This window comes from Tenrec ecaudatus, chromosome 4 (assembly GCF_050624435.1).
Source record: "Tenrec ecaudatus isolate mTenEca1 chromosome 4, mTenEca1.hap1, whole genome shotgun sequence".
NCBI classification, from domain to species: domain Eukaryota; kingdom Metazoa; phylum Chordata; class Mammalia; order Afrosoricida; family Tenrecidae; genus Tenrec; species Tenrec ecaudatus.
In genome coordinates this window covers 66,679,234-66,751,322 of record NC_134533.1, presented here as the reverse complement: position 1 = coordinate 66,751,322, position 72,089 = coordinate 66,679,234, and the positions used below count along the sequence as shown (strand labels likewise).

Below are 72,089 nucleotides of genomic sequence, written 5' to 3'. Positions count from 1 at the left end.
CTATTAAAACATACTGAAACCTCAATAAACTAAGAGGTTTCTGGAGTGGGTTTTACGTCAGTTCTTTGCTTCGCATGTAGAAAGAATTTGTGCCAAAGCCCGTTGTGTGATCCAAGTGTGTGTTTATGAAGGAAATGACAAGTTTCAGGTTTTCAGTCTCAAAGAGCACACACTATTTCTGGGAAGCTTGCCAAGCTGCGTGGGGGTTCACAACTGGACATGACAAATCATGTGGAAAAGAACACCCACACGTGCAGAATTTGGGGTTGGGATATGGATCCTGGGGGGCCAGCAGCCCAAGCACCCTAGAAGCTAAGAGCAGGTGGTTAAAGAGGCTATGGGTCCTGATTAAGCCTGGAGTAGGCACATGTGTGCCCGCTCTAGGGAGGGAGACCCTCTCCCTCCTTTTGTCTCTGACCAAGAGCAGGGTAAGAGCAAGCGAGGCCTTCCTACAGCCATGATATTTCTCAATGCCTCCGGCTGGAGAGGCATGGCTGATGGCATTGTTTAACACCATTGGCTGAGTTAAGCCCACCTATGTGATGTCAAGAGCTAGGGCCTAGTTTGGGCAGCCAGGTGTATCTCCCACCTGGCTGGGGGTTTAAGTATGAGCAAGATCAGTTTGGTGTTTTCATAGGTGTCTAATGCCTGATGTCTTTCCAACCTCCTCTTGTGTTCCTTTGCAGGCGTGGGAGGGACAATCCTCTGTCCCAAATCTAGCTACCTAACAACTACTTTTTTTCTTTTAAAGAGAAAGTCTATCTTTCTGAGACACTCCATGTGCTGTTTTGTCTACTATTATAGATATGTGTAAAATACAAATTCCTTGTTTCAAGGAAAAGCAGCAATATTAATCATTTGCCATCAAGATGGGCCCTATCCACAGCAACCCTATGGGACAGAGTAGAACTACCTTATACTGTTTCCAAGGCCATGCATATTTACGGAAGTCCACCATCACATGTTTCCACTGCGTTGCAGTTGGATGGTTCTAAGCATCAACTTACCAGTTAGCATCTGAGCACTTTAATCACTGCACCACCAGGTCTTCAGGAGATCAAGGAAAATGACCCTTAAAGCAGTGTTCAATTAACCAAGGTTGAAATAGACAATTAGACATAAATTTTGGTCTATAATTTTAATAAGCACTTGTTTTGGCCTTTAATCTGTCTTTAAAGTTTCATAGGTTTTCAGTTTACTTGACAACTTGGCTTTCTATGTTCTTAGAGATGGACATTCTATTTTAGGCAAGAAAATAATTGGACATGCTGGTCAAGAAAGCCTTAGGAAGATTTAGGTATAGCAGTTCTGAATCATAGTATAATTCAAGGTGGAGGGAGAATACGGTTAATCCCAAGTATTGTGAAGTTATGTAATAATGTAAAAGCTAACATTTCTAAGAACTTTCTGATAGTCTATTGCTTTTCTAAGATTAGTTACTGTATAGGATTATTTGAAATTCGATCCCAATTTTCAAATGTAGAGAGTTGCAGTTACTTATACCAGGTAAAACAACCAGTAAGAGGCTACCTTAATTTTAGCTCAAACACTGATTTCTTGGCCCCCATACCTAATTGTTATGATCAATTGTCTTCATTGATGTGCATTTTTATGTAAGGATAGAGGCAGATTAAAATGTGTTTCACATAACCTTATTATGGCTTTAAAAAAATTAACAACACCTGGCAACTATCTATCTCAATCTTACCTTAGTCAACCTCCATGTTTATGCATAATCTCACTGAGTTAAGATATTTTTACATACTTTACCTGCTTTGGCCTTTAAATGAATGCTTCTATCATTTTATTTATATTTATGGTTGAATCATAGTTCCTATCGTTCTCCTATGCTTTACTTTTCACTTTTTTCATTTGTTCTATCAATTTTTAGATATTGTATCTATTTTTATCATGTCATTGACATTTTATTACCATGTAATTAATATTTTAAATAAATATTATCCTGTCATTGACATTATAAATGTTTCTGAATAGAATACAAATGCATAGGTTAGGTGAAAAGGAAATAAACAAAGAAGTGAATTCAACTGTAGAATTAACTTTAAATAGATCTAATCCTCCCTCAGAATCATACAATTGAAAATAAAATATATAGGTTTAGACAACACCATATCAAGATTAATCATAATAAAGTCTAGTGAGGCTTGGGATAAATGCCAAGTCTTATACACAAATGATAGGACTGTTAATTGACCCAGCTTATAGAAGAGGCTTATGTAGCAACCAATGTTATGAAAAATTATATCTTTTGCAGTACAATTAACTAGTTGCCACCATAAGAGCAATCTTAATCCATGTATATAGCATCATGTACAATAATCTTAATTTCAAATTGCATATAAAAGATAAACAATGAATCAATTAAATTATCCATAAAAAAACCTAGCTAAATAAAAGCCTATGGCAATGGTTCTCAACCTGTGGGTCATGACCCCTACGGGAGTCAAATGACTCTTTCACGGGTGTCACCTAAGACCATCCAAAAACATATTTCTCATGGTCTTTGGAACCGAGACACCACTCCTCTATCTGTCTCCAGGTGGGACCGCCCACATGTAGCTACACCCATATATGAGTACCCAGCATGAAGACTGTTACCATGCTTCAGGACAAAATTTCATTTACATGTCATTAGAAATAAAGATTTCACTATATATAATTACATATTTTTGTGATTAGTCACTATGTTTTAATTATGTTCAATTTGTATCAATGAAAATGCATCCTGAAAGCAGATATTTACATTATGATTCATAACAGTAGCAAAATGACAGTTATGAAGTAGCAACAAAAATAATTGTCTGAAAAAGGAGAAGTAAAAAAATTTTAAAAGAAAAATAATTGTCTGGTTGAGAGTCACCACAACATGAGGAACTGTAGGAAAGGGTCATGGCATTAGGAAGGCTGAGAACCACTGGCCTGTGGCATATCCTTATGTGGACTACTTAGCAGCAATAAGAATAAAAAAAGTAAACTTGCATAAACTGGTATAGAAAATATTCAATGTTTAAAAACATGAAGAAGCAGAGCAATACATTTTACTATCAGTATTAAAAATGTCCATAAACTGTAAAATATTCAATATAAGCATATTTGGATTATTAATTCTACAAATATGTAATCTAATTTTACAAGTTGTATGACCACCTTGGAGAAGTCTAAAATTGGGTGACAATAGAAAGGGATATAGGTAGAGTATGTTCACCTTTAGCACTGGTTTGAGTTTCTTAAATAATCTCAGTATAGACAATGTTTTATTGCCTAATTAGTTCATGGTAAGTATATTAAAATTGCATAAGAATTTCAATAGCATTCATCAGCTAACATTTAAACCAAGAGATACTAATGAGTGATGATCTTTGATTATATAAAATATTAAGAAATTAATCCAGTTTCTTGAAATACCTTCTCCCATATTCTCTGTGTGATGAAATGTCAATCTACTAAATCTACAAAAACAATGAGCCTGTCTTATTGTTCTTTATGATATTTCTTTATCCATAAAAATACTTTATAATTCTTTGATTAAATAGAATATACTACTAACATATCAGCTTCTCTTGGATTATTTGTTTCACTGTCTGAAACATCATTAACACTGATCCACTGAGCACTTTACCTGTTATGTGCATTTAACCTGTCTTCTAATTTTTTTCATATTATATTGTATGTTTTTGCCTATCTTCCTCTAATATATGACAAATTCCTACTGGGTAGGTACCAAGTCTGTCATATATTTGCCTCTTGATCCAATGAGTGAATTAAGTAGGGAAGAAAGAAAAAAAAGGTGACTGCTATTATTTATCTGGTTAATAATATCACTATATGTTTAAGACAACAGATGACATCAGCATAAATAAATTGCAACTCCAGATTCAGAGTAATTCCCTGATTATATTTAATCTTGTATAGGATATATAATATAGAGAGTATGTTTTTATACATATAACAATTTTATATATTAAAATAATAATTTCCTGATTATATTTAATTTTCTAGGTGAACGGTCTTCATTAAGTTTCTTACATAACTATAGGATGAAGAAAAAGAGAGAAGGGGGAAAAAGAAAATATATCTGTTTAGGGGAATAACAAACATACCTGTATAACATTTTGCAGCAGCGTTATGCATTACCACTCTAATTCTTTTCATAAATTTGAAATAAACATAAATAGCAATTTACAAGTACATTAGCTGCATTTCAGGCATTAAGGGAGTCTTAAAGTAGCACAGGCAGGACAGCAAGCTGAGAATCCTCAATTAATTTCTTCAAAGAATTTACTATGAATTTATGGAGATAAAATTAGAATATGTCTAATTTCCAATATCTATCATCATTACATTAGCCATTAAGAAAGGTGTATGTGACAGAGTTTTGTAAATATAAGATGAAATTATGCATTTAAGATTTTGATCAGCAAAAAATAGTGCTCAAATATCAGAGATTTCTAAGATTGATGTATAATATTAGGCTGATGCACCTACCATCTCAATGTTTTTTCCCATTTGTTTTCTCTGTTATACTGAGATACACAGAGAAGCCCATAAAACAAGTTTATTCTCAAGGAATTTGCAGCTTAGTCCCAACCCATAGCAAAGTCAATATGCCTGCCGCTGAGACAAAGGTTGTCTCTTCAGGGGCTACATACAAAGATCTTTGTCTTAAAAAAAGCTTTTCCTAAACTTGTTTTTTTTTCTGAATAATGTCCTTGCCCAACCATTGTTCAGCTAGATTCTAGCTATGACACAGACAGAGACTCGTGCATGCATTGCTTTACCTCACCGGGGGTGCTATAAGGCCAGGAAGAGCACCCTCCTTGCCTGAGGTCAGCTTCAGTCCTCACATGATTTATAAAATTTCCAAATGAACTACATTTTAGCATTACTTCCAGGTGCCCACATTTCCCATGAGCATGGAGTGAAACTGGTTTTCCCCAGCACTAGGAAAAAGAAGCTATTGGGAATTGCAAATTTAACTTCAGAACTAACTTCTAAATCCTGAGGGCTGACTCTTTACTAACAGGAACCTCCAGGAAGAGTGATGAGAAGGGAAAGAGGGCTGAGTCCCTCCCCACGAAGGTCTCATCCGTTGCCACAAGAGGATGTTATTGACACAATGTAACAGCATCATTATTGTTATTCCATGTCCAAGTCAGTAACCCTAGGAATGAAATCCTCAACATAATTATTATGTTTGTGATTACTTTGTAGCCACTGTGTTAATCCATCTCACTGACTTTTTTTTCCAATTTTTTTTTACTGACCTTGTACTTTGCCAAATGTAATATCCTTCTGCAAGGATTGGTTTCTCTGGATAGCACAGCACAACAAAATTACTTGAGGAGTCCAGCCACCCTCCCTTCTAAACCTAAGAAGCATTCTGGCAGTATTTCTTGCAACACAGATTTGTGTGGTTGTCCTACCAGTCTACCGTATAGATATCATTTTCAGATTAACATCATAATTCAGAGGCAAAGATTCTGCTTGATCGTTCTTTGCTTGTCACGGCGCTTGAGCCAGCATTTGAAGTGACTGGTAAAGATCCAACAAGCAAACAAAAACAAACAGATTTTGGATGGTGCACACCATTATCTTCAAAATGATATATTTTTTGTTGCTGTTGTGGTTCTTATACATTCTCCCCTTCAATTTAATGACAAGGTGAATTGTGTTAGCATCTTCCTACAATATTTTAATTCATTATAATTTTATTAATTGGGATTAATACATATATAAAAGTGTTTCATAGGTTCAATCATGGTAAGCAGGAATGTAAATTTACAACTACAGTTTCCAAATATTCTTTTTCTTTTAACCCTATAAAGAGTGTTTTTGAACTTTTTCCAAATACAATATGCTGATTGATCCCTTGACTGCTGCTTCCAAGAGTATTGATTGTGGTTTCATTTAAAATTAAATCCTTGATAAGTTCAATATTTGCTACAATTTATGATACCAGTTGTGAGGATATTTGTTTTCTTGATGTTGAGGGGTAATTCATACTGAAGATTATAGTCTTTGATCTTTATGAACAATGTTTCAAGTACTCTTTGCTTCAGTAAGCAGGATTGTGACACTGACCAATTGTTAATGAGCCTTCCTGTAAACCTGAGGCCGCCTCTTCTTTCTGGATACCAGCTTCTCAAATTATTTGGTCACCAAACAGATTGAATAAATCTGAATAAAAGATACAACCATAACTCACACTTTTTATCATTTGAAATGATACAATACCCTCTTGTTTTGTTTGTACTACTTCTTCATCTTTGTATTATTTCTGCATGAGCACAGTTAAGGGTTTTTACAATACCCTTCTTCAAAATTCTACCCATAATTTATGATCCACACAGCTGATTGCCTTTTATTAGTCATTAAAACACAGCTATCTTTCTGCTACTCTAGTCTCTCAGCTATGATTATGACACCAACAATGATGAACAACATTCATGTCCTTTTTGGAATCTGACTTGAATTTTTTGACATTCCCCTGAATGTATGGATATACCCATATTTTAGTAGGTATACTCCAAACCTACTCTCATCAAATAGATTCTGGCATATATTGACCCTATGGGGCAGAGTAGCACTCCTCTAGAGGGTTCTGAGAAATAATTCATTATAGAAGCAGACCATGTCATCTTTCTCTCATGGAGGGAGGGCTGGTAGGTTTAAAATACCAACCCTGCAATTGTCTACCAAACACTCAATACACTATGTGTGATAGGTAGGTTTATTGATCCAACTTGGCCAATAGGAATATGTGTGATTAATAAGGTTGCAGTTTGATTGGAGGACAAATTGGTAAATGTCCCAGAAAGCTCTACCCCTTTCTTTCTTGCTCTCTGGTGATTGAACCATCATGTGGCTGCTTCAGTAAGTTCTCTGTCTCAACTTTTGAGCTACACTACCTGTGGGTCAGTCCACCCATGAAACATGTCACTAGAGCTTGAGGTTCCTTTGAGACATGTTTTGCCACACTGCTGGTATATATACTGCTTGAGCTTGAGGCTGTCGGATCCTGTTGTCTTGCATTGCTTGAGCTCCATATTCCATATGGGCCTGCTTCACTAAGCTCCTGAGCTGTTGACTATTGGTGACTCACTGGCCATGTTGTTTGACTGCCTGTATTGGCCTCCAGATGACTCAGCTGTGTGCTTGAACCCATAGCCCTTGTGAGTTGAAGGACTTCAAGCATATTAACTGTTCCATGGAAGTGAGTTGAACTGAACCCGTTGTACTACTGTGTAGACTAATTAGCTGTTATATATTCCTTACCTGTGTATATATATCTATCCCTTATTATCTATCTATTTATCTCTGTATCTATCTACCTAAAATCATCAGTGTCCTGGTTTTGTTTCTCTAGAGAACCCTAACACGCTATGTGATCAGGTCTCCTTGAATGGATCCACACCCATTGTCATCAAGTCAACTTCAACTCATAGGAACACTATAGAACAGAGGACAACTAAGAGTGTAAATCTTAATGGTGGTAGGCAACTTCAATCTTCTCCCATTTAATTGGTAATGAGATCTAATCACTGACTTGAAATTGGTAGTCCAAATATGACCCACTGTACCACCAGGGCTCCTTGAATGGACACATACAAAAATCAATTCACTGCCACCAAGTCAATTCCAACTCATGGTGATACAACAGGGCAGGACAAACCTGCCTCTGTGGATTTCTGGATTGTAACAGTTTATGGGAGTAGAAAGCCTCATATTCCTTTTAGGAATGGACACATTAATAGCAACAATTTAGAACATGGAACAGGACAAGACAACATTTGTTTTGTTATTCATAAGTTCACTGTGAGTAGGAATTAAACATGGCACCTAACCAGACCTGAATCAACAGAGTGATGTAGAGTTCCAGGAAGGTGAAAATGGTTGAATGGTCTTATAATTGGCTATTTGAATTCGCTCAGAGAAATCTTGTAAGAATATTCTAGCAGTCTACTTCTGAAAGCGCTCCACAATATAGATACATAAGAATAAGCAAGTAAGAAAACACATTAATTAATAATCAAACAGTATAATGAGTTCATTTCAAGTCCTAACTAACAATAAGAGAGAGTATTGCAAGATTTCCAAAACTGTTCTCTTTAGAGAAACAGACTGACTGCCATGTCTCTCTCCAGTGGAGGCGTTGGCCAGTCTGTTATCATGTGCATGATTTAACCAATATACCACCAGAACTCCTCGAACAGATCACAAACTATTGAGAATCAGCTGACATGGAATTCTACTGTGGAACACATATAATAATGATCATTTGGAAATATCTCAATGCCATCTGGTTTGGTTTTTGTTTAAAATGAAGATAAAGAAGACTATTATATCATTTACTTTGGAGGGGACAAGGATACGTTAAGTGAAATGAAAAGCCAACAAATTCATTATTATGTTCAGCCTTCATTTGGGTTTCAGTAATTCCTCTAGGTTACATTGCCCTTGATCAAGCCCTACCAGACCTCCTGCACACTTCTCAACATAAATTTTGGATTGCTTGTTGTTCCCTTGTCCCTCGGTTTGTTAACACCACTTCCTTTCCTCCCATGTCCCCCCGGAACCATAGTTCCCATTGTTTTATACTCCAGATTGTTTATCCCACCTATTGTATCTAAATAGACCTGCAAAGATAATAATAAGCACAAAACAAGACAGAGCAAATCAAAAGCAACAAAAGAAACAACAACAAAAATTATGAGAAAAAAAGTAAAGAAATGTGCTTGACACAATGGATGTATGTATGGATTGTGATGATGAGAGTTGTGGGAGACCCCAGTAAAATGATTTTTAAAAAGAAGAAGAAAGACATCTTTAAAGTGTTACATTGAAATGATGTAACTTTAAGAGCTAAGGCACTCCTGGTACAAGCCATATTTTCAATTGCCTCATATGCATATGAAAGTTTGACATTGAATAAAGAAGTCCAAGAAGAATGGATGCATTTGAATTATGGTGCGGGTGAAGAAGATAGAAAGTACCATGCACTTCCAGAAAAATAAGCATATATTTCTTGGAAGAAGTAAAGCCAAAATTCTCCTTAAAAGCAAGGATAGTCAAAGTTCATCTCACATACTTTGGACATGACATCATAGTTGGTAAAGGAGAAGAACCTTGATATGATGGATTGGTATATTGGCTTCAATACCATTGTTCAGTTATTGCAGGATTCCTCATTGTTTCTTTCTGTTTTACATAGGGTTACTTTGAGTTGGAGCTGGTTCTGAGACACCTAACAAATACAACCACAAGGGCCATAGTTTTGTATATATAAATTGATATATATTTTTCAATTGTTTAACTGATAGGCAGGGAGATTGTTTCCATCATTTTGAAATTGTCAATAGTGCTTCAATAAATATGGACAAGGAAAAAAAGAAAGCAAATGAACAAAACAACTGTTGTGTAAAGGACTTAAATGTAAAAAGTAAAGGAAAACCGGAATTGTTGCTAGCAAAGGTGGTATGTGTTGGTTCCTTGGGCACAAGGTCTGCAGTTTGAATATACCAGTTGCTCAATAGAACCATGGGGTTTTCTGCACCCATAAAGATTTACAGTCTGGGAAACTCACAGTTCAACTCTGTTCTGTGGGGTTGCTTTACATCAGAAACAACTCAATAGCAGAAAGAGAGAGAATGTTGTATAATATACCTGTGTGTGTATGTATATGTATATGTGTATGTGTATATATATATATATATATATATTAGGCCTTTTCAGCTATGGTTGTATATACTAGTTGCCAACAGAAGTTGACTATGAAGCACATCAGAGTTGTGCTTCATCGTGTTTTCAATGACAGATTTTGGATGCGGGGTGTCAGATCTTTATATCAAGGAACCCATTGATAGCACCAAACTTTCATCTTTTGGTTCTTACTATTTTATTCCATATTACTTAATTTGGTGTTTATAACTAGATGTCTTCAGCCTCTGGCATGCAGAAAATAACAACGTGGGCTACACTTTGGGTTGCTAATGACAAGGTCAACAGTTTGAAACCATGAGCAACTTCTTGAGAAAAAGATAAGGCTGTATACTCCCTTATGCAGATGTAGTGTCCAAAACACACAGGGGTAGTTCTATCCTACCCTATAGGTTAAGTATGAGTCTGACTCCACTCAATGGTAGTGAAGGAGAGTTATTACCTACAAAAGGAGCTTTGGTGATATAATGGATAAGTGCTCAGATACTGACCTAAAGGATTGTGTTTTAAATTCACCTGCTGCTCAATGGAAGAAAGATATATCACTCTGTCCCCATACATATTACAACATTGAAAATCATATAGGATGTTCTATTCTGCCCTATAGGCTAGCTAAGAGTTGGAATCACTTCCATATCAATAGGCATTTTTAACCTTTGAAAGGTAGAAAGGATCTATAGTAATGTGGTGGTAAAAATTTGGTTGCTAATCAAAATATAAGTGGTACAAACCACCCATATTCTCTGCAGGAGAAATATCTAGCAGTTAGCATAATAATCACAGTGCTGGAAACCTTAATGGGCAATGTTATCCTGTTCTATAGGGCTGCTATGCATCTAAATCATCCAATGGCAATAGTTTTGGTTTGGGTATTGGTTAAGGGGGGGAGAGAGATATCAGCAGTAAGTTGATTGGGTGAGAAAGACCTCAGACTTCAATGTAGCTTGGATAAATTACTGGCTAGTCTAAATGGGAGTCATAGAACTAAAAATGCTCATTGTAAAATTCCATGCTATCCAGAAATGGGAAGCAAGTATCTGAGGGGGCCTCTAACATTTATAGATCTATATAATAGAACTTGTCAAGGAACATTTTGAAGCCCTTACATATACCCACAAGCTGAATAATGAATGGGAAACTTAAGAAGCAAGTTGCTTGACTTGAATGATTAAGCTGAACTTGTAAAAGATAACCTGGGATGAAGATGTTAGCTGATGCAGCATTGTACTTTTATAAAATAGATATTAATAAGATTACACATACACTATTGCTAATAATATTTTATCTTCCTTGAACTACTCACAAAATTCCTAGAGATGACTTCACTATTTTTTCAAAATAGACATGCAGCTGATTAATGTAATCCAGGCCTCAGGATGCAATATTTAAGATTTCTTCAGATAAATATTGAATATTTAATATGGATAAAAAAGATGAAAATAATACAGAGTATGTTGTACATAAATGACTTCATTTACCACATATATTTATGTATCATATATATAAAATATTTGTGTACCACAAATAATAGGTGGTAACTGCCCCCAGCCCCACCGCTGGTGGTGCACATGCAATGTACTTGAAAACAGATCATATTTTACACCACAAAGCAAACATCGATAAATTAAAAATGTTGCAATGCTACCAGTTATATTTTCTGGTCACAATGCTATAAAATTAGAAATAAAGAATAGGGGTTCAAACAATAAAACATAAATCATGTGAATATTGAATAATTTTAATATATATAATTGAAGAAATAAAAGAGCTATTAAAAACGATGAAACAAATGACAATGAAAATGAAACAGCGTATGGGATATAGAAATAACTATTCAGGGAGAGGTTTGTAAAAATAAGTGTACATATCAAAAAAAGAAGAAAGAATTAAAACAAACACCTTAACAGTATATATTCAACAATTAGAACAGGATCAGCAAAAGAAATTCTCAGACACTATAAGAAAAGATATGACTAGAACATTAATAAATGAATCTGAAAAATTTAAAATAGCAATGGCTAGATTTTGGTTCTTCAAAAGTATTACCAAAATTGATAAACCACTGACAAACAAAATTGATGTCATTTCCAAACCTAACAAAGGAAATTAAGAAAATGCAAATATTATAAATAAGAAATGAAATGGATAACAACAGAACCAATCACATCTTACAAAAAATAATTACACAATACTTTGGGAAAAAATTTCAACACATTTGAAAATCTAGGGGAAAATGTAAATTTTTATTGAAACAAATTGCCTACTTATATCTATGTGGATTGATGTAGAACAATCCTTAATAAACCTTAAATCCAAGAAGAAAGATCTGATGATGAATAAACTCCCAACACTAAAATATCTAGGACAACATAGGTTTACTAAGGAATTCCACCAATCGTTTTAGAGATGTGTTAACACTAATTCTACTATTTTAAAACATAGGACAGGATAACATATTATCAAATTCATTTTATAAAGCAATTATTACCCTAATACCTAAGCAAGGCAACAACATCACCAAACAAGAAGAGAAAACCATAGACCAATATTTCTTATTAACATAGATATGACAATTTTCAATATAATTCTAGCTGAAAGAATTTTAAAAACATGGAAAAATAATATATTTTGATCAAATGAAATTAATACTAGGTATAAAATGGTGGTTCAGTATTAGAAAAACAATCAATGTTTCCATCATATAAATAAGACAAAAGAACAGAACTATATGATTATATCAATCAATGAATAAAAGACATTAAATGGAATTCAACATATATTTGTGGTAAGAATATTCAATAAAGAGGAATAGAAAGGAAAATGCTCAACATAATAAAGGTCATATATGAACAATCTATAGCCAGCAGTTCCCTCAATAAAGAGAAATTGAAAACCTTCTCTCCCTGAACTAGACAGGCTTGCCCTTATTTAATATAGCCCTAGAAGTCTTAGACAGAACTATAACTATATAAACTATGACATCAAAAGATAATTAAAATATCCAAAGTGGCAAAAAAGTAAAACTTTCTTAATATGAAGGCAGCATGATTTTATATAGAGAAATCCCAAAGATTTAATTTTTAAAAATATAAGAACTAATTGAATTATTTAGCAATGTATCAGACTATAAAATCAACTTATAAAATTAAATTGGATTCTTGCATATTTAGAATGAGGACTTTGAAAATGAAATTAAAAGAATAATATCATGTATATGTCCAGCCCAAAGATAAAAATCTAACAAGAGAAACAAATGTCTTATCTAAAAAACTATACAATACTTGTGCAAGAAGCCACAAGAGACTGATATAAATGGTAAAATGTCCCATGATCATGGATAGGCAGACTTAATACAGTGAAAATATTTATATTACTGAAAGCACACTATAAATCCAAAGCCATCCTGCTCCAAGTCCCAACAAAATTCTTCAAAGAAATTGTAGAACTAATTACCAATTAAGTGGAGACCTTTCACTCCTAACTCCAAAATCTATTATACAAATCAAAAACAGTTTGATATATGTACAATAGAGAGTGGGCTAATGGATTGTAACAAAGAACCTAGAACTACAATCAACACTCTACAGATACAATACTTAATAAGGAACAAAAAGACATTAAATAAAGAAGAGATCGTTTTTTTCAGTAAATGATGCTGGAAAATTTGGATTCCCGACTGCAAAAGAATGAGCTAGGAAGCATAACACACCATATGCAAAGATAAACTGAAGATGGATTAAAGACTTAAATACAAGCTCTAGAACTATAACAGTCATCAATTTAAAAAAATAGGGACAAATTTAAGGGCCCGAAGCACGGCATGAATACACAATCAAACATAATTAAAAACATTCAAACAGCAGAAGAAAAAATACAAAGATCTAGGACTTTCTAAAGACATGATATTTATATCTATCCTTAGAATACATCAAAATTAGCACCCATAAATTCGGGGAAAAACCCACAATATTTAACACTGATAAATAAAGGACTAATTTTTAAAATCTACAGAAAACTGCAACATTAAAACAAAAACACAAATAGTCCAATCAAATAGGCACAAAACATGCACAATTTACTTAAGATTACATCCATATAGGTAACAATTATTAGAAGAAATGTTCATGATCATTAGCTATAAGAGAAGTTCAAATTAAAATGATCAGTCTCTTACTGACATTTTTAGCAAAATTCAAAGAAACACAAAATAACAAATACTAGAGAGGATGTGATTGAATGATCACATACTGCTCATGAGACTGCAGAATTGAACAGCCACTAAGAAAAATAGTTTATTGTTTCCTTAATGTGCATTGAAATGTGCATTGGAATACCATATGACCCTGTAGTGTCTCTCTTTGTTATATTCCCCAAAGAAATAAAGAACAAAACATTAACAGATGTTCATTGCAGCAAGTTCTATGATAGTAAAAAGACAAACAATAAACAACCGGAGGAATGAATACATAAACTAGTGTATACACAATGGAATACTATGCACCCCTACAAAAATGACGATGCATGGCATGGAAAAGGTTGGAAGACATGCTCAGCAAATTTAGTCAATCTTATAGTAATAAATATTTCATGAAACCATTATTATAAAGGAAAAAAGAAAAATAGTTTTCACACCAAAGCAGAAAACTTAGGAGGTTGACGTCATGATGAAAGGGAGTGGGAAAGGTGGGAACAACAACACCAAAATTCTCTTTCGGGAGAAGTACAAGACTCTTCAGAAATGACGATAGAATTGAGGATTGAGCAAGACTTGTCACATACTTTGGTAATGTTTTAAGAAGAGATCAGTTCCTGGAAAATGATGCTTGCTGAAGTGGAGGGTCAGTAAAAAGGAGGACATGGATTGACTCAGTGGCTGCAACAATGGGCTGATAGGTAACACTTGTGAGGGTGGGGCAGGACATGGCCATGCGTTGCCACAAGGTTGCTATAAGTTTGAGCTGACTCTAGACCTAACAACACCTTGTTTTAAAACTCAAAGATCGAGACAGAATTTTATGCAGTTTATTTGGACGCGGGAGCCTGGAGGAAAAACAACATTGATGAGATCATAGTTTAGGGACTGCATTCAATCCCACCAAAAATCTAAAATAGCACTAAAATTGCTCAATTCAATTTGTTTCCAAAGCTATCAACTTAATCCAAGCCAGTATTATTTTGTTCTCTAGCACACTCCATATTTTTAAGGCTAATTTTATTATGAATTTGAAATAATTTTGTGTAAAAATGCACTTGTATAATAAATATTTGAATGATAAAACACTGTATGTTCAGTGGAAAGAAAAATTACATTGAAGACATTATGTTTCCATTCTCTCTTTTTGGATCTTTCTCAAAAATAACGGGAGGATAGGGAGGTAGTGGCTATCATGTGTTTAGAAGTCTGTACTTTGGAGTCAATTAGGCCAATAGGGAGACTGTGTTGCACACATTATTAACCCCTGTGGGACTTTATTTCTAACACTATTAATATAGTTGAGATTAGCTATAAAACACAAAACAAAATTAAATAAAACAGTATGTTAAAGTAGCAACTTACTCTGACTTCTCAACCACTCTATGAAATCTCCTGTTCAACTCTTTCTTTGCTTCATTGTTCTTTTTTCACTTTACCCACTCTACATCCAAGAGCAAAGTTGAATACATGCTGATATCCATTCTAGTCTTTCCTTTATTTCCTGTATTTTTCATAACCTTTTCTTTTATTCATTTATGAGTTCTTCATGTCATTTCAAAACTCCCCTCATATTTTGGTCATTCATATTCAATAGTCAAATCTGTTCTGGAAATGATCCGTAGATTCAGGTGGGATAAACACAAGTCCCTGCTTTGACTCGTTAGGATTGTTTTAACTTTCTTCAGCTTTAATGTGAACTTGCATATGAAGATGGATGTTCTGTTCCACAGCTGGCCACTGGCCTTATTCTGACTGATGAAGTCGAGTGAGCTTCTCCATTATGCCTTTCCACAGATGTACTTAATATGATTCCTGTGGATTCTACCTACTAAGATATGTGTTCATGTTGTGGAAAAATAACATTTTCAATGAATCATTTGGTGCCGGTCCTGAAATTTCTATAATGTGATTCCCCATGTTGTTTTTAACCAAGGCTATTTCTTTCCAAAATTTGCTTTCCTTGCCTCTCCTCCCACCCCTGTACACATTGTCTCATACTTGAGTATATCTTGTCTGGTTTGGTCACATTTAAATGTCATATTGTTCTTTATTATTGATTGATCCCACTTTTTTCTGCTTGTTTTTCTTATTTTTATGCTCAGCAAGGGAAGTGTTTTGGAGCTTTTAAAAAAATTAAGTTCAAAGATTATATACTGATTTATTGTTTTGTTTTAATTCAATAAATGCATCACAAGAAAATGTAGCCCATAGAGTTACTGAAATCAAGTGTTAAGATTGTGATTGTGCCAAGCGTATGTTCTATTGCTCACCCTGGTATTTTATTAAAGTATGTGCTTTGAATTCAATTTATTCTTTAATTTAAGAGTTGTCATGAAGAGTTATTTTAATTGAACACTAGTGGGTATGTTACATTTATGTTTTATATACAATATATAGTTTCTACATTTATATTTAATTTTACTGAAGTAAAACTATTATTTGAAATGGAGCATGAACCCCATTTATTAAGGGCTAATTACCTATTCTATTACCCCCCAAATTTATAATTTATCATTTCTCTCTTCTCTTTATATTTTTCAAATAAAATAGATTTCCCTATGCTCAAAGGTTATTAGCTTTAAAGTTGAGTTATTTATCTAGTTCCCTGTCTACTTTATGCATGAGAATTCTAACCCCTTTTAAACTCACCTACCTACTCCTAAAGTAGAGGAGGCATGAGTCTTACAGGTTATAATATACTCGGTTTCCTAACTGAGGTGAAGTTTGTATTTTATTTCTTAGTCACCTCACCTTTGGCTATATTATAATTATAAGAATAAAAACTTTGGTTTTCACTTTGGCAAGCCTCTACTTCTTCTATCTACAATTTTATTTTGTCTTCCCTCTCTCTTTTATTTTGATTATGTGTCTTTCTCTGTAATAATATGATGCGCCACCCAGGTTGCCATATATCTGGTGAGTACATTGTCCGCAGAGATAAGGGTAGAACTCAGAATGGTATATCTTATCTGGATACAAAATGGTCTTTTCAAAGGCCATTTAGAACTCCCCCACCAACAAAATCTGAACTTGTTTCTGAGTGCATATAATTATATTGGAAAAATATATATGTATATATACACATATATATTTCATACAAGACGGTTCTTGTAACTTTTACTACAATAGTCATATGATAATTTGAATTTGACCAAATATATTTGGATAAATAAGGAGCTGATTGGGAGGAAAATGAGCAGTTCCCTGAGAAAAAATTACTATTGCCTGGTTAGAAAGTACGTACTTGGTTTAATAGGATGATTGCTTTCTGCTTAAATTGAGGTATATTTGCTAATACCCCAGTTATAACCCTTAACTATTAGTTTTATAGCTCTCATTCTTTTGAAAAACAAAACTCTATTATGTGCACCTCAATATATATACATGCTAATTAGACATAACATGGTGGATATTCAAGTGAAGATTAGGAAACCATTGTCTGTCTCCAACCTCTAACTCTGTTGCCATTTTAAAATGTTTTATAAGCAATTTGGGACAAATCCATTCTAAACTGTGGCTTTATGGGTAGTGTAGAATAAAAGTAAGATAGTTCAAAGGCAATGACAATTTCACTTGAAAGACCTCCAGACATTTGGTGGCTACAAGTCTGAATCAGCTTGATGTCAGTGTGTCTGAGTTTGGATTTTATCTAAAGACTGCTTAGGTCAAAAAAGATATATAAGTGCAAATTGAACCTATGTGAAGACAAAGGAAATGAATACACAGCACATTGGAACTTGTGGGGAGTCACTAAAGCATTGTTTTGCGTTTTTTAATGGAAACAGTCCGTTTGTTATACTTTTGTTTTATCAATAGAGATAGTTTTAAATAAACAACATTTCAAATTCTTGTATTTGTAAATACCAAACTCTACTAATAAAAAATAGCAGCTTGTTGTCACAACATGCAGTCATATGCAAATAGCACATTTTTATTTGACTAAGCAACTTAGAATACACAAACATATTCTTTTTTCAATTAGAGTCACTGTCAAATACAAATACCCAGACTTCAGTGACATTCTATTAGTGAAAATTTTAAGTGAGTTGGTCTTGCCATGTTCCAAAATAAGAGACAAGTGAGTATATATTTCACACTTCAAATCTTTGAAAATTGAGTAAAATTCTTACTATAGATATTAAAACAGCAGCAACATCATATTTCACATTTGAAAATATATTGTAAAACATTAACCAGGTGATAAGAAAATCCCTAGATTTGAGTTGGATTGTAAGGAGGACTGGAGGAAGGTGTGGTTAAGTGTTGGGCTGCTACCAAGGTCAGCAATCTGAACCCACGAACACTCAGTGGGAGAGAGATAAGGCTGATTGGCCAAAGGGAAAATTCTGCTCTGTCTTATAGGGTCTCTATGAAACAGAATTTAATCTACTGTCAATGTGGATTTCTACTTTATAAATTGGGCTCTCATACCATCAAATAAATGTAGAACGGTCTTTTGGTTCAATATATCTTTTAATTATTCTGTGAATTATTTGCAGTCATTTTCCCTAGATTATCCTGAATTTAATAATGAGTACATTATATTATCAATAACTTTTTTCTTTCTTATTCTCACATTTCCAATTTTTCTCCCCCTTTTCTGACACTCTTTGTTGAGGCTACTTCCCTAATGTAATCTAGGTGAGGAGGCACAGACGTTTTTGACAAACAGCAAATATGTAAGATCAATACACTGGTTTTAATCTACAAAAGCTTTTTGAGTTTATTAGTAGGAATTTAGCTAAAAACAGAACACTGTCTCATCAAAGTTTTACGGGAGCATCTAAAGATAGATCCTGTTTCATCTATTTGGTTGACTTCTAACAGTGCTGAGCCTTTTCTGGGTCAAATATTTGTGAGAAATGGGCTGTATATTATTACATAGTTGAGACGCTTCTGTAATTTTTACTGATCGAGAAATGCAGGAAGATGATTTGTTAGTCCAATTTCATTTGACAAAGTGGTGGAAGGAAAGGAAGGGCTTGAGGCATCAGAGTCCCAGTTTACATGCTGAATAGAAGACCTAACAGGTGCCAATGGTGACCTGAACGTCTCATTTCTTGTAGTTACAGAGCTAAAGTTGCCAAAAGCCAAATCCAGACTCAATTACAATGTCACTTGAGTGATGTCTGGAGTTAAGCTGAAGAGGAAAAATGGCGTCTTGAAACTGGGGATGGGGCCATGTATGCAAATGATCAAGAAGGTGGGTACATTGGAACCCTAAATTCTCCGTCTATAGAATCAGTCCGCTCATGCTCATAAAAAGAAATTTTTCTCTTTGTCTTATAAACCACCCTCCTCAGTAAAACCTTTATTCCAAACCCCCTCTTTCCTAGCATTTGCTGAGATTAACCCAGCTGTTCAAGAAGAGTCTTTGTCCAAGATAGTGCCTCAGGGGCTGGGGAGACTGAAACCTGAGGAATAGTCTGGGCCATCATCTGAGTCAGAAGTATTATAAACATTCCTGAATATTCCCAGGATCCATCCTATTAGTTATTTTTGATTTGAGACATAACAAGGAGAAAGAAAAAAAAAAAAGCAAAATCACTGCCATTGAGTAGATTCTAACTCTTGTTAGTTTAATCTAAGCCTACAGCTATGTTGTGTTTTACATGCCTGTAGAGGTGATTCAGACTCATAACAAAGCATAACACAATGATTTCCCACTTCTGCACCATCCACAATTGTTGTTATGTTTGAGATTATTGTGGAAGCCACTGTGTCAGTCCCTCTTGTTGAAGGCCTTCCTCCTTTTTGCTGCCCCTCTGCTTGACCAAGCTGATAAGTCCACAAAACCTGAGACAAAAAATCTCACTATTCTTGGTTCTAAGGAGCATTCTGTCTATACTTCTTCCAACACAGATCTCTTTGTTCTTTTAGCAGTCATGGCACTTTTCAGATCTTCAAAAACATCATATACTAAATACCTCTATTTTTCTTTGGTATTACTTCTTAATTGTCTGGCTTTCACATGCATATAGGGTATGTGAGGGGAAAAAATTGTCCCAGATCAGATGTACTTTAATCCTCATAGGGACATTCCTGTTCTTCAACAGTTTAAAGATATCTTCTGCAGTAGGTTTGACCAATGCATCTATGATTCCTTAGTGCTGCTTGCATGAACATTGACTGTGGATCCAAATAAGATAAAATCATTGACCACTTCAAATCTTTCTCCATCTATCATAATGGTCCCTATGGCTCTTGTGAGAATTTGGGGGTTTTTTTTGCATTGAGGCACAATCCATATTAATAGCTGCAGTCTTTGATCTTTGTTAGCAGTGCTTCAAATGCTTCATACTTTCAGCAAGAAAGGTTATGTAATCTGCAAGTCACCTGTTTATAAGCCTTCCAGATACCAAATTTACCTTTATATTTACCTTCATATAGTCTAGTTTCTGTGCTTAGGTTCTCAGCATAAAAACTGAGTAGATATGCCCACGGGCTTTGACACACACCGTTTCTGCTTTAAAACCATAGAGTATGCCCCTTTTCTGTTTAAATGTTTGCCTCTTGGTGGATGTACAGTTTCCACATGGGCACACTTAAGTGTTCTATCATTACCATGTTTCCCAATGCTATCCATAGTTGGTTACCATCTATACAGTTGGATGTTTTTGCATAATCAATGAAATATAAGTAAATATTTTTCTGATATTTCTTTCTTTGAGCTATGATCCAACTAAACTCAGCAATAATATCTCTTGTTCCGTGTCATCTAATGAATCTGACTGAAATTTCTGGCAGTTCCCTGTCAATGTAATACTGCAATCAAAGTTGAATGAGCCTCAGTAAAAATTTACTTGCCTGTGGTATTAATGATATTGTTCGATAAGTTGCACATTCTTTGGAGACAAATACGTATCTCTTCCAGTTGCTGGTCCAAGTAACTGTCTTTCAAATTACTTAGCATATACTCATGAGTCCCCCCAGTGCTTCATCAGCATGTTGAAATATTTCAGTAAGTATTCTATTCTGAATCCTTGTTTTCCACTAATGCCTTCAATGCACCTTATACTTCTTCATGCAGTGCAATTGTCTCTTGCTCATATGCTACCTATTGAAATTATTGAATATCAATTAGTTCTTTATAGTATGTTGACTCTGTACATGCATATTCTTTTGATGATTTCAGTATTGTTAAATATTTTGCTCACAGAATATTTCAATATTGTAACCCAAGACCTGAATATTTTCATCAGTTGTTTTAGCTTACAATATGCTAAGCATGTCCTTGTGGTCTCCCATTTTGATTTCCTAACTCAAGTTTTGTCCACATGTCATATAAAACTTTACTTTGTCTTCTCAAGCTGTTCTGTGACATTTTCTGTTCATTTTATTTTACTTCAACATTTCTTCCATTTGTATTAACTATTCTATGATTAAAAGCAAGTTTTGGAGTCTCTTCTCACATCCACTTTGATCTTTTTTTTCTTCTTTTCTTGTCTTCCTAAAGATCTTTTGCTTTTCTCATGAATGATGATCCTGATGTCATTCAACAGCTCTTCATGTCTTCTGTCATTAGTGTTCAATGAATCAAATCTATTCTTGGGTGTTCTAGAAATTCAGGTGGAATATACTCAAGGTTGTAATTTGGCTTTCATGAACTTGATTTCATTTTCTTCAATTTTATCTTGACTTTACATAGGAGCAATGAATAGTCTGTTCCACTACCAGTAGTAGGCCTCATTTTGGCAGGTCATTTTGAGCTTCTCCATCATCACTTTCCACAGATATGGTCAGTTTCATTTCTGTGCATTCCTTCTTCAAATATCCACATTTATAATTTCATATATGTTGTTGAAAAAAATTGCAATAAAGAAGTCATTGGTCTTGCAAAATTCTAATGTGTAATCACTAGCTTTGTTTCTATCTCCAAGGCCATCTTTTCCAACTACTGTTCCTTCTGATTGCCAATAGTTATGAATGCATCTTCAGTGAATGTTTGATACATTTTAGACTCAGGAACTAGGTAGAATTCTTCAGTTGCTTCATCACTATCTTTAGTCATTGGTGCATAGAGATTAATAATTGTATTGACTGCATTTAATTGGATGAGAATATATAATGTCCTATCACAGACAGCATTGTACTTCAAGATACATCTGGAAATGTCCTTTTTGATAAAAAATGTGATGTCGTTCTATTTTATTTTTTCATTTCTAGCATATATTCTATATGACTATCTAATTCAAATTGGTGAATTCTGGTACATTTTAGCTCTGTACTGCCTAGGTTATTGATCTCTATGTGTTCCATTTCATTTTTGACAACTTCCAATTTTCCTAGATTAATATTTTTTTAATTTCATGTTCTAATTATTGATAGATTATTACAGCTGTTTCTTCTCATTTTAAATTGTGCTAAATTCAGAAATGAAGATTCCAAAAGCTTTATTCCATCCATGTCATTAAAAAGGTGGCTCTTCCTCAGTGTACTAGTCACATTTTGATTACCTATCCACCTGAGGGGGCTCATCTCCCAGGACTATACTTGCTCACTTGTCTGTAAGTTGATCATGTGGTGACTTGCATGTTGCTCTGATGTTGGAAGTTATGTCACTGTAACTCAAATACCATCAGGGTCGACCAAGGGCAGCAGGTTGCAGCAGAGCTTCCTGGCTAAGAGTAAAATATAAAGAAGGAATAGATTGTCCATTTCTGAGGAATTGGTCACTCAAAGTCTTATGAATAGCAGTAGAATATTGCCAGATACTAAAACCCTCATGAATAGTAGTGGAACACTGGCAGGACCCTAGAGCTATAACTACATTTAAATCCAATGAAATAAAGTACAGCCACGTCCCACCAAGCATTGTGAAAGGCTCCAAATTTTCCCCCTCCTAATATGCACACACAAAAACCTATATAGGAATAGATATGGGAACGGTTATTAAGGTGTAGGCTAGTGGTGGAAGCAGCATACGTGTGGATCTGTCTGAGTTTATTGTTATAGGCCCAGTAAGCACAATTACTTCATTCAGTGTTTCAGCTGGAGACATTAATGACAGGATCTAAGAGTTCACCTGGTTTTTCAGGAAGCATAGATCACGTGATGGCCTCCACCTACTCTAACCATCACAGGTAGAGTGGAATTAGCCTCTCGAGTTTCTAAGGCTGTAAATCTTTAAGGAAGCAGGAAGCCTGATTTTTCCTCGTCAAAATGAGCACGTGGTTGGAACAGCCCAATGTACAGCACACTCTACCAACAGGACAGAAGTGAAGCGGTAATAAGTGGAATCCGTAAATTAGACAATGGAGTCAGAATGGAGTCAGAAACAGTTCAATTAAAAGCTGCTCAACAGGAGAAATCTATGACAGTTAGCTTTCTTAATAATTCATAGCCTGTTCTACCTTACAAACCCGGCTAGACCAGAAGATGTAAACTGGCACAGATAGGAACTGGAAAGACAGGAATCCAGAACAGATGAACCCCTCAGGACCACTGGTGAGAGTGGCGATACCGGGAGGATGGAGGGAAGGTGGGGTAGAAAGTGGGAACCGATTTCAAGGATGTACAAATACCTCCTCCTTGGGGGATGGACAAGAGAAATGTGGGTGAAGGGAGACGTCGGGCAGTGTAACATATGACAAAATAATAATAATTGATCAAATTATTTGTTTTATATATTCTATTGGTCAGAATTTTGTTAAGCATTTTTCATCGATGTTCATTAGGGATATTGTTCTGTAGTTCTCAATTCTTCTGGGATCCTTGCCCGATTTGGTATCAGAGTTATCCTACCTTCATAGAAGGAGTTTGCTGTCTTTTATTATCTTATGGAAGAGTTTGTGTAGGATTGGTGTTAGTTCTTCACTAAAGGCTTGATAGAACTCTACAGTGAAGCCATCTGTTCCAGGGGATTTTTTTGTTGGTAATCCCTTGATAACCTTGTCTCTTTCTTCTATTGCTATGGGTCTGTTGAGATTCATGACATACATTGAGGATAGTCTAGGGAGGGATTGTTTTTCCAAGAATTTTTCCATGTCTTCCAAGTTGTTGAATGCATTGGAGTACAATCCTTCATAGCACTGTGTAATTATCCTTTTTATTTCATTAGGGCCGGTTGTAATGCCCCCTCTTTCAACCCTCAATCTTGCTATTGAAATTTGTTCCCTCCTTTCTTTGGTTAGGTTTGCCAGCGGTTCGATTCTGTTTATCCTTTCAAGGATCTAACTTTTAGCAGCATTAAGTTTTCCCATAGTTTTCTTATTTGTCCTCTCCTGAATCTGAGCCCTGATTTTTATTATTTATTTTCTTTTACTGTTTGTAGGATTGTCCTGCTGACTCTTGTCTAGTTGTAAATTTTGTGCCAGCATATCAATAATGAGTCTCTCTTCCCTTTTCAGGTGAGCATGTATTACTATGAAACTTCCTCGGATAACTGCCTTTGCTGTGTCCCTTAAGTTTTGGTACATTTTATTGTCATTCTGTTGGTTTTTAAATTCCTAATTTCCTAAGTTCATCTCTGATCTGTGCCAGTACGCACTCCTTTGGCAGTAGAGAGTTATTCATCCTCCAATTGTTTGCTCTTGTTTTCTTCATCTTCCTTTTGTTGATTTCCAACCTTGTGGCACAGTGGTCAGAGAGAGAGGTCTGTATGATATCAATTTGCTTAAATTTATGTTGATTCACCTCATGCTCCAGCATATAGTCCATCTTACAATATGTGCATTGAAGGCTTTAAAAGAATGTGATTTTTTTGTATTTAGATGAAAAGCTCGGTAAATATCTATTAGTCAAATGTCTTGTTGTAGTGCTTTGATCTCTAGCCTCCTTTTTGAGTTTCTTTCCCTATGATCTATCTTTCTCAGAGAGAGTGGTATATTGAAGTCACTCACTATAATGGTTGAGGCTGTGATTTCTTTCTTCATCTTTTGGAGTGTTTGGTTGACATATTCAGCAGGTCTCTCATTCAGGGAATATATATTTACAATGCTAAGTGGTTATTTGTCTATCATTCCCTTGAGCATTATATAGTGTCCCTCCTTATCTCTTTATATGGTTTTCACTTTGAAGTCAATTTTATCCAAGATTATTGCAACCCCTGCTTCTTTTGAATTGCTGTTTACTTGGTAGACCTTTCTCCAGCCTTTGATTCTTAGCCTATTTTTGTCTGTTGCCTTGAGATATGTCTCCTGTAGGCAGCAGAGTGATGGCGTTGTGTTGTCTAAGTCAGTATGCTAGCTTCAGTCTTTTAATGCCTGGGTTCAGACCATTGATAATCAGGGTTATTATCTCCATCTTTGGACTTGGGGAGGTCATCTTATACCTTTTGTATTGGGTATTTTCCTACCTTCCTTTCTTATTCGTGTGTTGTGCGTGTGTCTTTCTTGACTTCTTTTCATTTTTAAGCCAGTGCCACCTTGGGGTCTGTTTTCCACTTTTTCACTCTGGGTAAGGTTGTTCTAAGTGGCAGTCTCTTATTTATCTTTGGTGAATGTTGTTCTTCTGCCCATACTGCGTCGGGAAGGTCTTTTGTAGTACTGGGTTTCATCTAACGTATTCTGAGTTTTTCCTTGTCTGGGAAGACTCTTTTCCAAATATCTTGATCGATAATTTGGCTGGGTAGAGTAATATTGGGTTTGCATTGTTTGGAATATGTTACTCCACTCTCTCCTCTTCTTCATAGTTTATGCTGATAGGTCTGAGCATATTCTTATTTGGGAAACTTTATAGGTGAATGCTTGTTTTTCCCAAGCTGCTCTAATTATTTTCTCCTTTTCCTCAAAGTTGTATAGTTTTACTATTATGTGCCTTGGGGACTTCTTAGGATTCTGTGTAGCTGGTGTTTTTCAGCCTCCTGAATGATTGATAAGAAGTTGGGTGGAATATACCTTGGTGGAGGGCAGCCGGGCTTTCCCAAGCCTCGGGATATGCTGCACAGTGTGGAACTCACCTAAATGGGTGGAGAGCAGGCATAAATGCCATACGTTAAGCGGAGTGAATTGGAGTTCCACAGTGGTGTGTGAGATAACAGGGAAGAGATAAGGAGGAAAAATACAAAACAAACAAACTAAGCCCACTGAGTCTCTGAGGGGATAGAGAAAAGGGAGGAAAACAAAAATAACAATATAGCTGTGTCCCAGTCCATGCCATTGGAGCTGCAAGGGCTTAGTCACCACCCTGAGATGGTGGGAAGCTGTGGCTGTGTTGAGATAAAGCCCCTTCACAGCCCACCAAGACTCTGTGGGGATATAGACAAAAAAGGAAAAGAAAAGTAACAATTTAGCTGAGCCCCAATCCCTGCCCGTGGGGCTGCAAGTGTTTCGTCCCTGCCTGAAGCAGTGGTAAACTGTGGCTGTTGAGATAAAGCCCCTTCAAGGCTCCAAATGGTCCCAGCTCCAGTCAAGACAGTGGCAGGGCTAAAGTCAAACCCTAGCCGGCTTCCACTGTTGTAATACAGAAGCCCCAAGTGCCTCAAAACCTTGTGGATCTGTGCCTACTTAATTTTATGATGCGCCTCCTGTGTTCCAGCAGTGTTGACTTTACCTCATAGTGACTTGACTAGGCTGATTTCTGCGGAGTCCCTCTGGTATGTGTTATTCAGTTGCAATCCCTAATTTAAGTTTTTAGCTCTGGAGCCTCCATGCTTCTCTCCAATTGATCTATCTTCCTCTGATAGCAGTGTATTATAGTCACCTACAATGATTTTTGAGTCAGTGATATATTTTTGCATCTTTTGCATATTTTGACAAATTTCTTGGGTCTCCCATTAAGCATATATATATATAATGTTTACTGGTTCCTACTCTAATGCAGCTTTCAGCATTAAATAGTGCCAATCCTTGTCTCTTTTTTGGAACCTTGAGGTCAATGTTGTCAGAGATTTCAACCCCTGCTTTTATTAATTTTCCATTTTATCTGGTATTCGTTTTGCCAGCCTAGTATTCTTAATAAAATTTTCTTTGTGAGCTTAAGACGTGTTTCTTGCAGACAACAGATTGATGGATTTATTTCCTAAACTAGTCTGCTAACCTTTCACTTTTAACGGGTGTAATTAGGCCATTGATTTTCAAAGTTATGATCACCCTAATTGGAGTCATTGCTATCATCTTGTACCTTTTATGTTGAATGTTTTCCTATCTCTCTTCATTTCAGTGGGTTGCATTTATGTGGGGGCCTTAATTCATGGTTGTTTTTCCTGTGAGGCAATATTATCTTGGTAATTATTTTGGAAACTTGGCTTCTGAATGGAGTGAATCAACATCCACCTTGTGCTTGAGTGGATGTTGATCTTCTGTCCAAAGTGAGTTGACAAGGCTTCTCCTCTAGGTTTGGTGTCTCATGACATATTCTTTGAGTTTTTCCTTGTCTGGGAAGATGCTTACCTCATTGTCTTTCTCAAGAGTTCATTTGGCAGGGTAGAGGTTATTTGGGTTGGCATTTTTTCTTACATATTTCAGAAGATATTACTCCATTGTTGCCTCTTTTCTGGTTATCTGCTGATAAATCTGAGCATATTCTCACCTGGGTGCCATTGTATATAACAGTCTCTTTTTCTCTTGCTGGTCTTAAAATTGTCTCTTTTTCCTCAAAATGGATGTTTTAACTCTGATGTGCCATGGTGAGTTCTTCCTGGAATTTACTCTAACTTGTGTCCTCTTTGCTCTTGTATTAATGTCTTTTTCTCATTCTTTAAGGTGGAAAAGTTTGTTTTCAGGAATTCCCTCACTAATTTTGCTGTTGACTTCTTAATTAGGTTTTGTTCTGGTAGACCCATTATGCAAATATTATTCCTCTTGATAGCATCTGACTTTGTTCTCACGTTTTATTCCACCTCTTTAATTATCTTGTATAACTGTCTTCCTTCTTTGTTGAAATCTGCTAGATTATCCTCAAGATCAGTGGTAGAATTCACTAGCTTATTTAGTCTGCTAATTTGTGTTTTGATTCTGTTATCTCATTCATTAGTTCTTGTATTTCCCTTTGTGAGTGGGCTTCATCCCTACAATCGTAGACTTCGTCTCCTATCTCATTTTGTACTTATTCTGCGTTGCTTCCTACATATCATGTATTACTCCAAGCAGCATTCTCAAGATTTCTTTTTTTGGCAGTTCAACTTCTGATTCTTCTATGAGTATTAGTAGACTTAGGATACCTCCACTCTTTTGTTTTTCTTGTTTTCCTATTGAGGGTGTCGATGTATGTTGATATCTGCATTTCATTTTCTAAGAATTCATTGCCATATTCCCAGGAGACTGAAGGACCCTGCACAATTCCTTTGTGTGTAAGGTAAGAGTGGTTTTGAGGATGCTTTGTGTCCTACTGTGTTGGTAGTTCATCAGTCGGGTAGCAGTGGAGGGGAGGTGCTGCTGTGACTCAGAGGCTGGTGGTGGTAGGGGACCTGAAAATGCGTGCTGATGTTGGTGACTGGAGGTATGCCAAAGGGCTGGCTTGGGGCCAGCTTGCAGCATGATCATGAGAGTGGTCTGGACTATCTTAACATAAATTGCAGTCTTGTAAAGACACTCTGTGGAGCCCAAAATGGGTAAAGCCAGTTTTTCGCTTGGGTTGTGGCTGCCAACACAGTTTGGCATTTTATGTTTTGTTGTGTTAAAATCCTAAGCTTATCTTTGTGGACTATAGTTCTGCCTGTCTTGTTATGTTAATGCTGTTTAATTAGAAGATAAAATTGATATGATAATTCATTTTCTTACCCACAGACACAATGATTAAGAGTCCTACTGATATTTCCCCTACTCATAAATACATTATTTTTAATATTGCTTTACTAGCTACTGAAATAAAACAATTTTGACAATCAAATTTTGTTTTTGAGGTACCATCAATCCCATTCCAATTCATAAAGATCCTGTGTACAACAGAATGGAATACTGTCACAACCTGTACATTTTTATGATTATTTCAATGTTTAAGCCCATTGATGCATTCACTATATGGATTCATCACATAGATGTTGTTTTTTCATTGTCCCTGACATTACCAACCATGATGCACTTTTCCAAGACTAGTCATTCTTGATAACATTCCACCCAAAGTGAGGCAAATACATGCTAGCCTTGTTTTTAAGGGGGAGTCTGATTATGCTTCTACCTAGAAGAATTTATTTATTATTACTTGCCAAGATCAAAATTTCAAGTGCTTTATTTATTATTCCTTATTCATTGTCTAGATTTCTCATTGTCCAGATTTTTATGAGGTGATTGAAAATATCATAGTGTAATGCAATATATTTAGCTCAGATTTAAATTTAATAATGCTAAGGGTTATGCAATGGCATAAGACTAAATGCAAAAACAGAAGTTATATGTTATTATGCTACAAAAACAGAAGTTCTGATTTCACCTAACTTGTATAGATTATAAGGAATCCTTGACACGTTGTCAAGAAAGAGTTGTCCTTGGAGAAGAACATCATTTTTGGTAAAGTAGAGGGGTATTGAAAAGGAGGCCGGACCTCTAGGAGATGGATTGTCACAATGGCTATAAAATTGGGCTCAAGCATAGCAGTAATCATCAGTATCATACAGGAATAGTCAGTGTTTCAGTCTGTTGTGAATAACAGTTTTATGGGCTTGAATCAACTCCATGGCCCCTAACATCAGCACAGGGCAAGTGAGCTGCTGAAGCATTTGAATCCCCAGTCAAGTACAGGAAAGTCTCAAAGAAAGCTGAGTAAGGCAGTGTACTTGTGATTTAAAAAATAATCAATGAGAAAAAAAATTGCGAACTTTACATTTTATGTGGAAATAAAGTACCATTTAGAAAATGTCAATAGAGATGTCTGGATGATAACATAGTAACACATACCATAGTGAATCTGCAGAATTCTATCCAGAAGAGTTGCTTAGTGGGAAACTCAGCACTGCTGGAATGCAGGAGGAGGATCATAAGTATAAGTAGGCACAGATCCACAAGGTTTTGAGGAGATGGGTGCTTTGGGCTTGCCACAGAGGAGGCCAGCTAAGGCTTGACCTTAGCCCCACCACTGTCTCAGCTGGAGCCAGGGCCATTTAGAGCCCATGCAGGGGTTTAATCTCAGCACAGCCAGTTTGGCATAGCCTTAGGGCAGGGACTAAACCTTTGCAGCCCCATGGGCAGGGATTGGGGTTCAGCTACATTGGTACTTTTGTTTCCCTCTCTTCCCTCTATCCCCCAAAACTCTTAGAGGGCTGCAGAGGGGCTTTTTCTCAACACAGCCAAGCTTGCTGCTCCACCTCTGGGCAGGGACTAAACCCATGTAGCTCCATGGGCAATGATTGGTACCTAGCTACATTGTTACTTCTGTTTCCCTCTCTTATTTGTATGCTCACACAGTCTCAGTGTTTTATTTTTTAATTTTTCTTCTCTTTCCTGTTCTTTCACACTCCACTGCTGACCTCCAGACCACTCCCCTTAGCTTAGGGCATTTACTCCTGCACCCCACCCAGCTAGGTGAGCTCCATACTATGAAGGTAGCCCGTGGCTGGAGAAAGCCCTGCCAACCTCCACCAGGGGATACTCTGTCAAACTTCTTATCAGGGGATTCCTGCCTGTGTGCCTGGGGGCCTAAGGTGTCTCAATCAACTCTTGTCAATGTTCCAAGCTTCTGAAGAAATCTCTTCCCAACATCCAGAACACCACAGCAGGCAACCCACCAGCCTTCTGGGGCATTCCTCTAAGAGGGAAGCCACAGGAGCATAAAGTGATAGGTTAATTCCATAGTGAAATTAGCTGTAGGCAGTTCGAAGCAGCATTGCTACAAGTCTCCCGGAGAGAGCCAGTGCTCTTCGACTCCCTGGAAAATGGCACCTGGCTCTTCTAAAACAATGCAATATAAACAGGTATCAGCCCCAAATTCCTCAAAAAGAAATCAGGAGAAACAAAAGGCAATGGCAGAAAATGTCCCAAACATAACGACATTCATAAAAGAAGCAGATATTGAGTTGCCACAGTACAAAATTTTCTGAATGATGCTTGGAGTAATATAGGATATGAGGGAAATAATACAGAAAATGAAAGAAATGATAGAGGAAATAAAGTCCTTCACCAAAGGGGAAAACAGGAGCTGAGGGAGGAGACAACCAAATCCAGTAGCAGAAACACGGACCTCAGGCATTGACTGGAGGAAGCAGAGAGCCACATAACAGACTTGGAGGACAGCCAAGCAGACTTTAACACACATGAACAAAAATCTAAAAAGATCACCAGAGAAGCTGAAGAAAAACCTAAGAGCTATGTCTGATGCTCTGAAGAGGAACAACATTAGATTTATTGGCTTACTGGAGAAGACACAATAAAAAAAGTCATCTACAACAATATTAAGAGAATTCTTGGAGAAAAATTCCCAAGCTTAATAAATGAAAACCAGGCAACCATTCATGAGGCTGAAAGAAATCCAGCTAGTCTGGATACCAAGAAGAAGTCGCCAAGACACATAATAGGTAAGCTATCCAACTTTAAGGAAAAAGAGAAAATCATGAGAGCACCTAGGGAAAAATGAACATGAACATATAAAGATTCCCAAATAAGAATATGATCAGACCTATTAGCTGAAGCTATGAAGAAGAGGAGAGAGTGGAGTAAACTATTCCAAAAATTGAAGCAAAACAACACAAACCCAAGAATACTTTATGCAGCCAAATTATTGATCAAGATATATGGAGAAGTAAGTCTTCCCATACAAGGAAAATCTCAAAGAATATGTTAGAAGAAGCACATCCCTACAAAACATTCTTGCTGACCCAATATGGGCTGAAGACCAAAAGCCACAAATCATAAATAAGAGACCACCACATAGAATAACCTCACCCAGAGGGCAACAAAGAGAAAACAGACCCCAGGATAATATTGGCTTAAGGATAGAAAGAATTCAAGAATGATACACACACACACACACACACACACAACACCCTAATGAGAAAGGAAAATAGGAAAATACCCAACATAAAAGGTATAAGATGACATCACAGAGTCTGCATAGGGATATAATAACCCTGAATATCAATGGCCTAAATGCAGGCATTAAAAGACTGAAACTAGCAGACTGGTTTTTAAAACACAACCCATCAATGTGCTGCCTACAGGAGACACATCTCAATGTTATAGACATAAACAGCCTGTGATCAAAGACTGGAGAAAGGCATACCAAGCAAACAGTAATTCAAAAAATGCAGGGGTTGCAATCTAATCTCTGATAAAATTGACCTCAAAGTGCAAACCATAAAAAGAGATAAAGAGGGACACTATAAAATGCTCAAGGAATGGTAGACAAAGAACCACTAAAAATTGTAAACATATATTCCCCTATACCCCTAATGAGTGACCTGCTGAATACATCAACTAAACACTAAAACACATGAAAAAAGAAACCACAGTCTCAACAATTATAGTGGTTGACTTCAATATACAGCTATCTGAGAAAGATAGATCACAGGAAAATCAACTCAACAAGGAGGCTAGAGATCTAAGCACTGCAATTAGACATTTTGACCTGATAGATATTTACAGAGATATTCATCCAAATACAAAAAATTCACATTCTTCTCAAACACACATGGCATATATTCCAAGATAGACCACATGCTGGGGCATAAGGCGAATCTACATAAATTTAAGCACATTGATATCATACAGACCTCTCTCTTTGACCAATGTGCATTAGACTAGAAACCAACAAAAGGAAGATAAAGAAAAGAAGCACGAACAATTAGAGGATGAATAACTCTCTACTTCAAAAAGAGTCCGTACTGGCACATCAAAAATGAAATTAGGTAATTTCTAGAAACCAACGCGAATGAGCACACGATGTACCAAAACTTACGGGACACAGCAAAGGCAGTTATCAGAGGAAGTTTCATAGCAATACATGCACACCTGAGATAATAAGAGAGACTCATGACTGATATGCTGGCACTAAATTTACAACATCTAGAGCAGAGTCAGCAGGACAAGCCTACTAATAGCAAAAGAAAAGAAATAATAAAAATCAGGGCTCAGATTCAGGAGAGGGAAAATAAGAAAACTATGGAAAAATTAATGCTGCTAAAAGTTAGATCTTTGAAAGGATAAACAAAATTGAATCACTCCAAACCTAACTAAAGAAAGGTGGGAACAAATTTCAATAGTAAGAATGATGGTTGAAAGAGGGGACATTACAACCGGCCCTAATGAAATTAAAAGGATAATTACACAGTACTACGAAGGTTTGTACTCCAATGAATTCAAGAACTTGGAAGACATGGAAAAATTCTTGCAAAAACAATCTCTCCTTAGACCGTCCTTGATGTATATCAAGAATCTCAACAGACCAATAGCAATAGAATAAATAGGTTATCGAGGGATTACAAACAACAACAAAAAATAACCCTGGACCAGATGGCTTCACTGGAGAATTCTACCAAGCATTTAGGAAAGAACTAACACCAATCCTACATAAATTCTTCCAGAACATAAAAAAAGATGGCAAGCTCCCGAACTCCTTCTATGAAACTAGTATAACTCTGATACCCAAACTGTGCAAGGATCCCAGAAGAATTGAGAACAACAGACCAATATCCATAATAAATTTTGATACAAAAATCCTTAAAAAATACTAGCCAACAGAATACAAAAGTATATAAAACAAATAATTCACCATGACCAAGTGGGATTCATACCAGGGATGCAGGGATGGAACAACATATGAAAGACCATTAGTATTATTCATCATATTGACATGAAAAGCTATAACAACTACATGATAATATTGATAGATGCAGAAAAGGTATTCAACAACATCCAACAACAATTCCTGTTTAAGACACTTGAGAAGATAGGAATGTAAAAAAAATACCTCAAGACAATACAAGCTCTATATGAAAAACCAACTGCCAACGTGGTAGTCAGTGGAGAAAAGACTAACATAATTCCGCTGAAAAATGTGACCAGACAAGGATGCCCCTTATCCCCACTCTTATTTAATAACATGCCGGAAGTTTTAGCTAACAGAATAAAACAAAGAAAAGATATCAATGGTATTCATCTGGGGGAAGGAAGAGGTATAATTATCATTATTTGCAGATGATATGATTTTATATATGGGAAATCCAAAAAGCTCCCCAAGGGGAGTACTAGAAGTAATAGAGGAGTTTGGCAGTGTAGCAGATACAAGATCAACGCACAGAAGTCCATTGGGCTGTGATACACATCAGATAAGATCACAGTAAAGGAGATCAAAAAGGTGGTACCATTCACAATAGCCAAACACAAATTGAAATATTTAGGGATATACCTGACTAAATGAACAAAAAATCTCTATGAGGAAATCTACAGAACACTACTAAAGAAACCAAGAGCGACTCCAACAAATAGAAGAACATCCTATGCTCGTGGTTTAGAAGATTCAAGATAGTCAAGATGTGAGTTCTCCCAAGGCACTGTATAAGTCTATTGTAATCCTGATACAATCACCCTCATCTTTCTTCAAAGAAATGGAAAAACTGATTACCAACTTCATATGGAGAGGGAAGAAGCCCAAAATTAGCAGAGAACACCTCAAGAAGGACACCGTGGAAGGATTGTTTACCTGACTTTAGCAGGTACTACACAGCCAACGTTGTCAAAACCACATGGTATTGGTAAAATGACAGATACTCAGACCAATGGAAAAGAACTGAAAACCCAGAAATAAAATCATTAGCATACAGACGACTGATCTCTGATAAGGCCCACAAAAATATCCAATAGGAAGCAGATGTCCTCTTTAAAAAGTGGTGCTGGTGATATGACAAAATAACGATGTATAAATTACAAAGGGCACATGAGGGAGGGGTGAGCGGGGAGGGAGGGGAAAAAAAAGAGGACCTGATGCAAAGGGCTTAAGTGGAGAGCAAATGCTTTGAGAATGATTGGGGCAGGGAATGTATGGATGTGCTTTATACAATTGATGTATGTATATGTATGGATTGTGATAAGAGTTGTATGAGTCCCTAATAAAATGTAAAAAAAGAGAAGGGAAAAAAAAGAAAGAAAATGATTAGGTCAAAGAATGTACAGATGTGCTTTATACAATTGATGTATGTATATGTATGGACTGTGATAAGAGTTGTATGAGCCCCTAATAAAACATTTTAAAAAAGTGGTGCTGGAAAAAAAATGGATATTTACCTGCAGAAAAATGAAGCAAAATCCTTATCTCACTCCATGCACAAGAATAAACTCAAGATGTATCAAAGACCTTGAAGTTAAACCCCAAACTGTTAGGGGCATCAAAGAAGGAATTGGGACCAACTTGAGAACTATCTGTGTACATTGAAAGAATTAACCAACTGGGTAATAAGAGAGTTCAGGGACTGGGAAAACATTGTTAGCAGTGACACATCAAAGGCCTAATTACTAAAATTAACAATATTCTGGTAGCTTCCAAAAAGAAAAAGAAAAAAAACTAATTGCCCACTGAGGAGGTGGCCAAAGCACCTGAACATTAGTTTCACAGCAGCAGAATTCTGATTGGCCAACACACATATGAGAAAATGTTCCTGATGTTTAGCCATAAGAGAAATACAAATTAAAACAACAATGAGGTACCACCTAACACCCTCAAAGCTATCCCAATTCAAAAAGTCAGAAAACAACCAGTGTTGGAGGGGCGGTGAGGAGACAGGAATTATCATCCACTGATGGTAGACCTGTAAGTATGTACAGCCACTATGGAAATTGATCTGTGGATATCTAAAACAGAAGGAAATCAAGTTAACATACAACCCAGTAATCCCCCTACTGGTGATATACCCAGAAGAGGCAAGAAACAACCCAAGGCCAGACTTTGATGTTCCAATGTTCATCGCGGCACAGTTCACAATTGCAAGGAGTTGGAAACAACCCAAATTTCCATCAACCGATGAGTGGATTAAAAAGCTGTGCTATACACATAGAATGGAGTACTATGCATCACTAAAAAGCAGTGATGAATGTACGAAGCACATCATTGCATGGGAAGAACTGGGGGAATTCCTGCTAAACAAAGTAAGCCAAGCACACAAGGAGAAGTACAACAAGAGTCCGCTGAGGGAAAGAGGGACCAGGCTTCAACCCAGTGCTGCAAGATGAGAATGCAACATGCCAGCGTGGAGTAGGGAATCAGTGGAGAGGTCTGAGGGGCTGGCCCCAAACCCAACTACTATGTGGTCACGTGCTCCTCCCCACAGAAGAATTTATATCAAAGGGCCGCATTGAATTTGCAGCTCCAGGAGAGGTACATAAAAAGAAACGAAAATGTAAATAATAAATAAAAGTCACTGCTATATAGCATAAAAAAGGAATCCTTGGTGGCACTGTGGGTTAGGCAGCAGACTGACAACCACAGGTTGGGCTGTTCAAATCCACTAGCAACTTAGTTGAAGAAAGAAGCTGTTCTTTGCTCCAGCGAAGATGAACATTCTCAGAAACCCTATATATGGCTATTATGAATTATCATCAATTCAATAGCAGTGGGTATACAGATTAAACTTATATAAAGATATATAAACGTTCTATCAATGTTTATTTCCACAAGGATAAAGATGCTTCTCGATACTTCAACAATGAAGCTCAGAAATTGAGAGACTATTTGTAGCTGACATGAAGTAAAATGAAGTGTTTTTTGTTTGTTTGTTTTTACAAACACATGAGAATCCCTAGTGGCACACTAGGGAATCATTTAGCTGCTAACTGAAAGGTAGTTTATTCAAACTCACCAGCCCTTCACAGGAAAAGATTTGGTAGTTTGCTTCCATAAAGGTTACATTCCTGGAAGACATATAGGGGCAGTTCTATGCTGTCCTATAAGGTCTTTTAGAGTAGAAGTTAGGCCCTCATCAGGGATGAAGCAGCTATGATCCGTTGAAGCCTTATCAAACTGAACCAAGCTAAGTCAATTAACAAAGGAAAACCTATGACCTTACTCACTGGAAATAACTAGAGTAGGTAATATATAGAGACTATAGTTTGTAACTGGTTCTCAGAAGTAAGAGGGAGAGCATATGGTGGATTCATTGGTTAAGACACATTAAGTTTCTGTTTATCCTAATCTTGTGATGACAACTGATAATAGGTGTACAATATAATGAAAGTGATGTCACTAAAGATATTAAATTGGTAAATGTTATATATTTTTACAAAGATAAAAACAAATAACCTGCCTTATAAATGATGTATCTATAAACATTTTATGAGTTTGTGAAAACCAGTTTGAGAAGAATAAAAATACTAGATGTTTCTGACCATCTCTGTCCATTTCTCATTCCCTTGTCTCCCTACATGAATATACATACATACATACATACATACATACTTACATTTGTACTTGTAAGGTACATTTGTACCTTAGCAATAGAGGTAGTCTCACTCCCCTAAGCAGCATGGTTTAAAATTGACAAGACCATTCCCTAGGTAAGACCCAGCTCTGATCACTGACTTGCTGATTCTCTATCAGCTATGGGACTGTTGTCAGGGTTACTGAAGTAGAACAGAAGCAGAGTTCCCCTCTAATAAGTAAAGCATTTCAAACCTCCTTGACAAAGAAAAAAAAAAAGTCATCCCAAACTCCTTTAGAATAAAAATTGTCTCAGTAACACCCAGAGGGCTGTACCAACAGCATTTTCGGGTTTCTATTAAATTCAACATTAAATTCGTTGTGTGGGCTGTTCCAAGTCGGAGAAGCTGGGAGAAAGGCTTGGCTCAGATGTCTTTTCCCAATTTTCCACTGGGCCTGTCACAGTTCCAATGTTCACAAATAAAAAGTTGAAGAGGTTACTATAAAAACTGAAAAGTCAAAAGTCAGTCATAGGATTAAAACATTTCCACTTGAATTAGGTAAAACAAATATCTGAATGGTCTTAAGTGAGCTTGGGAGTCACCTGAGGATAAATGTGGTACTTTGGTGGGGGGGGGGGCGGTGTTGTGAAGCCCAAAGCACATCGCACCCTGGTCCCTAGCTCTGGCGTCAACGACGGGAAGTACTTTGTTAGTTACTCTGGAGTAGAAAATTCTGCTAGGAATGCATTGCCCAGGAGCCTTTACTTGTGCTCCCTAAAGATCACTGGCTGTTACATGACTCAGTCTCAGAAACCTCAGGTCCCAAGAGTTGCAGCATTGCTATCATTCCCCGCTAAACTCTATAAATCTCACATCTCCTGGAATATCAGTTTTACTGTGACGAAACAAAAGAAAAATAGGATTGATGGTCAAGGTTGGCAAAAACCTTTTTTATTCTGTGTTTCAGTCCGACTTTAATAAGTTCCTGAAATATACATATCAGAATCGCCATCATGGCTGAGAAATGGCTCTTTTAAATGATTTATGTAAAACTGGAGGTAAGTTTCAGATCCCACACACATGATTTGTGATTTCTTTTCCAAAACTTGAGATAGGAACAACCAAATGTGTTTCTTTTTCTATGTTGTTTTCTTCTGCTTTACAGGTTCACACTTCATTATTATATGTTCTCAAACTCAAACCAACACTGCTCTGATAAATGTAAGGCATCGATGTAAAAGTAACGGGGTGGCACAGATATGGCCCTTGATTCCTGTGGTGAGTCAGAAGACTAAGGAAAAAGAGTTTTTATAAGCAGACCTAAAGTAATCTCTCTGTTTCAGAGCAAATCAAGTATTTGTCTCATACTCAATATGATGTTAAGGTAATTTAATTGTTCTTGCTGTATAGTCACTTCCTAATCAACCATAAGATACAGTTTTCCTTGAGAGAGTTTTGTTTCTATTCATTAATGTCTGTTTGGTCTGATTCCAAAATCAGTAACTCCACCTTCCTTCTCACGGGTTTCCCTGGCCTGGAAAAGCACTACCCTTGGATCTCCATCCCCTTCTCCTGTATCTATGTGATGGTACTTGCCGGGAACTTCTTGGTCCTTCATGTGATCCGGACTGAGCCAAGCTTGCATGAGCCCATGTTCTACTTCCTGGCCATGCTGGCCCTCACTGACCTGTGCATGGGACTGTCCACAGTGCACACAGTGCTGGGGATCCTGTGGGGGCTCAGCCAAGAGATTGGACTGAATACCTGTATTGCTCAAACCTTCTTTATCCATGGGCTCTCATGCATGGAATCTGGCATCCTTCTCGCCATGGCCTTTGATCGCTTTACTGCAATTTGCAACCCTCTGAGATACACAACCATTCTCACAAATGCCAGAATCATCAAAATCGGTGTGGCCATTTTCGCCAGGAGTTTCCTTTCCATTACTGTTCCCATTGTCCGACTGAAGTTCTTCTATTACTGCCGTCCCCACATTCTCTCTCACTCATTCTGTTTGCACCAAGACTTGCTACGGCTGGCCTGCTCTGACATTCGGTTCAACAGTTTCTATGCCTTAGCGTTGGTAATCTGCACACTTTTTCTAGATTCTGTGCTTATCCTCATTTCCTATGTCTTGATCCTGAAATCAGTCTTAGCTATTGCCTCCCAGGAGGAGAGGCTCAAATCATTTCAGACCTCTGTCTCCCATCTCTGTGCAGTCCTGGTTTTCTACATCCCAATAATTGGACTGACCATGGTTCACCGCTTTGGGAAGCACCTCTCTCCTGTGGTCCATGTTCTTATGGGTAACATCTATATTCTTTTTCCTCCCTTGATGAACCCCATCATCTATAGTGTGAAGACTAAGCAAATCCTTAGCAGGATCAAGAGATGGTTCACTCTGAAAAACAACTGAGTACTAGGGAGTACAGCTAGTAATTGTAAGAGGAATGGCAAATGCATAAATGATCTGTAGCAATAATAATAGATTTTTATGCGATACTTTATATGTTGAAGGAAAATCTATACTTTCTTCCTAATTTAGTCCTCCACACACCAGTAATAAGAAGAGAAAGAGTAAATGAGCTTGATTTCTAATTTTAGCACTATGAATAATGTTAGTTAAGTATTCAAGGTGGTAGTGCCATTAGCCCTGTTTAGAAAATTGCTAAATTTGTAGAATGAATGTTTTCTGAATTCTCATTTAGGTTGTGGTTTGATTTCTGCATGTAACTATTTCATATTTGTATTCATTATTTACAATGCATGCAGTTTTTTCATATTCTTATCCTGTGTCAAAAATAAACATTTTTAGTCACTCATATATTTTCTACATATAATTGAGAAAAAGTTTCTGAAACCCTACTTTTTCCTATGTATATCTGATATTGGTGGATTAGAATATATAACCTAATATCAAATATGTGTCATACTGTAACTGAGTCTCTTCACGTTAAGTCTCCTTCCCCCCAACATACACAGAATTGTACACTAAACTGGAGGCAGAATAGTTTAAAGTTTTCAAGAAACCAGTCTTATTAATTTCAGTTATGTGTTGGCATACTATGAATTTTAAAATGAACTTATATAACCTCTTTATTTTACAGGAGAAGATGCTAAGGCAAAGAGCAATTAAATAAAACATGACTATTTAAACTGGGGATAGAATTAAAGTTTTAAGAATCTTTTGAATAGATATGCTTAGTCACATCCTTTCTGTAAAATAAGGAAATTCAACTACATAACCAATCCAAGTGTAAATTTCTTTCATTATTGCTTTTTCAACATGTATGTTAAGTTATATACAAAAATAGTTTCAAGCCATGGTATCAACCTCAGGTTTTAATTTTGTTGTTTGTTTTTCGTATATTGACACTTAAATCTACCTACACACTCACCTTGATCGGGGCCAGCATGGTCATTACAGAGCCTAACTGCAGTAAAACTCCGGAGAATGAAGAAGCAATGTGTTCAAATATTTACATTCAAGGAATATAAAATTCCATCAATGATAATAAAGATTTGAAAGTATTTTTTAACAAGATGTCAATTTTGAAAGTTAATGTTCAATTTGTTTCCTTTCACATTCTCTTTTAGTGGATATATTCCTGAAAACAAGCATTTTGCTTTTCAAATTAAAAAAACAGACTGAATTTATGTTTATGAGTCTTTGTTTTACAACTATTACCAGTCATCCTTCATACACACCTCCGGGGCTTAATCTGCCTTGCTTATCTTGCCCTGTGTCTCCCACCAGTCTTATTTCTCCCTGTAGCAAAATTCCTAAAGGTCCAACTTCCAAAATATTGTTAATTACCCAGCTCCACTTACACTAGAGAGATGTAAACTATATATTCCTCTTCCTTGTTAGGCTTATTTAAGTTTATTTGGGATTTTGAAATAAGGGGCAATGGAGGTCCTTTACATTCAATGGTGCTATTCATTGTAATATAAATTATCCCCATAATATGCGATGACATCTGTATCAACCACAATGTTTTAGTGTACAACATACTCTAGAATTGGAGGCCACTATAACTTTTTCTGCAGCTCAGTGGAATACTGCTGTTCCCATCTTCTACAAAAATAAAGAAAATTCTGGAACTCTAACTATTTTATAAGTTGAGGTTTTGCTCTATATATACAAGAGAATGTTTTTCTATGTTTACTGTCAGAATGTCTTATATTGCAAGGTGTTCCTTCAGTTTTTATATTAGAAAAAAAAACTCCTTGGAAGACATAGTAGAGTGAAATATTCCCAAGCAGTACTGTGAAAGAGTTTGAATAAAACTGAATTATGGATTATCAGAATCAAAGTACAGTTTCCTCATTGATTTTATTTAAAATAATTTATAATGGAATTGATCATTTATAATTTAAAATAGCTGTTTCTTAATGCACAATGTGAAAACTATATACAAATTTATGAATGTATGTGTGCTTATAAATAGTTATCGGTCTATACCTAGGGAGTGGCACAAGTGGATAAGCACTGGAATATTGGCTAAAAGGCTTGCAGTTCAAATTCACTTAAAGGTACCTCGGAAAAAAGGGTTTACCAAATGTAACAATTCTGAAAACCCTATGGTCCAGTGCTTTTCTGCATATGGATAGTAAGTAGCGTAAGAATCAAGGCAACAACAAATAACATATATACTCGAGTATAACTGTCCCGAATATCAGCCAAGGCACCTAATTTTACCACCAACACTGCATTAAAAATGTGCAGAAGAACTCAGCTTATACACGAGTATATTTGGTAACAATATGAATATAAACACATATATTTATATGTATATATATCCATTCAACTTGACTTTTCTCTCTCTCTAGGTACATATTATGTAAAAATAAACTCAAACTGACTCTCAGTTTGATTTAATTTTTACCTTTTCCTTTTAGGTACAGGGAGGATACCTTATACCAAATAAATATAAAGGTTAAGGCACAAGATGTTGTTACTATGGCTGTTGCAGTTCATATATTGCATGGGTGTATTCCAAAAATAACATGGTTAACCATGTCTCTGAGATATAGAGATGGCTACATTCAATTGCTTTGAGTAATATACTTAATCTTAGCCTTGTTACTCAGCAAACTCACTACCATTGAGTGATGCCAACTCATAGTGACCCTTTAGGTCAAGTTATAAATGCCCCTGTGAGTTTCTGAGACTGACAATTTACAGGAATAGAAAGTCTTATCTTTCTCCCACAGAGTGGCTGATGGTTTCTAACTGCTGACCTTGTGAATCACAGCCCAATGTCTAACCAATATGCCACCAGGTCTCCTGTTAGTTTTATTAGGATACGTTAAAAAGTTTTAAAAGTTTTTTCTATGAAAAGAATGAATATGAATTTAAGTGGGCATCTCCTCAAATCATTGAAGCTTTGCAACACGTTTGTGGGAATGCTGTCCCATATAGAACACTGGGTTTGAGATGGATTTAGCATTTTAAAATGATCCCTAGTCAAAGTAAGTTATGTATTGGTCTACTAACTACAAGGTCAGCAGTTCAAACCAACAGGCTACTCCTCAGGAGAAAGACAAGGCTTTCTGCTCCTATAAAGATTTATATCTTCTGAAACCAATGTGGGTAATTCTGCTCAGCCTCTAGGATGTTGTGAGTCCTATAAACCACTCATAGACTGTACGTTTGGAGGGGATTTTTGTTTCGTTTTATTTTATTTTTTGAAGATGGGAAGACCGCAATAAGAAACTGTGGCTGAATTGCAGAAATCGATGGAATAATAACATAAAACTACAATTGATGCAATCGTTACTGAAGTTGAGATCACATATCATTAGGCATTTTAAATTTTATGCAAATATTTAGTGTCAATGGTGTTTCAGTTCAATGGATGCCGAAAATATTTCACAAAGATTAGCTAGCTCAAATAACTGAACTCTCCAACCCTGTGCTATATAAGATCAAAGCTAACAAAGATGATTTTATGGAAGGAACCATAACCAGGCATGGTTTGTGTATTGAACCTTCCAATCCAGAGAGCAAGGTCAAATCAAACAGTGGGTTCTGTGGGCCTCTTGCAGGCCAGTGGAGTTTAAGACAGAGAGGTCAGTTTAGAAAGTTATGGTATCTCCTTCTGAATTTTCTCTGGACAGTCCAGGTAGATTTTTTATTAGGACAACCATGAGAACGTCTTAGGAAGAAGTCGGGTTTTTCTTGTTTTTTTGCTTTAAATTGAGAACTACACTGGTAAACAAAAGGCCAGGAACAATACTCTGAGAACTTTTCTTAATTCCATCATGACAATGCTTCTGATCATTCTTCCAGGGGACCAAGTTCAGACCTATAATAATTTCATTAGGAAGAATTAGCCCATCCACACAACATGTCTGATCTTGCCCTGTTAGATATATTTCTGTTCCCCATACTCAACGTTTAAAAAGAACAAGATTTGAATCCATAAAGAATGTCAAAATGTCATTTTTGAAATGGTATAAATTGAAGAGTATAGAGTTCTTCAAGAAGGGTAAGAGCTAGAAACGCTTATTTCAGGAGAGTATACACCTAGATGGATCAATTGCTATATATTTTGCTGTTTGTTTAATAAAGTTTTCTATGATTTTATAGTAATATATTTTGACTACTCTTTGTTCTTCTGCCTATTGTATGTGCAAATGCAAACCCCAGGTTCTATATGAAAACTCACATAAAGGTAACAAATTTAACCTAAAAGCTTAGAAATGTCCTATGTCAAAATTTGCCTAAATTTGAATTAGCAGGAAATAAAAAAAGTTTATATGTACTTCTTTCTACTCTAGGCCAAATGGATAAATCGGTAGAAATATTTACTTGGAAAACAATAATATTAGTTTTAGACATGTTGTCTTTATAGCTGAAATGTAAAAATTGTTAGAAGTATCAGGTACATCAGAGGTATTCCTAAAGAAAATATGATGCATTTTTTGGTTTTAAAATAACCTTCACTCACTGTTCCAGTACTAAATTTCTTATGAACTTTGATTTTATAGGGAAATATTACATGTACCATAGATAAATACTTTTTTGTGTTACACTAGAAAATAATATAAAATTTATTTATTCTGCAGTTACAGATATAATCTTATGTAGTATGACAATAAATAAAATATTCCAATAAAAATACAATAAAATTATCAATATGCTCTTAAGTGAAGAAATACACAAACACGGAAATAAAGATATATATTGCACTACATCTGTTAAAACTACAGAATTCAGAATCCTTCTAATTGAACATGATATGCCTTTTTATAATATTTTACCAAAGAATGAGTCAGTAAAAAAATCTTCAATTTATATATTTTTTGAAGCATTTCAATGGTGACATTAGTAAACTATATAGAAGTACAGGCACAATATTTATTTCAAAGTTTTCCTCAGGCATGGTGATTTTCATGATGGAACAACAATAATGATTATGGCAGTGATAATACTTTATCCTTATTGAATTACTGTAAGTTATGAAGTCCTATGGGAAAAGTTATACAAATCTTTGACAACGATTTACAGTAAACACTACTTCTGCTTCCTTATAAGGCTTATTTTACTTTTTCCATATACAGAGTAGAGAAAGGTGAATTTGTAGCCATAAACTGTTTTCCCAAGGCCCAGCATGTCGAGGAGGTGACATAAAGTTATGAGAACAGCTTTGTTTGACTCCAGAGACCATATATCCTTCCACAGTGTCTGAGATGAAATACATTCTCAAAGATTTTCCATAATAAGTTTATATCTGTATTTTGTATAAAATATTTCTGGCCCAAAAAAGTATTTTTGGCAATAACTAGACTACTAACCCTCAATTATGAGAGTATCACAAATGACATTTATTCAAGAAACTTAAGGCAAATAATATGAATTTCCTTTAAATTAAAATAAAAATATTTAGGAAATCATTATAGCAAAGACCCCAGCTTGTAGAATATCCTTTAGGATTTTTTTAGACTTCCAAACCTTTCCTTTGGTGATTGTTTGATGAGGTAGGAATAGCATCAAAAGTAAAGTTAGAAAAATATTGTTTATATTACTGCTTACATGTCAGTAAAATTGACCAGGTATCAAAGTTTTTCTCATTCAGAACTCAATAACCTTTAGAATTCCTTAAAAACATTTTGATTCATTTATTATTAAGATCATAGTTATACCCACCAATATTGATGGGAGAGTCAGATCAATAGGGCCCCTAGAGGAGCCATTTAATTTTTAGAAAGAACAATTTTAATGAAATGTCAAACCTGGTCTTTGGAACAGAAGACTTTTGTCACCTGATCTCTAATCTGCTTGGTCTTCACCCCATAGACAAAAGGGTTGAAGAAAGGTGGAACTAGTAGATAAAGGATGGACAAAGTAATATGTATGTGTGATGGGATATGAGATCCAGATCTGTGAGTAAAAAAAGAGAAGAAAGCAAGGAGATAGAATTGGAAGAAGACACACATGTGGGGAATACATGTATTGAATGCCTTAAGGCGAGCCTTTCTTTGGGGCAGGTGAGCAACCGTGATAAATATCTGAATATAGGAAAGGGTGATTGAAATGAAGTCAAACCCACCAACAATGAAAGCACCAAAGAGACCATAGAACTTATTGATAAAAATGTCTTCAGTGGCAAGCTTCACAACAGCCATGTGTTCACAGTAAGTATGGGATATTATTTTGGTTCGGTATAGCTTCAGGCGACACTTTATGAGCAGAAGACATGGGATTACAAGGATGGCAGGCCGCAATGTCATCCCAATTCCAATATGCGTCACTACTTGATGAGTGAATATGGTAGCATGTCTAAGGGGGTGACAGATAGCCACATAGCGGTCGAGAGCCATGGCCAGCAAGACACCTGATTCAATGCCCTGAAATGTGTGGATGAGCCACATCTGAAGGAGACATGCATCAAAATAGATATCTGGCAAATGAAACCAGAAAATTCCAAGCATCTTGGGTACAAAGCTGGTGCTCAGAGCAATGTCTGTGGCACCTAGCATGGCCAAGAAGATGTACATGGGCTCATGGAGGGTGCGTTCAGATTTGATGATGATCACAAGTAGAGTATTTCCAATCAAAGCAATGAGATACATAGCACAGAAAGGAATCCCAATCCAACACTGCACAGATTCTAGGCCAGGTATTCCTACAAATGTCAGTATAGGTGGCATAATTACAGTGTCATTGGGAATAGGCATGGCAATCCAGGGGTCTTCTTGAGGGAAAATGTGTAGAATATATGATACTCTGTAATGGTGTATATCCTATTCTGTCTGAATCACAAAGTTAATTTGAGAACAGAATTAGCAGAATAAACTTCATTATTTCTTCCTTGTTTTAATGAATGAGATCATGTAATCATGTAGACTACTTAAAGTTTCACTAGGTTTTACTTTGGCAAGATGATCTACCTACCCTTAGTGATGTAAGTTGTGTAAAAATAGTATTGGAAATGATCTCTTTGATGTTATCAATGTGATCAGCACGTTTAGTGGTGTTCTCTTTGCTCTCTTTCCACCTTCTCTTTCTGTCTCTAACCTGTTCATGGAAATGAAGGAAAAAATATTATTCAGAGAACAGACATAAGACATAGAACTTTAATTTTAAACTACCCCATGCCATTATCCCCATGCTTCTATTAATTTCACCAGATACTATGTCAGCCCTTCACTGATATAAGTTAGTTAGTAGAACACCTCTTTCTAGGGCTGTGACTCCCATGAAAACCCCCTCTCCTCGCCAAGAATGTTCATGCCACAGAGCTAGACCCCTACTTGATAAGTATTGTGATGTATATAATTCTGGTGTCCTGCCCAAGTAGGTCAGAATCAAGAGACACAGGCTTCAATGACTACCTTTATATTCAAGGTCTTCAGACATGTCTTTTTCTGCATAGATGGAGTGCCAGAACAGAGGTAAGATATTACCGGTAGTTGTTAATGTTAAGTGAACTCAATTATACATCTTACAAAAGAGGAGAACGGTTTTCATCCTGAACAATGAAAATGATAGTGCTCCATGATACCTTTGTAGAGCTTAGAGATAGGTGAAAGGTTTTCTAAGTGTGAATCTCCATTTGAAATCTGTTTCAATGGAGAATCTTTATCCACAAATCAGCTCTACTTACTGTATAAGAAAAGTAGGAAGTTATAAATTCATGACTTGCAGAAAAAATTACACAAAATATACGAAAAATTGGGTTTCCTCTACAAAATAGTTCAAAATCATATTTTTATTGTGATAGAAATATTTAGTATTTTCTTGTAAACCTATATACTAGCATAAACTTAAAGCTAATTAGCAGGTTTCATGAAAATATGCATCAATGAATACTTATTTTTGAAATAAGGAAACATAGATGATTACTTAAGTGATTGATTACATCCAAATCAAGCTAACCTATAATTTCTGTATGTGGTTTTGACCTAAGTATATCTAAAATATTCCCCAGAAATCATCATCCACACCATTACACTGGGATCTTTCACTGCCAAGAACCTTAATCCTTTGAATTTCAAAACTGATCATTTTTGGAGATGTTTCATCCAAATCCTTCTCCTCAAACCAAATTCTGTGCTGTGACTTCCTGGCACCTGCTATAAATAGTCTGATGGGTTTTCCATGCCTACATGTCTATTCATTGTCACCTTCAGAAAGACCTCAATTAAGTTGAGCTAAAGTTTCCTGTCAAACAATGCTTCCCCTTTCAGATCATGTGATAGAGCTTCAGAAAATTCTAAGAAGAACAGAATTAAAGATAGTTGAATTTTTCCTCAAATATTTAGGGTCCTCTCCTGTATTTTCAGATATAAAATCACAAAGATTGAAGGTCGTTGTGCTTCTTTCCTCCTTTTCTTTCTCCTGACAATGAAGTAAGCGCCTTTCACCAAGGGATGTTCCCAGGCAGACTCTCTGATCCATTTCATCTGTTCCTGAATTAACATCGCGAGAATTTCATAGCAGACAGACACCATAAAAAATAGTAACTACTCTTATGTTTATGATTTTGAATTTTTCTATGTCTAATCTCATGAGCTTTACGTATGCTTTCACTGCAAAATTTATCATTTCACCTGCACCTGATTTGGGTCCCCATTTCAAAGTCTGCACTCACTCAGAATTGAGAATCAGCAGTTGTGTGTCACGGGAAGTGTGTTCTCTTTGCTGGTTCGTGTTTTGCCCATAAATTCCCCTGTTGACCAGAATTTCATCAGCCCTGGAACGTCCTGAGAGACTTTACTCCCAGCTGTAGACATGTACCCTGTGTCCAGATGATCAGTCACCTTTTCTCAAGAATATCCTGTTGATCAATTTTCATGGGACTTGTTCCTCTCCTAGTTTGGCCAATAATTGAAGGATGTTTTCTCAGTCAAATAAGGAAGTAGTGTCCTGAGATTAGAATTCATCTTGTTCTCACATGCTTAACAGTAAACCGCACAGAAACAGGGCACCGGAGCATACGTCGAACGGGGCTCTAGCTAATGCCCGAAGAATTGTATAGCATTGTTTCAGGCTGTTTCAGGAAAGGGAAGTCATACATATAGTTCCCCTTTCTTATGTTACTCTTAGCCTTCCCTGAAAACCCTAAATAACATTTAGATGGCACTGCTGTGATGAAAAGGAGAAGGTGTGTTAAAAGTTGGAAGAGGGTAGAAAGGTCAGGGCAATAGTAAGCTACAAAAACTATAAGAGAGGTAAGGAAATGAGTTAATCACAGTTGATTTGTTTCCTAATTAGAAAAATTAGCTTTTTATCTCTTTCAGTATATGAAATCCAGGATTGATGAACCTATAGGGACAAGTAGAGTAAGGGTTTCAGGTTGGGGGTTGAATGGTGGTGGTGGGGTGGCCAAGGAATTCAGGAAGGAAAAGAAGTTTAGGAAACTGATACTGATAGCAAATTGGCAAAACTGCTTGATGTGATTGAACTATGGGTTGATATGATATATGTATTACTCACAATAAAAATAAATAAAAACTATATATAAAGACAGGGAGTGAAAGGGATTATTCTTTCCTATGAAAAGGTAGTGATAGACATTTTCAACAAGGTCCTTGATCTTAAGGATTTCCTTAGTATTAATTTTGTTTAATTTTTAGTTTATTCTATGTTTTCCTATGCCTTAATATATTTAATATGTTTTTATATAAATACATAGGTTTGGGGCTTTTATTTGTTCATTTAATATTTATCATCTACAAATAGGATTTATTCATAATCCTTATTCTATGGGCATACTAACTTGTGTGGCTAATGTTGGTTTTTCTGATTTCCTATTTGTAAAATTAGTATTTTAGCGCAAACTGGGAATACAGACCAATTACTTTTTAAAATTCATCAAAATACAGAAGCGACCCCTTGTTCTCATAGCAACTGTGTAGGACAGAGTAGAAATAACCCTGTGAGTTTCGGAGAAGTAACTCTTTAGGAGAGGAGAAAACCCTGTCTTTCTTCCTGGGAGCAGCTGGTGGTTTCAAACTGCTGACCTTGCAGTTAGTACCCCAACTAGTAATCACTACTTCTCCAGGGCTTCTATAAAATCAATAGTAGATATTGAGCACCTTGATAATATTGATGTCACACATGGTCCTGTGAAAACCCCTAAAATCAAGTGCACCCCCACCCTCGAGTATCTATTCTATTTAGAGCTAAATGATACTTCAGAAAATGTTCTAAGTTTAAAGACACAACTAAATAATGAAAGACTATCTTAATAATTTGAAATATTATCATTCAAAAGTTTTTTCTTTATCTGTGTAATCAATTATGGATGCTGCTTTCTAAAAATGTTCTAATATTTGTTATGGTGATAATTGTACAACTCCTCTTAATTTAATTAAACAATTGAAATATGTGATATGTGATTTTTAACATTTAAAAAATCACTTTATTGGGGGTTCATACAATTCTTATCACAATCCATGCATACATCCATTGTGTCAAGAACATATGTACATTTGTTGCCATCATCATTCTCAAAACATTTGCCCTCCACTTGAGACCTTAATATCCGCTGCTTATTCTCCCCCTCCCTCCCCACTCCCCCCATCCCATGAACCCTTCATCATTCATATGTTATTATTATTTTGTCATATATTACACTGTCTGTTGTCTCCCCCAGCCCTCTTCCATGCTGTCCCTCCCCCAGGGAGGAGGCTATATGTAGATTTGGATGCGACTTTTTAAAGTTTAGTATTATTTAATTTTTCAACAATGTATACAAGTTGCTATTACTCTTGGAGTGTTGCATACTTAATTATTCATTACACACATTCTTGAATTATAAATATGTGAGATTTAATTGGAATAATTTTTCCAGATATACATGATTGCGATTTCTAGAAACCTCCCACCCCCATATAGTGATATCCATCAAGAACACACCCAGGTAACTCAGTAAGGGAGATTGCCCTCCCTGGAATTTTCAAGGGGATAGGTTCTGTTGGAGCGCAAAATGCTCATATCTTTGGTTAAAAGAAATTTAAGGGAGACTTAATCCACAAGGGAAATCTCTACATGGATTTCTAAGAGCTGAATACTCAGAATTTAGGCTCTAATACAATTCTCTTTTGATCATGGATTTCATTATTAAAATGCAGAAGGCTATGATGAAAGTGAAAAACAAAAGTCCATTATTTTATCACAATTATTGCATAATGAATTTTGTCATTAAGTCGTAGATCATACTGGCTGGTGTGTTCCTTCTGTATGAACTTAGCTAACATCTGCTTTAGATGGTTGCTTCTTTTAAGACAAGACTTTAAGAATATAGACCCTATTCTTTTTGATAAGCAGGCCCCATCTGATTTCCTGTAGCACCCATATCTTCAATGATCACTTTATGAGGGAAAGTATCAAGCAGAGCTACATCATGAGAATGACTTGTTTTTAGAGTAGGGCATATGGTTACATATTCCAAATTCATATGTAAAACTAAGGCTGACATTTATCCCTGGTCCACTTCTTCAGAAATACTATAATTAATCTCCATAAGACATTTGATAATTCTAATAATAATATCATTAATCTAGCGAATGGTATCGAATTTTAAATACTAATGAAAAAGGAATATATATATATATATTCCTTGATATATAAATAATGTATATGAGAGCTTATAGATATTTATATATATATATCAATAGCTAGATAGAGAGATGAGATATTTAGACTGAAATACATAAACTGTTCAGTTATACAAATTAGAAACTGAAGTGATTGAACCCACCTTGGGAGGGCTTTGCCCATCTCACAGAAGGTGGTTTCACTTCTGTGGTTGGTTAAAATAGGAAAGGACAGCCACCGTGGTGGAAAATGCTTAAAATTCCTCACATAGATGCCAAATTGGAGAATCCATTTTATATTAGAAGGTTGATCATGCAGTTTTGAAGAATTTATATTCCAGCCTTTGCAACCTAAGCATCATATTATAGGCCACTTGGATTTTTTTGATTTTGGCTTTTCTAAAAGTATACCATTTTTCATGGGTCACATCAGAAGGTTTCTATTTGGAAACCACACTAAGTAAATTGGATGTTACTTTAAACATACGTGTTCCAGATTAAATGGACTGAAATACTGCTTTGGACTTACAGCTGAAACAGCCTAGGTTAAGATGAAGCAGATGATAGTTATCTCAAGGTAATGGATTCTGAAGTCATTTGATTTTGGTTCAACTCTCTTGTTTTTGAGGTTGCCCAATAACTGACAACTTTAGACCAACATGCATTTCCTATTTTCTTTGCTTTTTGTTACATGGCTTTACTCTGCAGACATAAGTTTGCTGTAGTGAATGAGCATTATTGAAATGTTTGCTGTTTTCATTTATAGAGGTCTAAATAAAGGCATGTACATATGCAAACATATTTAAATATGATGGGGAAATAGATTTATGTGCAAATATTTATAGGTTTAGTATTAAGGTAGCAGATGAACATTGGGCCTCCACTGAGGTACTCTCTCAATGCAGGAATACTTTGTTCCATTAAACTGGCATTCCATGATGCTCACTTTCACGACTAGATCCCTGAAGACAAATCAGATGCATAAACAAATGTGGTTAAGAAAGCTGATGGTGTCCGAATATCAAAAGATATAGCATCTGGGGTGTTAAAGTCTTGAAGGTAAACAAGTGGCCATCTAGCCCAAAGCTCACTAGAAAGAAGCATACCAGACTCTGTGATCATGAGGTGTCGAAGGGATGAAGTTTCAGGCATGAAAGGACAATAAATCATATCATTGTCAATGAGAGGGGTGCTGGGTGGGGACCCAAAGCCCATCTGTAGGCAACTGGACATCCCTTTGCAGAAGGGTATTGGGGAGAAGATGAGCCAGTCCAGGAGCAGTGTAGCAATGATGAAATATACAACTTACATCATGTTCCTAAATGCTTCCTCCCCATCCACTGTCATGATCCCAATTCTATCTTAAAATCTGACTAGACCAGAGGATGTACACTCGTATAGATAGGAACTGGAAACATAGGTAATGTAGGATGGATGATCCCTTCAGGACCAGTGGTGAGAGTAGCAATACCAGGAGGGTGGAGAGAAGGTGGGGTAGAAAGGGAGAACCGATTACAAGGATCTATATGTGACCTCCTCCCTGGGGAATGGACAACAGAAAAGTGGGTGAAGGAGATATTAGGTAATGTAAGATATGACAAAATAATAATGATTTATGAATTGGGAATATTTCATGATGGAGCAGGGAGCAGGGAGAGAGCGAGTAAAATGAGGAGCTGATGCCAGGTGCTTACATGGAGAGCAAATGTTTTGAGAATATGAGGGTATTGAACGCAAATGTGCTTTACACAGTTGATGTATGTATAGATTGTGAGAAGAGTTGTATGAACCCCTAATAAAATGATTTTTTAAAAGAAATTTTTGTCGTGTGTCAAACCCTCATAATTTTCTTAAGGAAAACTTTTAATGAGATTATTGAAAAACTAGCTGAACAATGGACTCAGACATCAACCATCATGAACTGGTGCCAAAGAAGAACTACTTTGAGGCTAACATAGTCGTAACTAGCCAGCTCCCAGATGCTAACTAACAGAAACGTGAGGAGCGAATATAATACCTGGGATTCCAAATTGGTCCGTACTGCCTTGATTCTGAGGAATGATCTATAGCAGTGACATGTGTACATCTTGAGCTTCTATTTGGATATGCATTACAGCTGTGTCACCTACAATTCTATTGAGATACAGAGCATTTCCATTACTCCAGGAAGTTTTCCCTTCAGATCTGTTTCCAGTCAATGCCAGAAACATATTTCAACAAGAGAGAGATAAGTGGATTTCATGTTCACATTTAATTCTAGACTCAGTCTAAGAACAATTAGTTCTGTGACATTCTCCTCTTCAAGAAGATTTTGGTGCTATAGCAAAGTGTAGTGAAGAAGGTAATTGGTTCACAGCTCTCAGAAAGAAGTGTGTCTGGGGTCTTAAAGCCCTGTCTTCAAATAAACAGCTATATAAGTGAAGCATCAACTAAGTCTACATGGAAGAACCCCACTAGTCTTGTGTAATCTAAGAACCACAAATACAAATCTGCCAGAGCTTAGATTGTAAACACCTGGTCTTCAGGTGGTTGTGAATGACAGTGGAACCCAAAATCCATTCACAGTGTCCACACATAGATTACGCCTCCAGGCAATTCCCTGTGACCAGAGTAGACGGATGTGAATATCCTTGTTATCAGACAGAGCGCATTATGAAGTTAATGATGATAGGTTAAAATGTATTTTCTTATCATTTTGTCTTCCTTTTGACCTATTTGAAAGTTGTTTTTTTGGTTATTTTTCTGTTTTTCTTTTTTAGAAAAACAAATAAATGTGAATGGGAAATACTCATGGATCAAGTCTCTAGTGAATCCCCTCCAGCCACAGACCAGGGATGGGAATAGCCCTGCTATTATTCAGAGTGCCATGGAAAGTGGTGACTGCAGATGTAGTAAGCTTAAAATGCACACCTTATTATTTGATCACATTTGATCCATTGTAAATTGGTTCTAATTATTTTCTACTCCTCTATGTTTTTTCTCTATTTTATTGTTGTTAGTATCTTTGTTGTTAGTTTTGTATATTTTTGTATATTAAATCAATGATAGGTAAATCTATAGAGAGTAACTGATTTAATGGTTGATTTGGGATAGGGCAGGGGGAGGTTGGGGAGTGCAGAGCTAGTAATAATAAGTACAAAACAGAAGAAACTATTCTCAAATCGATTGTGGCACTGATTGTACAACTCTTCTTAATATAATTGAACTATTGAATTGTATGATATGAGAGATATGTGCCAATAAAACTGTTTAAAAAACAAAGAATGAATGGATTCAATATCATTTACTGGGAGAATATAAGGGTAGGAAGAACAATTGCTATGAAAATAACTTTTAAAATGTAACCAAGCATGATAGTTACATAATCCATCAATTTGAGAGGTTAAAGAGGGGAGGGGTAGAATCTAGCCTGTCAATCTGGTTGTACCTTGATGACCTCACTGGGAGGTCCTAGGGAGGTGAATAGCTCGCTGAAGGTGGGGCAGATAATCACTCTCTGGGAAACGGTGCAGTTGACAAGACACATGGAAATATGTTAGTACCCTGAGATTGAGAAGCCACATGGAGACCCCTGCCAGCACTGAGATGATTACAACATCACTGGATCCACAAGATTTCACAACCATTGACCTATCAACTTCCTGTATTCGGCATCATTGCATGGTTTGTGAAGAGGACTTTATAGATTGGTATCAGGCATATGGATTAATATTGGATTTATGAACTTGATCTAGATAAGCTTGGGATGTTTTCTTAATGTACAATTTCTGTTTATATAAAGTTCTTTCTTATACACATATGAGTGTCTATGAATTTGTTTTGCTAGTCTACCTGGATTAACACATTATAGTGCTTTGGAAGTGGGGTAATAGAGAAACAAATCATAAAGACGGAGAGTGGATCCTTGTATGACCTCTTTCTCATGGTATTTTTTCTTCTTTGGCTAGCTAGAGATCAAATATGTCCATGCAATTTTCTGGGCTGTTTTCTGGAAAGAATATGGGAAGTTAAAGTTTTGATTCTTTTGATTGGTTGTTGTTTTTGGTTATTCCTGTTTGAAATGGCAAAAATGAATGTTGTTAATGCATATTTTCAGCCTAGGGATAGAAATCGCCCCATGAATTTCTCAGAGACCACGCTGGTTGCAGAAAATGGCTGACTGAGGTCAAAATGGCTGACCAAAGACCTGGGCCCTGGCTTGAGGCATTGCTGTAAGAGGCCTAATCCCATATTTTTGTATCAATAGAATACTTTAGATAAAGAATTATGATAAGATAGATAAGGATTGAACTTCACTGTTTTAAGAATTGAGTTTAGTTTCTGATTTTAATTTGTTCATAATTTTTTATGCTTATTAGTGTTTCTCTAGTTGTTGCTGTATCTCGACATATCCTACAAATTGGTCTGGACATTCCATATGTAATATTTGCATTAAAATTTTTTTGCTCTTTGACTTACACCATGACTAAAGGGCACTTTGACATCTTCAAGAGGCTCAATTTTATTTCTTTTCAATGTTCTTTGAATTTAAGGATAAAATGGCTTGATGAAATACGAGCAGGGTTTGAGGGTGGATGGGATAATATTTGCCAACAAAAATATCATAAGACAACTCTCTGTTACCCTTAAAGAATGAGCAGGCACATTATTGTGAAGTAAAAAAATTCTTGCCACAAAAATCCTGGCCTTTTGCTACCAATGAATCTTAAAAATATATATTTTTTATTTTCTTGAAACTTAATCCTAATAAACTCCCATGCTCATCCTATGTTCTAAGAGAAATCAGGTTTACCCATTAGAATCTCATAACATATTCACCATAAACCTTCTGGATCCAACTTCTCTGCCTTAAATTTAACTGGCCCAGTAGAGCCCCTTGGAAGCCATTGCTTTGATTAGACTTCTTTTTTGAAGGAATCCTAATAAGACTATGACATGTGTATAAGATATAAAATATGAAATTGAGGTAGATATAAGGAAAATGAATAGCATTCTGGGTTGACCCAATGTTTTTATAGTGGTAGCTTTCTGAATAAAGTAGGGTTTCAGGAATAGTACAGGAACATTAATATTCTTATTATTCTAATTCTAGGCCTAAGAAATTAGGGAAAAATAACACAAGAAATCCTGTTAGTTGTTAGATGCATAAATTGTTTACAGCTTTCTTTATTTTGTTTTATCATTCAATTGTTGGTAGATAGATGGTAAGTAGGTAGGTGACAGATAGATACGTAGATAAATGATAGATATAAAGAAGTTAGATATATACATAGATTTTTATCAGAACTATTTATGAAATATGGTGCTGCTATTTCCCTAAACTTTACATTGTGTATGTTGCAAGGAGTGCATTTTATTTCATAAACACAGTTTTAAAATCAAGATTAGCATTGAAGTAAAATGAGCAACATCAACAATGCACATTCAGATGTAGGGAGTTGCTTCAGTTTGGATTTTATGACTGCATTTTAGTTTGTTGAGAATCCAATCCAGGATCCCAAAATTAATTTAATTTTCTTATATCTTTTCATGTTTCATTGACTTTTCATGACATAATTCATCTGCAGAATTCCCACACCCTTTCCTCATCTTCTTCCTCTTTTTGTTCATCTTTGTATTTTTGAGGAAAATGGTTTATTATTTAGAATGGCCATTATTTTACTTTCTTTGATATTTCTTCATTAGGAGATTTAGGTTATTTTGTTTCCTTGCTTTACAATTTACTATGTTTATGTTTTGAATACCAAAAAATTACGTGGTCTTACTTTGTTTATCACATCAAGAATTGTAGGACACCTCTATATGTATTAATGTTGTTTATTATAAGCATTTCAAAGAATATTATTCCAATTTCTTACTTGTAACATTCTGTATTTCTAATTATAATTCATAGACAATATGTAGTAAGATAATATCACAAAGATAAATAGCCCCTTACTATCAAACCTTTTTATCAATGATTCCTCCTATATTTATTATATGTTTTGAAACTATGAGAAAATCATTGTTTCACTTTTTAGTTATGTACTGCTTTATTTAAATCTGTATGAACACATGGAATCTGAATTTATGTTGTGGTTTATGATCTATTAAATTTGTTAAAAATAATCCATTAACACTGTTATTTATGTAGATGCTCAAGCTGTTATAAATTTGGTTAGAGGAAGTCTCATTAAATTTGATGATAGATTCATTTCATGTGTCCTAATTATACTTTAAACATTTCCTATTTATCCTGAAACATTTTCTCTCTGTCTAATTTTATATTTCCATTTAATGTCTCCTACAGAATGAGAAATCAGAATTCTATTTAGGGCTTTGAGCTTTTTGATCAATTTAAAGCTAATTAACTTTCAGACAATTTTGAGAGTTGTAATCCATTAATAGAGTATAGCAATTTCTTTAGATTTGGCCTGATTCCTCTCTGCGATGTTTATCATTTCAAGTATAGAATTATTTGTAAATATTTTATTTTACTGGATACATGATGTTTCATATGCACTAAAACATAGGTTCTCAATATATGGGTCATGAGCCCTTTGGGGATCCAATGACCATTTCACAGGGGTCTCCCGATTCATAACAGTAGCAAAATTACAGTGATGAAGTAACAATGAAAATAATTTTATGGTTGGGGGGGGTCACATTTCAACATGAGAACCTATATTAAAGGGTCACAGCATTAGGAAGGTTGAGAACCACTGCACTAAAAGATGCACTGATGATGTTCAAATAGGCAAATACACAGACACAATGTACACATGCACACACACACACACACACACACACACTCACTCAGAAACATGGAGCTTTAATGAAAGAAAAAAAAAACTTCTACAATTCACTATAGCATTTAAAATAAAGTCCAACCAACTATAAAAATCACTCATGGCCATTTAAAACATTTTTTCCCAGCTTGCTGACAACTAGAATTTATTAATCTTGATGGAGGGGGATAGAAGGGAGAGAGTGGGGAGGAAGGAAGGGGAAAGGAGAGAGAAGAGGAGAGGAGAGAGAGATGAGAGGAGAAAGGTGAGAGAGGGAGGAAAGGAGGAGAGAAAAAGGAGAAGAGAGAAGAGAGAGGAGAGGAGAGTGGAGGGGGGAGGGGAAAGGAGGAGAGAAAGAGAAAGGAGAGAGAGTAGAGGGGAGGGGTCCATTTAAAACATTTTTAAATATATTGCCTTGTCTCAAAAAAACTTCATTGCAATCCTAATAAAAATGGCAAACAACTATGGTATTTTATATCTCACATCTGGTGCATGCCTCTACATTACTTTTTTCTCTTTCTCAGGAATTAAAATCCACAAACTCATCAACCAAGGTTATTGTATTGGATTTACCAGATATCATGAATCTGTACCATAATATCTGTAATACTGTAGGCATCTGATAACATTTGTTGAATTAGATAAGTAAGTAAACGGTAGAGGTAAGATAAAACAAGAGTGATGTCAAAAACAGAACAACTGAGTGTTCAGCCATTATGTTCTTTAACTTCTTGAATAATGGTCGCAATACATTTAAAAGTTTACACTTTTTATATATCATCAGATTAATAAAGAATATAGGAATAAGAGTATTTATATATATATTTAATCCTTTTATTGGGGCTCATACAACTCTTATCACAATCCATACATACATCAATTGTGTAAAGCACATTTGTACATTCGTTGCCCTCATTCTCAAAATTCGCCTTCCGCTCAGGTTCCTGGAATCAGCTCATTTTCCTTTTTTCCTCCCCCTAGGAATAAGAGTATATTAAAGACAAATTTCATCTACTTTTTTTCCAAAATGATTGAGATATCAATAACAAAGAAATAAATCACATTAGCAACTTGTATTCCGAGCACCAGAACAGGTACACAGAACAAATATTTTGGGTGCATTTAATTTAAATGTAAAGGATGCATAATTCAAGAATCTCTTTTTAATGATTTAATGGGGTCTCTTAAACAGTTCGTATCACAATCCACACATACGTCCATGGCAAGCACATTAATACATATGTTCACATCATTATTTTGAAAACATTTTCTTTCTACTTGAGCCCTTAGTATCAGTTCCTCATTTCCTTCTTCCCTGCCCCACCCTCCATCCACCCTCCCTCATGAACTCTTGATCATTTAAAAATTTTTATTTTTTCACATTTTACACTGACTGTTGTCTCCCTTCACCCACGTTTCTGTTGTTTGTCCCACTGGGAAGGGGGATTCTAAATGGTTTTTCACCATATCTCCCACGGACCATCTTCCTACCCTCCTGATATCACTACTCTCATTATTGGTCCTGAGGTGTGTATCTGTCCTGGATTCTCTGTGTTGTGAGCTCTTACTTGTACCAGTGTACATAATCTGGTCTAGCTGTATTTGTAAGGCAGAATTGGAGTCATGATAGTGGGGGCCAGGAAGCCTTAAAAAATTAGAGCAAAGTTGTTTGATTTGATAGTGTTGTACTGCACACTGACTGGCTTGTCACTTCTTTGTGACCCTTCTGTGAGGGGCTGTTTAATTCCTTTGATAGGTTTTGATCTTCACTCCGCCCTCCAACTCATTCACATTGATATGATATTTTTTTGTTCTGGGACTTAGATGCCTGATACCTAATCCCATAGACACCTCATGATCACACAGGCTGGTGTGCTTCTCTATGTGGGCTTTGTTGCTTCTCAGCTAGATGGCTGCATGTTTATCTTGAAGCTCATAAGACCTTTTGATAGTGGGGTACCATCAGCTTTCTTCACCACATTTGCTTATGCACAATATCCAATAAGCATCTGCTTATTCGATATTGCTTATCCAATTTTGTCTTCAGCAATCATGTCGGGAAGGTGTGCATCTCAGAATGTCAGGTTATTAAAACAAAGTGTTTGTGAAATGAGGGAGATTCATGAATTTTTGGAGGTAGAATTCTTGGAGGAGGAAACTTGGCCAGGAACTAAAAGTGAAACGGGAGCCTGAAAACTTCTGAGGATTTATTCTTTTGCTACCTCATTCTACATTCCTCACTTACATCATTCAGGGAGGATCTACAATATTTTTTAGGAATACTCATTAGTTAAATTGATCTGGAAATCAGATTTAATGCTGATATATTTCAAGAACTAATTGAATAGAAAACCCAATCATTTCAGATAATGCAGAGGATTTTTATGATTCTATAGAGAGATGACTTATTGCTCAAAGAATTTGTGACATGTAAAATAGCTTAGATATTAAACATTGAACATTTTCACTACACGATTGCGTATCTGTCTTGTCTTTAAACCATAGACAAGTGGATTAAGAAATGGAGGGACAAGCAAGTAAATGCTAGAAAAGAGAATGTGGATATAAGGGGGGATATGAGAACCAAACCTGTGTGTAAAGAAGGAGAAGAAGGCTAGGAGATAGAACTGGAGGAAGACACAAATGTGGGTAATACAAGTATCAAATGCTTTAAACCTAGCTTCCTTCTGGGGCAGACGTAAAACGGTGGTCAATATCTGGATGTAGGACAAGGAAATGAATAGGATGTCAAATCCTCCAACTGTAAGGGCCACAAATAAACCACAGATCTTGTTGATCCAAATATTTCCTGCAGCAAGTTTCACAATCGCCATATGCTCACAGTAGGAGTGCGAGATGACAGTTGTGTGATAATATTTAAGGCGGCTCTTTATCAGTATTATGCAGGGGGTGACGAGGGCAGCAGCCCTGAGAGTTACTGCAGTACCTATTTGGATGACCAGCCGGAAGGTTAAGATGGTGGCATGCCTCAGAGGGTAACAGATGGCAATGTAACGATCGAAAGCCATAGCAAGCAGGATGCCTGACTCAATTATCTGAAAAGTGTGTATAAACCACATTTGAAGCAAGCAAGAGTCAAAATAAATTTCTTGCATATGAAACCAGAACACTCCAAGCATCTTGGGTATAATGCTCGTAGCAAGTCCAATATCAGTAGTTCCGAGCATGCTGAGAAAGATGTACATAGGCTCGTGGAGGCTGCGTTCTGATTTTATGATGGTCAGCAGCAAGAAGTTTCCAATCATTGCAATGAGATACATGGCAAAGAATGGGATCCCAATCCAGCACTGCACAGACTCCAGCCCTGGGATCCCTACTAGAGTCAACACAGAGGGCATGAAGACAGTAAAATTGGAAATGAACATGATATTTTTGGGTTTTCTGATACGGACAAAGATGCCTTTCACCCAGTTCAGCTCAGTCTCTTCAAATTTCAATCTTCGTTATCAATCTGTATATTTGTTTATATTTTTGTAGATCTCTGTGATCCATCACACAAATCCATCACAGAAATATTGTTGAAAGGAAAAGTCTAATTCATATATACACATCTCTTCAAAGAAAACACCCACCAGCACCATTTCACAATAATATTCGGGTTACAACGCAAGAAGATTGTGTTTATAATCAGTAAAATCACCTGCTTAAGACGTCAATTGCTGGCTTTTCCGTTGCTCCCCTCTAAGACCTGTTGACCAAAAACTAGATGTTTTCTTTTACTTGGGAAATGATTTTAATCAGTTTGATGAATCTCTGCATTACCTACATTTCTGCTCTTCTCTAGTAATCCATTGATCCAAATCCCTGTAACTGAGAAAAGTCAATTTGAACCAAGAACTACCCAGATTCCAACAAACTGATACCCAAAGCAAAAGTTATTTGTCAAGCTGTATTATGTAAGGTGTGTCATCTGAATCTGGCTAGACTGATAAAGACTTGAGAAAAAAATAACTCAAGTATAGATTACATTGACTTCTCTTTGTCAAACCTCTCTGCTATTTAAAATAGTCGAGTTGCTTTTTCCTTTTAACTGATAGTTCTAACAGTTAAAATTCCTACATTTAGCTGTGAGCTGAAAATAGCAGAGTAGCCAGTTGAAATTCAAGCTATATTGCAGATTTCCTAGAGGAAGGAACTCCTAGAAGGCAAGAGAATGAGCAGTAGCGCTGTACAGAGATGAAGACTCATTCCTAGACCACAAACGACCCGAAAACAATAACCACACTTCCTGACAGCTAGTCAACTCTTCCGCATGGTGACTTCATATGAGCTCCAACAAGTATAAATCTTCATGTGTGCACACAGCTTCCTCTTTCTCTTTCAGAGCAACAATTGGTTTTAGCTGCCAGCCTGAGAGTTTACAGCGTAATGTGCAAACAAAGGATACAGAAAAATGGAAGAATGAGCAACATAGCCATATAAATACCCATGTCTTCAATTCCATCTGTCCAAAGATTTGGTCACTTGGTTTCCTTGATTCTAACTGAAATATATGTATTTATCAAAATTTGAAACAGATTTTGAACTGATATATAAACATCTATTAAATTACAATAAATAATTAATAGACTACATTAAATCTTCCCAAGAAGAGTTAGGCAGAAAAGAGAAGAGGTGAAATTTGAGGGAATAAGAAATGATTCGAAAGGTTGTTGTCCAGAGAAAATATTAAATTGCAATAACTTCCCAATTTAATTGGAAAATGAACTTTCTGAAACCTTGTCCTATTATACCATCTTTAAAAGTCTTCTGGGACCAAAATCATAAAAATTGTACATTTTAGGTCCTTTGTAAGTTCTAAAGCCATATATTAAGGGATAGTTATGATTCTGTAAAGAACTGTGTTCTGTTATTTCATTTTTCTCTGGACTTTTTAATGAAATTATTTTCAATCCATACAAATGGTATCAATCAGCTTATTACTTATTGAATGTGATCGGGCACATGTTCACAACAAAAAAAAAATTCTGGCTAAAGTCGATAAATTGCGAGGGGGAAATTAAGTGAGAAAGGAATATATTAACTGAGGAAGATCACCCTACATGTGGTGACGTACATTTAGGATAGTCAGTCCACTGCCGGGGAATTGATTTTGACTCACAGTAGCTATGATTCAGACAGAGAAGTGTTCCATACTGCTTCCAAGAGTGTTAATCACATGGAAATAGACAGTCCCAGCTATCTCCCATGGAATATCAATTCTGAAACCTTGCTGCAACTTCCCAATGCTTGACCACAACCCAACCAAACCAGTGGGCAATCAATCATGTACTCTTATTCTCATTTACTCTCAATTACAGACAACTGGCCCTAAGGGGGGTAAAATTTTTTCTTCCTCTAAATGAGCCAGCAGTAGCATACATAATCTTTGAGACGAGCACTGAAATGTGAGACTTCATGGTGGCATGTTGAATGTAATATCTACCTGAGTGTCTGGTAAGAGGCATAGAGAGAGTGTTGTTACAGAAGCCAGTGACCCCGAATCATGGGAATGCATTTGTTAATTGTAAAATTAAGTCCGCAATGGTTGTCACGAGCTCCCTTTGTTCTCACCAGATGCCTGAGTTGTATTTTCAAATCTTCATATGCTTTCCAGTCATCAAATCATTTTCCTCCTGAAAGTCCAGTCTGAGTTCCTTATATGTTTTCTTCTGTCTTTCTTCCTCCTACTTGTGAATTCTCTAACAGCACACTGGTAAAGCCACGGAATGGAAGAGATTTGGCAGCTGTTAGGATCCTTTGTCAATATCACACTGTGACGAATTAGCCGCTAGTTTGTCACACTGTATTTTTATCTCCAGAGTAAGGACACTGCCCTGTTTACAGATGTCTAACAGAGCACACGGCAGTGTAGTCATCATCCAGCACACTTACAGCAAGGTTTCTGGCATTCAGGGACCCAGGTTTCATTTCCTGAGCTCAAATAGGAGAAGCAAACTGCCAGCACCTGTTTTAATGTTTCCTAATGGGGGTGTGGAAAGGAGGAGGGGTTAAGGACTTGCATTGATGGATTTCCCCATCCACTGAACCAAACGCTGAGAGACTCATAAGGTTTAATGGCCGCCCTCTTGGGTTTGTCCACAAAAGTAAATGATCTGAATAATTGTTACCCTTATACAAATTATAGACACTTCCACATCTTGTCCTAGTTTTCTTCTCCAATTCTTTTCTACTGCAAAAAGGTTTTGCGCCCAAGTTTTATTTTGTAAGCCAAGGTACTTTGTTGTTGACCATGTTTGAAAACATGTAAAGTCCATTTAAATCAACTATGTCCCTGTATATCTTCTAATCTAATTAAATAAATATTTTTAACTTAATTACTTATATGATCACCATAATTTATATGTCAGTTCCTTGCAGTCTCACTCTTCCCATTTTAATGTTCTTTTGGTTATTGCATCAGTAGACAACATCATGCTGAACTGAGAAAAGACCAAAGTTTTCATAGTTTTATTTAATTCTGGAGTCAGTATTCATTAAAGCAGACAAGAAATTAAATGATGTATTGCATTGGACAAATGCGTTTCCAAAGACCTCTGTCAAGCATTGAAGAACAAAGGTGTCTCTTTAAGGACTAAGGTATGCCTGACCCAGGTCATAGATTTCCAATGTCATATGCATGTGAAAATTGAACAATGAATATGAACCAAAGAAGAATTGTTATCTTTGATTAAAGACATTAGTGAAGAATTTTGCAAGTACCAGGGTCTTCCAGGAGGAAAAAAAACTGTTTTGAAAGAAGTACAGCGAGAATTTTATCTAGAATCAAGGATGGTGAGACTTTATCTTTGTACATAAGAAATGACTAGTCTCTGGAAGAAGACCATGCTTGGAAAAGTTGAAGGTCAGTGAAAGAGGAAGACCCATCATTGACATAGTGGCTGCAACAAAGATCGCACAGCGAACAGCAATTGTGATGAGGCTACAGTACCAGGTAGAGTTTTCTTCCATTGTACATAGGATTACTATTAGTCAGAACTGACACAACAACACCTCATAACAACCACCAAACTAAGTGTAATCTACAAATAAAAATCTGATTATTTCCATCTTATGTGTTCTGTTTCCATTAATCTCATTCCTTATGTTTTTTTAAGTAATGTTCATCATTTGGTCCATAATTGTTTAAAGGACTACTCTGTTCATTAATAATTTTGATTAATTTATAAAATAATGTACTACTTTGCTAGAAGATGACCAGAAAAAAATAGCTTCAATTCTTAGGTCAAGGTGTGTCTTTAGGCAGTAAGCTCTGGAATTCCTCTAGTGTATAACTTTTCAGTAGGTGACATTTTTATTAAAATTGGAATTTGTTCTATATTCTTCTCCCATTATCTTGGCAACCATCTATTGTTTACCTGGTTAGATCAATAAGTAGAGAGAGACGGTAGGGGTAGACAGAAACCTTCCAGTTTTTCTGCTCTTAAGTTAGAAGACACTGGGCTTCTTGTGGAATATTAATAATGTGGACTAGTTTCTTCATTGAACTATTGATTTAGTTATCCTTTGGGATTTTGCTTCATGAATGTAAAAATTAATAGGTATACCTTAGATGATTACTCCATGTTAATAAAACCCCACATGAAACTCACCAAACTAGAAGGTAGAATGTCATCTTTGTGTGTGCCAATTGAATAAGCTGCCGCTCAAACTCTGAAATCTTCTCTTTCAACCAGTGAAAATAAGTCCATGAGTATTCAGACATGTTGAAGGGTTTTCCAAAACTGTTCCCCCATGCAACTTGCTATATATATATATTAACTTAATGGCAGCACTCATAAATGTGTGTATACAGATGCTTAAATATACATGTACACATGTACATGCAATTACCCCTATATACCTCCTTATATGCATCAACAACAACCTATATAACCACACCTGTATTTTGGTTAATTCATTGTCATTACAAAGCTGTGTATGTTATAGAATTTATTACAATTGGCTTTTTTCCACATGCTTATTTTAGTGCCTTTATTTACTTTGATGAAGTTGTGCCAACTTCATCAATCATTGCATTGCCTCTTTCATCACCAAAAATAATAGGTGTCTACTATCTAGAAAGTGACCCTCTTCTGAATTTCCCTGCAGTCCCTGGGCACCACCAAACTTTGTTTTCTTTGTGTGCATACATATTTGTAACTCTTTACAATAGTGACCCAAACAATATGTGTCCTTTTGTGATTGATGTATTTGGCTCAGTATAAGGTCTTCATGATTCAACAATGTGATATGTCACAGATTCTGTGTTATTTTTTGTAGTATTTGGTTGTATATATGTATGTAACATATTTCCTCTATTTCTAGGGTTTTTTGAAAAATTATCATACACAGGAGTTTACCCCTTTACAATCCCATTAGCAGTGAATAAGCATTTCAAGCCCCAACATATTGGCAACATTTATTATTACTGATTCTTATCATTGTCAATTTTGCAACTATGATACGGAGTTAATGGGAGATTTGACTTGCATCTCTCTATTATCTAGTGATCTTGAGCATATTTACATCGGCTGCTTGAATGTCTTCTTTTGTGTACTCCAAGGTGTACTTTTTATCTCTCATCAGTGTCATAAAGATATTGGCTTAAGAGTATATTGAACAACAAAAAAAATAGTATATTGAAGATTGATTTTACCTATTTTCCAAAATGATTTAGGTACTAATAACCAAGAAATAAATCATATTAGAAATTTGTCTTCTGAGCACCTAAACAGGTACTCAGAAAAGGTCGTTTGGGTGCATTTAATTTAAATGTAAAAGATGCATAATTCAAGAATCTCTTTTTAATGATTTTATTTGGGGAGCTTACAGTGCATATCACAATCGACATATACATCCATGCCAAGCGAATTTGTACATATATTGTCATCATCATTTTCCAAACTTTCTCTTTCTAATTGAGCCTTTAGTATCAATGCCTCACCTTTTTATTTGCCCTGCTCGACCCTACCTCTTCATGAACCCTTGATAATTTATCGATTTTAATTTTTTTATTTCTTAACCTGATTCCTGTCTGTCTTCACCCACTTTTTTGTTGTTTCTCCCTCTGAGGGTGGGTGCTTATATTTGATTACTCTCCATTTCTCCCCCAACATTCTTCAGACCCTCCTGCTATTACTACTCACATTATTGGTCCTGAGCGGGTAATCTGTCCTGGATGCTCTGTTTTGTGGGCTCTTATCTGTACCAGTGTTCATGAGCTGGTCTAGTTGGATTTGTAAGGTTGAACTGGGGTTATTATAGTGGGAAGCGGGGAGGAAGCATTAAAAAAAAAACAACTAGAGGAAAGTTGTTTTTTTTTTTTGTTGTTGGTGCTGTACTACACACTGACTGGCTAGTCTATTCTTTGTGAACCTTCAGTGAGGAGGGTGTTCAAATGCTACAGATGGGATTTTGGTCTTTATTCCACACTCGCACACATTTGCATCAATATGATGTTTTTGGCTGGGACATTTATGCCTGACACCTGATCCCATATACACCTCATTATCGTGCAGGCTGGTGTGCTTCTTCTATGTAGACCGTGTAGTTTCTCAGCTGGATGGCTGTTTGCTTATCTTTGAGCCTGTAAGACATTTTAATAGCCAGGCACCTGAGCATTCTTCACCACATTTACTTATGCACTGTGTTAGACAGGGTTCTCTAAAGAAACAAAACCAGAATGCTAACATTTTATTTATATTTATACAGATAGATCGATATATAACATTAATAATAAACATTGAATTAAATTGTAAAGCAGTACAAATGACTCAGAGCAACTCACTCCTGTGAGATAATTGTGAGACAGTGGCAGTCCTTCAAGTCTTGAGGGCCGCTGGGTGGTCCTCAGTAGCCCAATTCAGGCTATATGGGCACAGGCAATAAACAGCAAGGCAGGTCACCAGCACTTAGTCAGATATCAGGGTTCAACAGTCCATAGCTCAAGAGATGTAAATTCCAAAGGTGTTTCGAAGCAGGTCTTGAAGGAACCTCAAATTACAGCAACACAGTCCACAGGTTAGGTGTCCCACAGGTAATGTAGCTTGCAAATTGATGCCGCAAACATGCAAGGCAGCTGCACATTTGTCTGATGATCAAAGAGCAAGAGAAAAGAAAGGTGGGGCTCACAGAGTCATTTATCTCTGCACCCTTCTATTATTCAAACATGTGTTTATTGGCCAAGCTGGCACAATAAACTAAGTACATCATGCACCCATTTTTGTCTTCAGCAATCGGGAGCATCACAGAATGTAGTTAATAGGATACAATATTCTGGCACTGAGGGAGATTCATGAATTTTTTTGAGGAAGAATTCTTGAAGGAGGAAACTTAACCAGGAAGTAAAAATGAAAGAGGAGACTGAAAACATGTGTGTATTTATTATGTTGCTACCTCGTTCTACATTCCTTACTTACACCACTCAGGGAGGGTCCACAATATTTTTGAGGAATAGTCATTAGTCATGTTGATCTGGAAATTAGATACAATGCTGATATATTTCAAGAATTAATTAAATAGAAAACTCAATCATCTCAGATAATGTAGAGGATATTTATGATTCTATTGACTGATGATTATTATTGCTCAAGGAAGTTGTGAACATACTAATTACCTTAGATATTAAATATTGAACATTTTCACTACATGACTGCGTATCTGTCTTGTCTTTAAACCATAGACAAGTGGATTAAGAAATGGAGGGACAAGCAAGTAAATGCTAGAAAAGAGAATGTGGATATAAGGGGGGATATGGGAACCAAACCTGTGTGTAAAGAAGGAGAAGAAGCCTAGGATATAGAACTGGAGGAAGACACAAATGTGGGTGATACAAGTATCAAATGCTTTAAACCTAGCTTCCTTCTGGGGCAGACGTAAAACGGTGGTCAATATCTGGATATAGGACAAGGAAATGAATATGATGTCAAATCCTCCAACTGTAAAGGCCACAAACAAACCATAAATTTTATGGATCCAAATATTTCCTGCAGCAAGTTTCACAATTGCCATATGCTCACAGTAGGAGTGCGAGATGACAGTTGTGTGATAATATTTAAGGCGGCTCTTTATCAGTATTATGCAGGGGGTGACGAGGGCAGCAGCCCTGAGAGTGACTGCAGTACCTATTTGGATGACTGGCTGGAAGGTTAAGATGGTGGCATGCCTCAGAGGGTAACAGATGGCAATGTATCGATCAAAAGCCATAGCAAGCAGGATGCCTGACTCAATGCCCTGAAAAGTGTGTATAAACCACATTTGAAGCAAGCAAGAGTCAAAATAAATTTCTGGAATATGAAACCAGAACACCCCAAGCATCTTGGGTATAACGCTTGTAGCAAGTCCAATATCGGTGGTTCCGAGCATGCCAAGGAAGATGTACATAGGCTCGTGGAGGCTGCGTTCTGATTGTATAATGGTCAGCAGCAAGAAGTTTCCAATCATTGCAATGAGATACATGACAAAGAATGGGATCCCAATCCAGCACTGCTCAGACTCCAGCCCTGGGATTCCTACTAGAGTCAACACAGAGGGCATGAAGACAGTAAAATTGGAAATGAACATGATATTTCGGGGTTTTATGATACAGAGAGAAATGTGTTTCACTCAGTTCAGCTCTGCCTCTTCAAATTTCAGTCTTCATCATCAACCTGTATATTTGTTTTTATTTCGGTAGATCTCTGTGATCATATGTTCCATCTCACAAATATTGTTGATTGGAAATGTCTAATTCACATATACACTTCACTTCAAAGAAAATACCCACAAGTACGACGTCACAATAATAATCAATTTGCATAGCCAGCAACTGTATTTATAATCAGTAAAACCACCTTCTTAAGACGTCACCTGATGGCTTTTCTGTAGCTTCCCTCTAAGACCTGTTGACCAAAAATTAGATGTTTTCTTTGACTTGGAAATTTAATTTTAATCACTTTGATGAATCTCTGCATTAACTACATTTTTGCTCTTCTCTAGGAATCGATTGATCCAAAGCCCTTTAACTGAGAAATGTCAATTTGGACCAGTAAATACCCAGATGCCAATAAATTCATACCCAAAGCAAAAGGTATTTATGTAACTCTATTATGTAAGGTGTATCACTGGAATTTGACTAGACTGATGGAGACTTGAGAAAACAATAATTCAAGTGTAGGTTATATTGGTTTTTCTGTGTCAAAGCTCTCTGCTGTTTCCAAATATTTAGTCAAGTTACTTTTCCTTTTGCTGATAGTTCTAACATCTAAAAATCTTACAGTTTGCTGTGATCTAAAAATGGTAGCATAAGCAGTTGAAATTCAAAATATATTTCAGATTTCCTAGAGGAAGGAACTCCTAGGAGGAAAGAGAATGAGCAGTAGCGCTGTACAGAGATGAAGACTCATTCCTAGACCACAAACAACACGAAAACAATAACCACACTTACTGACAGCTAGTCAACTCTTCCGCATGGTGACTTCATATGAGCTCCAACAAGTATAAAACTTCATGTGTGCACACAGCTTCCTCTTTCTTTTTCAGAGCAACAATTGGTTTTAGCTGCCAGCCTGAGAGTTTACAGCTCAATGTGTAAAAAAAGGATATTGAAAAATGGAAAAATGAGCAACTAAGCCATATTGACACCCATGTCTTCAATGCCATCTGTCCAAAGGTTGGCCATTTGGGGTTTGGGATTCTAACTGAAATATAGGTATTTATAAAAATTTGAAAAAGATTTTTAACTCATATATAAACATCTATTAGAATACAACCAATGATTAATAGACTAAGTTAAAACTTCCCAAGAAAACTAGACGGGAAAGAGAATAAATGACACTGGAGGGTTCAAGGAATGATTCAAAACAGTTGTTGACCAGAGTAAATATTAAAATGCAATAACTTCCTAATTTAACTAGCATATAAACTTTCTGAAACCTTGGCCTATTATACCTTCTTTAAAAGGTCGTCTGAGGCCAAACCCATAAAAAGTGCACATTTTGTCCATATATTACATGATATTTGTGATTCTGTAAAGAATTAGGCTCTGTTATTTAATTTTGCCCTAGACTCTTTAATAAAATTGTTTTAAAACCATGCAAATTATATAAGTCAGCTAATTACTTATAGAATGTGATCAGGCATGTTCACAATAAAGAAAATTATTCTGGTTGACATCGATAAATTTCAAGGGTTAAATAATGTGATAAAGAATATATTATCTGAAGAATTTTACACTAAATGTTGCGAAATGCATTTAGGATAGTCAGTCGGTCCACAAACCTACCACGGCCAGGGAATTGATTTTGACTCATAGCAACTCTGAATCAGACATAAAAGAACTGTTCCATACCTCTTACAAGATTGTTAATCATATGGAAATAGACAGTCCCGGCTTTCTCTCATGGAATATCAATTCCAAAACCTTGCTACAACTTCCCAGTGCTTGCCCACAATCCAACCAAACCAGTAGGCAAACACTGCTATTCTCATTTACTCTCAGTTACAAACAACTGACACTAATTTGGGTAAATTTTTTTCTTGCTCTAAATAAGTCAGAAGTAGCATACATATCCTTTGAAACAAGCACTGAAATGTGAGACTTACCTTGATGGTGGGGTAGCATGTAGAATGTAAATCTACCTGAGTGTCTGGTAAGAGGCATAGAGAGAGTGTTGTTATAGATGCCAGTGACCCCGAATCATGGGAGTGCCCTAGTTAATTGTAAAATTAAGTCCACAATGGTGGTCACTAGCTCCCTTTGTTCTCACCAGATGCCTGAGGTTTATTTGCAGATCTTCATATGCTTTCCATTCATCAAATCATTTTTCTTCTGAAAGTCCAGTCTCAGTTCCTCATCGTTTGTTCTGTCTTTCTTCTTCCTATTTGTGAATTCTCTAATAGCACACTGGTAAAGCCATGGAATGGAAGAGATTTGGCAGCTCTTAGGATCCTTTGTCAATATCACACTGTGATGTATTTGCCTATAGTTTGTCACACTGCTTTCTATCTCTGCAATCCGGACACTGCCCTCTTTACAGATGTCTAACAGAGCACACGGCAGTGTAGTCATCATCCAGCACACTTACAGCAAGGTTTCTGGCATTCAGGGACCCAGGTTTCATTTCCTGAGCTCAAATACGA

The 72,089-nt window shown here is 36.2% G+C and overlaps 4 protein-coding genes across 4 annotated transcripts; 1 reads left to right on the top strand and 3 right to left on the bottom strand.

The window, feature by feature from the left end:
* The first annotated feature begins 38,620 nt into the window (after positions 1–38,620).
* Positions 38,621–39,565, top strand: LOC142446822 (olfactory receptor 51V1-like). Its single transcript, XM_075548560.1, has one exon. It carries the CDS (start codon positions 38,621–38,623, stop codon positions 39,563–39,565), a length of 945 nt encoding a protein of 314 aa, XP_075404675.1.
* A 5,819-nt stretch (positions 39,566–45,384) lies between these two features.
* LOC142446821 (olfactory receptor 52A1-like) lies at positions 45,385–46,335 on the bottom strand. The gene has a single exon (XM_075548559.1). The coding sequence runs from the start codon at positions 46,333–46,335 to the stop codon at positions 45,385–45,387; it is 951 nt and encodes a 316-aa protein (XP_075404674.1).
* A 14,080-nt stretch (positions 46,336–60,415) lies between these two features.
* Positions 60,416–61,354, bottom strand: LOC142445882 (olfactory receptor 52A1-like). The gene has a single exon (XM_075547754.1). It carries the CDS (start codon positions 61,352–61,354, stop codon positions 60,416–60,418), a length of 939 nt encoding a protein of 312 aa, XP_075403869.1.
* A 7,240-nt stretch (positions 61,355–68,594) lies between these two features.
* Positions 68,595–69,533, bottom strand: LOC142445881 (olfactory receptor 52A1-like). The gene has a single exon (XM_075547753.1). The coding sequence runs from the start codon at positions 69,531–69,533 to the stop codon at positions 68,595–68,597; it is 939 nt and encodes a 312-aa protein (XP_075403868.1).
* Positions 69,534–72,089: the final 2,556 nt, after the last annotated feature.

Bases quoted from the DNA above. Each gene is read 5' to 3' on its own strand.
- LOC142445882 (XM_075547754.1), bottom strand. From the start codon at position 61,354: ATGTTCATTTCCAATTTTACTGTCTTCATGCCCTCTGTGTTGACTCTA.
- LOC142445881 (XM_075547753.1), bottom strand. From the start codon at position 69,533: ATGTTCATTTCCAATTTTACTGTCTTCATGCCCTCTGTGTTGACTCTA.
- LOC142446822 (XM_075548560.1), top strand. From the start codon at position 38,621: ATGTCTGTTTGGTCTGATTCCAAAATCAGTAACTCCACCTTCCTTCTC.
- LOC142446821 (XM_075548559.1), bottom strand. From the start codon at position 46,335: ATGCCTATTCCCAATGACACTGTAATTATGCCACCTATACTGACATTT.